The 72,089-nt window shown below is 29.9% G+C and overlaps 1 protein-coding gene across 1 annotated transcript; it reads right to left on the bottom strand.

Moving 5' to 3' along the window:
• Window positions 1-28,096: 28,096 nt before the first annotated feature.
• On the bottom strand, window positions 28,097-60,548 carry LOC129000031 (allatostatin-A receptor-like). Its single transcript, XM_054426878.1, has 4 exons — window positions 59,847-60,548; window positions 33,938-34,135; window positions 30,767-31,045; window positions 28,097-28,929 (listed from the first exon to the last, which is right to left on the bottom strand). The coding sequence occupies exons 1-3, from the start codon at window positions 60,531-60,533 to the stop codon at window positions 30,779-30,781; spliced, it is 1,152 nt and encodes a 383-aa protein (XP_054282853.1). The 5' UTR covers window positions 60,534-60,548; the 3' UTR covers window positions 28,097-28,929; window positions 30,767-30,778.
• Window positions 60,549-72,089: the final 11,541 nt, after the last annotated feature.

Below are 72,089 nucleotides of genomic sequence, written 5' to 3'. Positions count from 1 at the left end.
ATTTACGTTACTATTCTCTCGGAAAATACAATACATTCCGATTGATACTTCTGATTTTTACAGAAGTATAGCATGCAACCTACCCATCGCACAACTAGATATCTAGATAGATAGTATATTTCATGTTTTATCCAGTAAATTGTGTTCCACCTTTACACCCTAGGAAAATATGTTCTAGTCAGGAACCGTTTATACATTATTTAGGTCAGTCCTAGAGGGTCGCAGAATTATCACATTGATAAAGATTATGGTGATTGGTGAGATTTGAACCCGGGACCTCTGGCTAGAAATCCCCGAGCAGTTCAAGTATACCAGATCGTCCTGCAATAAATTATATTGTTATTATCTAATTTTTTTACCTCTCATCAACAATCTTTGTTTTTTAATTTCCTCACAAAAACCAAAGGAGTTGAAAAACAATAACGTATTGTTTAATGAATACCAAAACGAAAATTAACTTTCTTACGAAGGAAATCTATTATTACTGCATTTTGTAGAATATGTAATTCTACATATTTGATTGTAATTATATTTAATTATTGTTACATTTAAGACTTAAATAATATTGCTGCTATTAAATATTTTAACTATTTATTAAGTTATTATTTATTATTATTAATTTATTTTTAAATTGCCATATTGTTGAAACTATTCACACAAAGCTTATATCTAACACTACAGTTTACCATAGATCCAGTTTGAGGTCTTTATTAGTCTCCAGGACCAGTAATGATCTATCAAGCTCACGTGACTAATTGCAATCATTAATCTTTGTCGCTCAACTTCATCCATAAAAATCTCACTGCTAGTTTATGTTAATCATTTTAAGATTATGGTGAGCATGATATTGACAATCATTCCAAGTTAGTTTATCAAAACCTGTGGTTTTCTACTTATTTATTGTACTGTATTTACTTTATAATAAATCTATAGTTCATCATCACCCCAGTACTTGTTAGTCTCACGGTCCAGTAATGATCTATCAAGCTCATGTGACTAATTGCAATCATTAATCTTTGTCGCTCAACTTCATCTATAGAAATCTAACTAGTTTGGGTCAATCATTTTATAGATTATGGTGACCATGATATTGACAATCATTCCAGGTCAATTTATCAAAACCTGTGGTTTTCAACTTATATATTGCATAAACTTTATAATTAACTCTATAGTTTATCATCACCCCAGTACTTATTAGTCTCCCAGACCAGTAATGATCTATCAAGCTCACGTGACTAATTGCAATCATTAATCTTTGTCACTCAACTTCATCCATAGAAATCTCACAGCTAGTTTGTGTAAATCGTTTTAAAATTATGGCGAAAATGATATTGACAATCATTCCAAGTTAGTTTATCAAAACACTGTGGTTTTCTACTTATTTATTGCACTGAATTAACTTTATAATTAACAGTATAGTTCATCATCACCCCAGTACTTATTAGTCTCCCGGACCAGTAATGATCTATCAAGCTCATGGGACTAATTGCAATCATTAATCTTTGTCGCTCAAATTCATCCATAGAATCTCACCACTAGTTTGGGTCAATCATTTTACATTATGGTGAGCATGATATTGAGAATCATTCCAAGTTAGTTTATCAAAACCTGTGGTTTTCAACCTATATATTGTATAAACTTTATAATTAACTCTATAGTTTATCATCACCCCAGTACTTATTAGTCTCTCGGACCAGTAATGATCTATCAAGCTCATGTGACTAATTGCAATCATTAATCTTTGTCGCTCAACTTCATCCATAGAAATCTCACTAGTTTGGGTCAATCATTTTAAGATTATGGTGACCATGATATTGACAATCATTCCAGTTTAGTTTATCGAAACCTGTGGTTTTCCACTTATTTATTGTATATCCTCTTTTCAATTTGACTACATCTGTGTTATTTTTATTTAAGGTTACCACGTTTAAACCATTTAGATAGAGTCTATTAATACATAAAAAAGATTACATGTTTTGGAATATGTTTTAGTACTTTCCATGTTAAATTTATGACACAATGTATTGGTTTATAATTTTAATAGCAAAAAAACTAGGTTGTTCGATTGGAATCATTTTCCCTTTTATAATTAAACCGTTCAATTGTGTCTGTGGTGATAGTTTTAAAGCACCGTTTATAACAAATAAAAACTATTGTAATGTTTACTAGATAATGTATTTTACACAATACAATATATTTTAAATCGATCAGTTTCAATATCTACAAAGGTCTTTATTATAGTACAAATAAAAATAAAAATCACACATAATTTCATAATATTTGATTACTTTTGTCGACATTAAGACAAAATAACTCAATGTAAACGTATTTATTCATCAGCTGTTATTCTAATATCACTGTTTTGTTTACTTGGTCTGCGCCACAATACAATACACAATGTTCAAAAGTCCACGCAGTGTATTGTTTGGTATAATAACACGCTTTGTAAACAAAACGACACGTTCCATTCTGGAACAGCTGCGTTCTATACGTATTGCTAGGATGAAACAAGATATTACTTAATTTTAACAGTTGCATCTGTAGAAAACAAATGTTTAGTTTATAACGTCCGACGAAAAGGTATCCAAGCTAATTTTTATTGTACATATTAACTTAAACATTTAACAAGATGTTATAGTACAATGATCAATAACTAAAACAATGATAAAAACCTAAACACACGTATTTTATATAAAACTAAAAAAAATACCAAAACAGTCTTGGTCAACAATTTTATATAACTTTATATTATATTTCAATATTCTTTAATTTTAAAAATATACACTGATATTAAAGATTCTGTATTCTCAAACTAAATTGAGAAAACTCCCTGAACAATTAATGCATAGGTAACCAGTTTGTGACATTTAAAATTGTGAAATAAATACTTAGAAGAACTTTAATTATATAATTTATTCAAAATACGGATCATTCTATACCAACAGTTGCCATTGGCTGTAACTTCTCTGTTTATATATTGTTGACTGTTGTATATTGAAATCTGTTTTAAAATTAAAAACACCATACAATTAGAATTGAGTAAAAATTTATATATTTTTTCGAAAAGTTTTTACGAAATTTAGATTTTTTTATGAATTGCAAAAAGGAAAAACACATGTTTATCATTAGTAGGAAAAGTAAATCTAATTTAATTCATCTATAATAAATCTTATTTGAATTTATGTATTTTCATGTTATATTTTTTATTATAATAAACTAGATTTATAATATGAATACTCAGCAACCTATATAGTGAACCCTAAGGCATAACACAGATCATTGCATATGTAGCTAAACTGGTGCAATTAAACTTTGGAACTGTTCAGTGTTCAAACTAGTTAAACTTATATGAAGGGATATGTTCTGAATATTAATGCGTTATAATGCACTTACTAGTTTAATCGGTGTCATTTCAGTTTCAGGGTGTTATATTCAATTTGGGGAATTTAAATGTATTTCGTGATAATATTTTGAGATTGCAGTTTATTAAGTTTAGGTTTGGAAAATGTGTTTCTGCTTTTGCACAATAGTTTACTGCCTCGGCTGTAGTGGAGTCTCTGTTGTATTCATGGATGATTGAAATAAAATAGGTTTTACAAAATTTCCTAAAAGATGTATACAGTATGGACTAAGTTCAATGGTTCATTTACAGACAGCATTTGATTTTGTATACGAACAATCATATACTTATGAATCAAAATATAACCAACAATCAGAAAATAACTTGAACTAATAACTGTTTATTATTTCTGAGATATAATTAATGAAAATTGTGGTTATTCAATTTCAACTGGCTAATGAACCGAAATTCTTCCTTCTTCAACCTAATTTCCATTGAAAATTCGTATAAAAAAATATTCATTAAAAAGTATCATTTAATGAATACTTGTAACAACAAAAACGATAATATTAGTAATATTTAGGCATATTACATTACAATACGTTAAATAGAAACTAAAAAAAGTGTATTGCTTTAAATTTTGTAACGATATTTTAAGTCGCTGAACAAACTAGGAATGTGCACATTTTTTACAATCCCTCATACATTTCTTCCAGGTCGATTTAGATTAATTACCAGTTATTGTAACAACAATGATCATTAAAGGTGGCTTACCCTTCAACAATTACAAAACGGACATCAGTAGCAATTGTTAAAAATTGAAGTGGAGTTTTAAATTGGTTTAGTGACACTTAAGAAAGAAATATTATTACTTAATAGAAGTAATAATTGTCTACTAACATTAATACAAGTTTTACGAAATTGAATAAAGAAAACGTAATTTATTTAACTTAAATAAATATAGGGTTTGTAAGCTTCTGGCTATTTCCCACACAGCTTAAGTGTCTTATTGTATTTTCTTTTAGATACAATACAAATTCTAAAAGACAGTTTACTTCATTTAGTATTGGTTGCCTGTAAACTCAAATAAAAAAGCTCTTGTTATTCGAAAATCATTGTGAAAGTATACTTATGTACCATTTTATTTTTTGATTTAACGTGTCTTATTATAAAAAACAACTGAATAATACTTTTAATTGCTAACAATAAACAAAACGATGTTCATGAAATATAGCATAAAATAATTATAACCCAGGTTATAATTAGGTTAGGTCAAAATAAATCAAAATTGTTTAGTAAATATTTGTTTTATAATATTGCGATTCTTGATAAATTCGTTTATCTAATTTTTGAACCGTTTCTTACATAGTGTAAGGAGGTGCAAAATCATATAATCAAGGCTAAAATCAATTTAATTCATATGCTCAGTTTGTCCGACATAACAGTCTTATGTAAAAATCACAGATGTTCTACGTATGCACGTATGTTACCCACGTCGGGATGAGTCTTACATTACATATTAAATATGTTTAAAATATAAAAAAAATCTCACCTAATATTCTTACAGGTAAGCAATCGCAATAAATACGCTCAGGTGAATAATTAACAAATGAATTGAAAACCGTTTTTATTATTAAGTGATAGTCATTGGCTCTTATATTCGCTAAAATGTTAATTCCAAACAATATACACATTACATACCACACCATACGAATTGTGAGACTGTCACACAAGGTGTAATTTCCCCAAGGCTGACACAACCAAAGTGTCCGTAACTGGAGACTTAGCAAGAACCGTCAAGATCTTTACGTGTTGATCTTTCCTTGTTAAAACAATTTAAGTTCACACTCTGATTTACATTTTGTAGTGAAAATAGGTTATAAAGCTAAGATGGGAAAATCTTGTGATAACATTTAAATACAAACAGTACAAATACAAATTTAAGGACTAAAACATCTTTTTTGGATGTGCAGTATCTAGTTTTAATGTCGTTTCAAATTAGTACAATTTTTAAATTTTATTTCATTTATATTCGTTTCCAGCATTTATTCGTTTTTATTGTTTTGAACCTGTTAACATGTTTTTCAAAGCACGTAACATTTTCTACGGTACATTCAGCTGCATGGGGCAAAGTTGTATATATTAAAAAAAAAACGTTGATCATCACTACTTATTTACTATTCTTCAGGATCTATTTTAAATATCATCTATACGTTTTTTTCAGTATTTTTTCTTATTTTTCAAGCCATAAGGTAAATAAAAATTACCTGCCTATTAACAAAATTCAATAAATTTGTGACATAAAATTAACGTATTTATAGGCTTATTTACTTTTTACCTTCTAGTATGAACCCAGTAAGTGTATTATATTCCCAGCTTAACTCGACAAAGAATATATTGTAGCAAACACATTTTTGTCCATACAGTATATATCTTTTGTATATTTTATAAATTTATTAGTTTATTATAGATAACGAACTATTATGGTGTTAACGGAAATTCCCTGAATACCAAATAATAAAAGGTTAAATAATAATAAAGGTTGGTGTTGTTGGTATTGAAACCACCAATAATAAATAATAAAAACCAGTCAATAATAAGAAAGTCTTAGTTAGAGACGTTTAATAGCTTATCATGATACATTTTACTCCCATGAACTGTTAAAGTGTTCAGAACACTGTATAGACTAATTCAATACAATTACTATAAATAAAGGACGCCAGGATGGAGAAAGGTTATTTACAACAAGTGCTATTCAACTTATATTGCCTTTTAACTCAAAGCAAACAGAACTCCCCTTCCTCCCTAAAACATTTTGATTAAAATTTAATATTCTTTGTATTTAACAAGATTCAGACCTCGGTTTATTTATATTTACAAAGCGTGGGAGATCAGATTAAATATTAAAGGAGATTAAAGGGAAGTGGTTAGTTATTTATATATGACTAAGAATACAGATACCGGTAGTTATTTTATAAGCGATTATCACTAGAAAAATATTTTCAAAAAAAAATTTTTTTTTAATAAGATAAATTAAAATTTTTAAAAGGTTCACAAAGTTTACTATACAATACCAAGTAAGTTAGTACCTAAGTCAGTTTATTGACTTTCTAAGATTATACTTTATTTATTTTTTTGTGCTTCTCATGTGATTTAGGGCAAGAAAAATTTTAAAAATTTTTTCTATCAAGTAGATTATATGGTAATTGGAAAACAGTTGATTTATATGTATTAATTAATATGCATTTAGAAAGAGTATTTAAGAATAAAACGTAATATTACTTTATTTATTTACGTCAATATCGTGTATAACATTAAATCAATAAATAGTATCCAACTTATAAGTTACTTTATTCAGATGTGCTTTCGATTCTGAATTTACACTAGTATTTGGTCGGATATTATAATAAGTAAAAAAAACAAACCCACACAGTGGTTTAAAAAAATAATATTTTTTATAAGTAAAACATAATTTTGGTCAGTATTTAATAACTTTAGTAAACTTTCTTTTAAATGCTTACTTCAAATGCATTTAACATTTCCAGAGAAATTCGTGAAGTAGTTTAGGTAAAAAAAATTATCAATTTTCAAAGACTGGCCGAAAAGGTAAAATTTTACAGAGTCAATAAAATCTAGATGTAAAAGCTTGCCAACTATATACCATACAGGTAAGTATTTAATATCTAATCTAAATATGTACGACTTCTTTGGCCTAGGATCACTTTTTGAATATTAAAATGGTATAAAATTACCTGATTCCGTCTGTGAGCCTAAATCTTTTGTAGTCTCATTTGTAAATAAAGTAAAAAAAAAAAAAAAAAACTATGATCATAGACGGAATCATGTAGTTTTATACCATTTTAATAAATTCCTTGTACATGTAGTTGTTAAATTATTTTACTTTAGTTATTAAATCATATGTTAAATAACAAAATTTAAAAAAAGATAACAAAAAGGATAACAAATGTTATTTTAAAAGCTTAATTAATTATGCTTGAAGAGGGGATTCCTGGGTCTGTTTGTTTTCTAAATAGCCCTCCACTGCCTCAGGCAACTAATCCGCCTTCCAAAGTAAATGAGAGTGCTGTGGAATTTTTATTCTCACTCCTAATAAGTATCCTGAAGTTACTTCAACAAAACAAATTTGTTCGTAAATGTTTGTACATTGTAAATAATGATTTTTGTAGAGTGTCCAAAAGCTCTAATAAGGTACAATTAAAAAGAATTTTTAGGATTTTAAATACTATAAACAAAAGCAGGGTTTATATTTTATAATAAGAGTGTAAATTTACTAGTTTATAAATTAGTGTTGCTTGTTTTGGTACACTCTGCAATTATTTATGTACCATCAATAAAACTGATACGCTTGAATCAAAATATATTTTATACCACAGTGTCCAGGCTATATGTCTAAGAAATAAATATTCTTGTTATAGTTCAAGATTCAGGAGTACAAATTTCGTATTGAAATCCTCTTGCAATTTACACAAGAAGTTTCACTGGTGGCTGTGGGGAAGTGATAACAACTTAACCGTTCACTCTAACTGGGAACTCTAGTGATACGAAGATAAACTGAATAGTTAGGAAAAAAACAGTTAACCAACTTTTAAAATGTGCTACCATTCAGATAAAACTTAATGTATTTATTTGAAACTATCTGCATAGCTGTCTATGGTATAGTTTTGAATTTTCCCTCAGCTGTTTTAAAAATCTAAAATGTTACTGCTGTTTAATCTTTGTATAAGTTCTGTCATTTATAGGTTCTTCAATGGAGTTATATTTGAGTTATTCACTGCAATTACCTAGCAGTAATAACATAGGTTTGCGTGTTATTGCCTGTCCCTGAATACTATGAGTATTTTACTGTATCAGTTCACTCCAAGCCTATACTGGATACTTTCCATGCACTGGTAAATACAAGGTCCCAAGAGTCCAACCTCTCAAATGTCAAGCACTCTTTATGCAAATTTTAACCATCCATAACGTTTGAATATTTACATAACCTTCTCTAAATGAAATAACATTTATGCATCTACGGAACCATAGACTTACAAATTAGTTACTTAGTAATATTTTGGTGTAGATTAGTGTATTATCTTAACCAAAGCTAGACGCTTAATGTGAAAATCTCGTAGTATTTGTAGCATTCCTTATGACACGTGATACGTGGGACTTTCAAGTGAAGATTCTAACCATGATGTTATTTCCCAAAGGTATACACAAGAGGATCTGTAACTTGAGACCTAACAGGAACTGTCAACACCTTGTTTCTAAACTGTTCTAATATTTTTGGTGTTATTTTTGTCATTTAATTTGGTCTAAAAACCTATTTAATAAAAAAATGAAATTTTAAGTTTAGGAAGTTGACTGATTTAACTTCAGATAGTAATAGGCTCTCTAATAATTTAACCATACACACTTTCCCTCAGGGGTAATTAACTCAGTGCTTGCCCCCAGGACTATTCTCTAAGGATTTATACCACTATATTAAACTCTATGTCATATCTCTATGGATAGTCCGCCAAAAAGTTAAGATTACCTGATAAAATATTTTAGCTTATATTTCCCTTACTATTCATAGCCCTCTTAAGTTAATAAATCCTAAGAAATTAGTAAATTTACAGCTTATACGTGAATATGCTGAAGTCTCACACTAAAACGGCAAGGAAAATAGGAACCCAAATATTTCTAACATGGTATTTTTATTAGTAAAACTGCTAATTCAATAGTTATGATTAGATCAACTAATTATTTGTGTAAATAGTATTGGCCCATAATGTTAAAAACATTGCAAAGTAAACTCGTTAAATTGTAACTGGCTGAGTACTGTATCTCTCGTGTATATAACAGATGAAATCCTGAGAGTCTATCATAGATGATTACTTATATAAAAGATTTATTATATTGAACTTATTTTGCTAAAAAATATCTTACATTACTTAATATTCGAAAGTATTCGAGTTATGTGTGTATTTGTCTACAAGCCAAATAAAAGATAAAAAATACATAGGTACCTCAAAAACAGTATTAAATATTTTCTAATATATGTTTCACACCAATTTGCACATTAGAAATTTAAATACTTTTCTTCGTAATAAGTCGAAACATCGGTATTTATATTTGTCATTTTTAAATAGTCATATTCTCTAAAAGTAACTGAAAGGCAAACGAGGTAACTTATACTGTCGTTAAAAATAATGTATTATGCAATAACAAGTTAATAAAAAAAAAAGTTATAATTAAAGATTAGGTAAACCTTAAAAAGTGTTTCACAATCTGACCAATTCAGATAGTTTGAAGTCTAATGGGCAAAAAGCTTTAGTAGAGAGAAGATTCAATTAAGTACTTTTGCTACTTCATCCTTCATCTGATTGCTTCCATTACTTTTGGGCATACTACTTCTTTCTCTTTTTTTCCATGGGTATTTAATTTTTTCAGTGTAATTGATCATTTGTATACGTATTTTTCTCTAATAAATTAAATGGAGAGTTTAGGTATATTTAGAATAAAAAGTATTTTATGAAATCTTCATCAAGAACTGATAATATGTTTAATTTAAATTTGAATATATTATGTAATTAAGTATTAAGTTATACAGGGTGACAAAAAAGTCTGGAAACGACATACAATAGTTACTATAGTTGCAACTATTATGTCATAACGACAAACTTAAATTTAAAGAATATTTACAATTCGGAAGAATTTTATATCTTATACTAGCTGTACCCGCGGGCTTTGCCCCGTTTTACTTCATAAGTGAGGCCGTTCGCATGGCTCAATCACGTCCTGGTTGAAGTTCGTTCGCTACGCTCCCTCACCTTTAGGTTGGAACTCGTTCGCTGCGCTCACTTGACGTCAGGTTAGCTCGTTCGCTACGCCAACTCGCCTCCAGGTTGAAGTTCGTTCGCTACGCTCACTCACCTTTTGGTTGCAAATTAGCTGTTGTCATAAATGTAAAAAAAAATAATAGTGCTGCACCCTGTGTACGGTGCTGTAAAGGTAATCCTTGTAACTTTAATGCTATTGAACATCATAGAACAGAACAAACTTGTTTAATTCAAACAGCTGTTACGATTCATTAATTCCATTTAAATATGAGTACTCATCAGGTTAACATGGGAAACTCCAGACCCACTGGGGCGGAGCCCGAGAGTCCGATCAGAATAAAAACAGCAGCTGAGTTTTCCTATTTAATGCCTAAAGAATCAGTGTACCAAATTTCAGCCTCCTAGGTAAATGGGAAGTAAGAGAATTAGTGATGAGTGAGTGAGTGAGTCAGTCAGTCAGTGAGTCAGTGAGGGCTTTGCATTTTATATACAGACTGTCCCAAAAGTCCCGGACCGGTTTAATATTTTCTAAACGACAACAGATAAATCAATAAGATTTGGTACATCAACACCACACCTAAAAATTTACTTTTTTAAGGAAATATAAATTTTCTGTCACATCATGGGGACGTCCCGCAAGGAGTCAGAAGGAAATCTTAAATAGAAGCATAGGTTGGCATGTACATCAAATTAAAGGTCTTTACTAGCAGAATATAATGCCGCAAATGTGAACTCAAACGGACAACCGATTCAAGAATGACAGTGGTTCAAAGATTCATTTAATTCGCATTGCTATTATACGCTTACTCCTCGGGGGGCACAGCCCTAGGAATCGGAAGAAAATTGTTAACGTAAGCATAGGTCGATATGCACATCAAATTAAAGGTCTTCACTAGTAGATTACGATGCCGTAAATTCAAGCTCAAAAGAACGCCTGAGTAAAAAATGACAGTCGTTCAAAGATTCAAAATGGCAGATTCAAGAAATCTTTGAACGGCTGCCATTTTTAATTCAGTTATCTGTTTGAGTTCAAATTTGCGGCATTATATTCTGCTAGTAATGGTCTTTAATTTGATGTGCAAATCAACCTATGCTTCTTTTTAAGATTTCCTTCTGACTCCTTGCGGGACGTCCCCATGATATGACAGAAAATTGATAGTTCCTTAAAAAAGTAGATTTTTAGGTGTGGTGTTGATGTGCAAAATCTTATTGATTTATCTGTTGTCGTTTAGAAAATATTAAACCGGTCCGGGACTTTTGGGACAGTCTGTATATAGATTTATGGTATACAATATGACATAACCTTACATTTTTCTTTCATAAAGTAAAAGACTTACTTTATTTGTGTAGAAACATGCAAAATAAGAATATACGAAGAAAAGACAAAAGATTAAAAAAAAAAAAACTTAATTTACAACAGGCATTGCAATTGAACTCAAATGATACAATTAATTGTCTCTGCCCTCTAAAAAACCTTTTGTTCAAATTGAACATTCTTCTGTCAGTACTTTACAAGATATGCATTTGATTTACTTAAAGAATTGTATATTTAATAATTTATATAGTTTATTATTTTACCTAAATTGTAAGAGTACATTATCTAGGTTGTCGGAAAGTATCAGTACACTTTAATTATTGGAAATTTAATGTTTTCACTGACTCCTACTTAAACATACACTTTACAAGTATAGTGGAGTCCAATGGATAAGGTTAAGTCAGAATTACGTAAATGGGGGTACATTTTAAGAAAGGGATAAGCGAAGAAAAGAGGGTATAGTCCTTATTGGCTTTCTGGACCACCTGCAGATTTGATGGGGCAAATGGGCACTTTATAGGATACGAGTTGGAAATAATTTTTTTTTATATGGGCTGAATGTAGGTTTATAATATTGCCAAGAAATGAGCTAGCCTTTTAAATTTCTGCATTTATATCAAAAATAGAGAAAAAATTACAAACAGATCGGTCATTAATACAATCATTATTTGTTCTAAGTTCATCATTTGCCTGCAAATCTTTGTTTATAGCGATATATTTTTCAGTATCCACTTATGTATTTTGTAATCAACAATTTTATTTCAGTTAAATATAATTAGTAGCACCCAATTAACGAACAAATTGTTTAAAATTGTTAAAAGAATTTTATATAATATATGGTTTGATTTTTTTAAATAATTTCAAAATAAAAATTAAAAAGAAATCGGGATAAGCAAATTCTGAATAAAATATTCAATAGTATACCAACGAATCAGACTTTGAAAGGAAATTATTATTAGAGTCTAAACAACAACATTTTCCGCAATAAGCTGTCTGTGGAAATGATTTATATAAGCGTCACCATGGAACTCGGTTGTTTTCTTCTAAACGGAAAGGGTGAGCTATAGGGGTAGACGTAATCGTTTCCTTGGATTAAATGGGATACTTGTTGGATTGTGCTGTAAATTAACTACAAACCTTTGTTTTTTTTGTGTTTTGGACACTCGGAAAATCCTAACAGATTAATAATACATTATTCAATAATTTACTTTTTTCAACTATTGTTATTTTAAAGTAAATGTTTTAAATGGTCCCCATATTGGAACGAAACTAATCTAATGCAACTATAATGGAACGATGCAATTATAATGATACGGTCATTTAGAACCTGATATAAGTCTTGACAAAAAATTTTCACGGGAAGAAAATATAAAAACAGTCAAATTTCAGGTGCTTCTTAAGATCAAGATTTAATTAAGTTTCTAGCTTTGGACATTTTGTTTGATCCCTTAACAAATGATGACTGAACCTGCTTTTTGTTTCTCATTTCAATCAATATCTTCAGTTTTTGAAATAGGGTGGACCAATCCTAGTTCAATGAAAAGGACATGGTACAACCAAATACAAACAAAATTCAACACAGCCCTTGTGATAGTTAACTATTTGTTCAATCAATATTCACTAAGAAATTTTTTATAATGTTGATACAATTTTTAATATACGGAATAAACCAGTTATTGTGTGACAATAGTTAACTATTTTATTATGAGATGGATTGTTAACTTCTTATGGTGCACTCCCCTTGATTTTAAGAAGTTTTTTTGGGATGGATCTGAATTTTTAAAATATGACCTCAATTATCAAATAAGGCCGACAACTTTAATATTTCTTATAGGATTCCCTGAATTGTATAGTTGTTTAAACAAATAAAACGCAATTAAAAAATGTTTTCTGTCTTGAAATTATTTATCTAAAGCAACTAGCTTAGGAGTTAAAGCGTGTTGCACTTAAGAAATAAATCACTTGTGATGTACATTCTGCATCATGGTAGCCTAAACGAGTAAGTTTATGTAGAAACATCAAGGAATAAATAAGTCTTCAAATCGTATCTGCATTCTAAAAGATCATTAAATATATTAACAATATTGGTTCCGTTATTTGAAAAAATCCACTATTTTCCAAAATAGCAATAGACATTAAAATTAAACTGGGTATTAAATTAAATTAGGTAAATATCCGTGATAAATCAATAACAATTAAATTGATATTCATAAGTATGAAAATAATTTATCGGAACGCTTTATTAAAGAAGAACTGTCGATTAACTCTACTTCAATCCGAGGATATCAATCCTCTTTTAATTTCCTTCTCCAAAGGAAGCCCTACAAACTTTTATCTTTACTTGCTATTAACTTGATACTTCCCAATGAGTAAACACTTTTCTAAATCGTTACCAAAGCTAAATTAAATGTAGTAATGATGTTTGGAATTGACGATTCTGTTATTATGATTTAATTTAATATTTCCCAGCAACAATACTTTTCTCAAGGAGTTTCGATGGATTTTTATATTTAGTAATATAAACTTAAATCAAGTAAAAGGTAATTCATGAGTAAAATATATAAAAACATGTAAAGGGTGTTTTGTTAGTAAAGGAATTCATTTTAGTTTTCAGCTGAGTTACTGATGTGTAAAGGTTTGCTTAACAAAAGTGAATTATTAACAGAAACAAAGAAGTTGACAAATGTTCTTTTAAAAGCTAAATTAATTATCCTTGACGAGAAGATCCTGTGGTCTGTTTGTTTTATAAATAGCTCTTGACTGCCTCAGGCAAATAATCCTTTTCCTAAAGTTAATGAGTTTTGTGGAATTTTGTTTTATGTCAGTAAAGTAGTATTTTCACCGTCAGCATTGCAAAGAAACAAACAAGACCTTTAATTTGAAAAGTGTAATACGATTCAGAAAAGTAATCACGTTAATGAATAATTTTAAGTTAACATTTTAATAGTTAGTGTTAAGCATCTTGTAGCTATTTTTGTTGAAATACAAAAACACATTTTTAAATTAACATAAATATTTATTGAGAGGCTTAAAAAAATACGTACTCAAGGTGGGAATACGATAGTATTCTAATATCACAATTTTTAACAGTAAACTTGAAACATATTTGTCATCATGATAGAGTACAATTTACTTAAGGTAAAAAAGAATTTTTTTTCATAGAGAATATAGGTATAGCCAACAAACTTATATCCTTGTTATAATTTCTTTTTAAAATTTTAAAATTTCAATTATGCCAAATAGTATTTATACCCAAGAGTAAAGCTAAGAACATGAATGTACTATTTTAAGGTTGATATACAATTACACATGTGTATTTTCTTAAAATCACCAGTTTCCACACAAATTAATTCCAAATAACAATTTGTTCTTTGTCTCGAATCCTCCTTTACGTATTTTAGGTATTGATAAATTTATATTTACAAACACGATTATTGTTCTAACCCTGATAATCTGATATAATACCAGTACTACAAATCAAATTTACGTCATTGTAAAACTATTTAAAAATTTGTTTACACCAGTTATCTGTATCTAGAAAATTCAAAAATAATTGACAATAATGTTTGTTAAAAGTATACCATCCTTATTTGGGTTACCTAGATGTCAAATGTAATTTGGACTGGCTTAAAAAAAGTTACAGAAGATTGGATTGTACTTTCACTTCAAAAGGGTTTTGATAGCATTTTCATGTTTATAGGTGTGAACATATCCTTATCATCTCCCTGCACGCAACATTGCAATGTTAAATAAGGAAGTTGTTGGGCCAAATCTCACTATTGTTATTTATTTTACTATTCGAACCTAATAAAGAGAGATAAAAATATATATAATGGCCAATCACGTATGTTTGCCTAGCACTCTCAACTTATTTGTTTGTATAAAATATGTATTGGAATATCTATTTATAGAAATATGTGTAATTAGTATTCGTAGTTGAATGATTTATAGATCCCCATAATATTAACCATTGTTAGGGTGTCCGAAAAAGAATTCCCTAGTTTTTAAATACATTAATTTATTGTACAATATACAAATTACAATGACTGAAACACTAAACGAAAGGTAATGAAAGAAAAAGTTTTTTTTAACACTATTACACCTCGATATGCGAAGTATATGTGGCCCTGCAGATATCCAAGAGATTTTTACTAATTTTTATAATTAATTTTATTATTATTTATTACAAAAACTTCGCTCAAGGTGAAACAGGTGTACCAAACTTATTGCTAACGTACGAAATTAAAAATTACAAGTATACTCTACAGCATCAAACCTAACTTTGCCTGGTAAAATAAAGAATTTTCAATTTCATTTCATCAAAGGATTATTACTCATCTATTTAAACTAATACTATCGTGAGGTATTTTTAAAACTACGTAGTTCTTTTTCGGACACCTGGTATAAATAATGTATTCAATAATTTTATACTCACAACTCGTAAACAAAGAAAAACCATAATTACGATTTTGCATTTTCTATTTTAATGGTATTTCATACACATTTAACATTGGGTTCCAGACAGAAAAAGTAAATAATAGGTTAAGAGTCCCGCCAAAAAATAAATTCCCTATTGTGAAAGGCTGACCCAAGAGGCTGAAGGTTACAAGTTAAGCTTAGGAAGAAATAAAATCGTGCCAAATACTTTCGTAGCTATCTATTCCGTCCCTTAAGATATCTTGTGGGATATCTGTTGTTAAATACGTTTACTTATCACAATAAAATTAGTGTACGTACTAGATGGCACATTACATCAATAAATAAACTACCAACTTCATATTATACAATACATTTTTTCCAATTGACAATCAAACAAGACAAATCAAACTAATTAAACTAACGTTGCTATGTAATGTTATAGTTTTTTTTCCTTAACTCTTCCTAAAGAAAAGTTAAATAAATAACTTTACTAAAGAACAGTATGCAGTCATACAAATAAGACAGTAACTAAATACATAATTCGAACATATTTAGAGTATAGAATACAGGGTGTCCCGGAACTCTATTTTAGGGCATTGATCCTGGGTAAGAAACGTACCTAAATATCATATTTAAGGTGTCCGGAAGTCCTTAGTTACTTACACAGCCGCCATTTTGTTTTTTTCAGTAATAGTTTTTTTCTAAAGAATGGTCAAACATACGAAATGGAAACTTTGCACAAACATTTATGACAACTAGAAAAAGCTACCAAAAAATTATCAAGATTTTTTAAATTCATAAAACAAAATGTCGGCCATTTAACATTTTCTTTCTTAAATAACTCAAAACCGTTGATTTTACAAAAATTTTAAATGGCCGCCATTTTGTTTTATGAATTTGAAAAATCTTGATAATTTTTTGGTAGCTTTGTCTAATTGTCATAAATGTTTGTGCAAAGTTTTCATTTCGTATGTTTAACCATTCTTTAGAAAAAAATTAATAACTGAAAAAAACAAAATGGCAGCTGTGTGAGTAACTAAGGACTTCCGGACGGTTTAAATATAATACTTAGTTATGTTTCTTACCCAGGAGCAATGCCCTAAAATATTGGTAGAGAGTTCCGGGTCACCCTGTATATCACGAAGAATACATCTTTATTTTAACTGACAAAAAGTGTGTTTTAGAAAAAAAAACTTGGTTTACAAAACTATAAATAATATTATCAACAATGCAAGTTGTATTGTCCTGATTTTATTGTATCAGGTCGTGTTTTATTTGGACTTTGCAACGAGGTAAAAAGCCTTTTAAATACTCATTGGGAAAGTATCAGGTTAATAGTGAAGATAAATGTTCGTTATAGGACTTCCTTTTGAAAACGAAATTAAGTGAGGGTTGATATCCTGATATCGGGGAAAGTGATATGATCTTCTTTGGTACTAAACCTTAACGATAAAACCAACCTGCCTCTCCTTTTTAGTGCTTTGAAACTATTTTGTTTTTCTTAAATTGAACTCAAAATAAATGGTTTGTTCAATTTAATTTTTTACTTACTTTTACTAATTAAAAATTTGTTTTTTTTTAAGATTTGTTAAAAACTAGTTCTGTAGCTTATCAAAAGTAATATTTATTTATTTTGTAGTAATTTAGCAACTAGTAAATAAAAATATCAGACTTATCATAAAATTTTAATATCATTTTAAAACTACAATAAGATTAACTCTTAAGTAGACTATCATATACAACAAACTCATCAACAAACAGGCAACATGTGTTAACTGTAGGAACTCGATTTTGAGAAAACACTACAGGTTATCATATTTTACATTGAAGGTTTTTCGCGTTCTTGTGTGTTGTTATGTGTGTAAATTGCCTTATCATCCCATTGCAAGCAACATTGCAATGTATAATAGAACTATTTGCTTGACCCAATTTGCATCTGTTTGTTTGTTTGAATTACCAAACTGACGAAAAAAAACAAAGATGTCAGTTATATTGCAATTTAATATCGCCCTTTACTAGTTTAAGAGAAATACAAATATTACGTGCAATCATCTCGCGGGCCTTATCTACTTTTTATAACTATATTCAACATTTCATTTACTAAAAATAAGAATATCTGTTTAGTTTTAGTACTGTTGCAGCTGCTATACTTTGATACTTACTTACTCACTAACTTTGTCAAAGAAACCTAGATAATATATGCTTTTATTTCCAATACCTAGATGTACTAACCATGAAAAGAAACGTTACATATTTTTTTTATAATAAATATATTTTCAAATACGACCTTAATATTCTCAGTCACTTATTAGGTAAAATTTATACACGAATAAATGTATAACTTGCATGAAATGTTTTTAAAAGGAATCATTATATGTTTGATTGGTTAATTAATTATTAGTCTTCTTTAGCACTTTTAAAATCAAAGAAAAATTAATAAAAACTAAATTAAATGCAGTCTAAAGCTACTAACTAGATTTTATTGGTGAAAATGTGAAATTAATCAATTAGGTTTCCTGCCTTTGATGTTACATCATATGCTTGTTAAACACTAGCCTTTGATTACTAATAGGTAAATCTATATGCACTGCTAAACCAGGTAAACTTGCATTAAATTGCCTATGTGCTTTCGAATACATGAGATTTGAAATTGAATGCTTTATGGAAATTGCTTTTATTGTCTTTGAATGCATTGCTGCGATGCTTTCAAAGCGTTTTGTAATTTGTTAGCAATTAACTGTAGTACTTTAGTACCTTAGTACTGTAGTACTTTTGTAAAAATGGCTAAATTTTTCTGTTTTTTAGTAGTGATTTCTATATACTGTACCCCAATGCGATAAGTTTTCCTAAACATATGTACATATTGATTCCTCTTTAATTCTGTAACATTAAATTCTGCTGACATTTCTACATTTACCTTTTATAATCAATTTATTTTTATTTACCACTTCTTAGGGCTTAAATGGAAACAAAAACAATATAAATTTCACATTTTAACCTTTCGTATGATTTTAAACCATGGATTGGAACTGTGCCATACCAAGTCAATAAGAAGAAGTCATGGATACAATCCAAGTGATATGTCAAGCGAGGGACCACTGCCCAATTGGGGTGTAAAGGTTAAAGGTTTTCAAGCCTACTGTGACCTTGCACTAAGCAATAGATAAACAAGATGAAAATATACTAATCAACTGGCTAAACAAATATTTCAATTTTCTTTTAAGGGCTACGAACTCTAGTTGAGTAGAATAATAATCTATTTTTGCCTTTAATAAGTGTATTAGCAATGTAGCTAAAAATAAATATTACAGAAATATAAAAATATATAATTCATGTAAAGCTTTACACAAATTTACTATAGTATTAAAAACGGTGCCGTATTACATTTACATTATCTCCACACTTTTCATGATTTAAAATAACATGTTTAAGAATAATTAATGTATATAACTGTAACTGCAAGATTTATAAGATGGTAGAAGTAATTTCATATGCGTTTTACTCGATTGCACCACCACTATTGTCTGTATGTCCTTATCTAATATATGTTTTTATATTTTATAAGTATTTACAGTATGATGAAAATTTACACGATTTATTTCCGGCAAAGAAAATGAACAAAAACCGAGGTATAAAATGCAAAAAATTAAAACCATACTTAGAATTTTAAAATAGATCAATGTAAATAAACACGTTAATTTGTAATTTATGTAAAATTTTCAGTCGATATAACAGAAATTAACCATTATTTTTTTTTTTTTTAATAAAGAAAATATTTTTTATTTTGTATTTTGTTATGAACTTGATTTAAAGTAGTATTGTTTACGGTGTGTTTTACCTAAAGATTTTTTTCAACGAATAAGTAAAATGTTAATTTAAACGCGTAACTTATTATCTTTTAAGAGGATCTTCCTTGGTTTATTTGTTTTCTAAATACCCCTCGACTGCCTTGGGCACCTAGTCATTTTCAAACTATAAAATATAGTAAAGGAATTACGTACAAGAAATATAGATCTGACTTATTTGTTATAGTGCCTAAAACATATTGGTTTTATTAATAGTGATTTTGGTTGATTTAATCCAATCTATACCAAATCTACTTACCAACTAATCTATTTAATATTATCTTTACACACGTAATTTTTCTTTTTAATTAAGTGCAATTTTCAATACATACCACACATAAAACAGTATTAATAATCAAACATGATAATTATATTGATTCATGCACAATCAACGGTTACCGTTTTAAATAACCAATCCAGAACTAAAAACTAGTTCAACCCGGGACACATTGTTATGGTCACAATTATTATAACAATGGCATCATTAAAGTCTGTGTCCTAGATAGGTGACGACCTCATTTTCTGGTGTTATAAAATGACTGTTATTTTTGTAATTGCTTCCCACTGAGTACAATCCACTTACCTTTTATTTACGAATTCCTCATAGAGGGAATAAGCTATTACCGTATGTCTCATAGACCTGGACCCGGGACCAATTTACTTTTTGGTTTTGAGATCAACAGTGGCCTAAAACTCCATCCATTTAAATTCATATACATGTGTCCGTTAGCACGATAACTCTAACACAAATCATCAGATTTTGATGAAATGTTGTATAAACTGGTAAACCTACATTTTTTCGAACGAGTTCCTGAACCAGGATAATCAGACTATGGAAACGGGGATTTACGTGGAGTTTTATAGGGTAAAAATAATTTTCCAATTTGTTTCCACAAAACATACAATTTTGCTCCATCTTTCTCAGCCACTCAAACGAACAAATAATGCAGAATATTGAAATGCACTTAATGATTAAGGATAAAATAAAATACAACTGTAAATTCTCATTTTATTAAGATGACAAATTAAACTGTTGTAATATACTTATTTACAAACAAATGCTGATAAAATTTGGAAAATGTATTTATTTCTTACTCTACTACTAATATTTAACTATGAAACTACTTCATTACCTTCCCTGTAGCAGCAAACCTAAGTACTCGTTAAACTATAGGTATTTAAATAGGGAATAAATGTGACAATTTTTAGGAGATATTTTATCGAAAATCCAATCAGGCAAATGGAAGTTCACTCAGTCTGCAGGTTTGCTGTGGCGGGAGAATTATTAACTTAAGCCGATATGCTTGATTTATTAGCCTATGTTTCTACGTGATTGATGTTTTGTAACCTAAATAATAATGACAGAAGTCCCTACTGTCTAAGCGTTGGGGAAATGATGTTGGTAAAATAAACTACTATAATAATATAAGACTAAGAGATATATTTCGATTTTATTTATTTTTAGTTCTTCTGTTCAATAAAAGCTTTTGTTTATAAAGATAATTCGAGATATATATTTTTTAATTCAAGACTTTTGGAAAACTGTATCACAATTAACACAAAATCTTTACCCATCAAAATTTAACAAAGCCAGATTCTAAAAACAAATTAAGAACACACTTTCGATAAGAAAAAGAACTGTATACAAAATTATAAGGATCCTAGAAACAGAGTTTACATTTTATTTTACATCCCTGACGATAAGGAATGCTACTGAATTGTTCATCCCCTGTAGCGAGGCACGATATATATTTGGTCCATCAAAGACCAGTGGATCGTGTAACAGGCTTAGCATCACTTGACTCCATCACCCATATAGGTCCATATAGGTGAACATAGCAAAGTGTATTGTTGAATGAATATTTGTCGAATTTGAGGTATTTTATGGACAGATTTACTGCTGGCAAAGGTTGCTTTATACTTGTGAGCTTTGATTTTTATGTATTTGAGATCAAATAACTTACAATAGTAAGAAAGTTAAAATAACCTATATCATTGTAAGTATCTTACATGTACTTAGAAAATAACAAATGCCACACTACTCATACAGTATTCAACATAAACATTTTCATTAATGTATTTATAAAACATTGTTAAAAACTTACTTGATTATTTAAATTTATAACGTTGTTTAGTTACAAAACATGTAACAAAATTATCTAATGTGTAACATAGCGTATTATATTAAAATAAAATAAAATTATTATAGGTTAAATTAACTTTCCCGATTCTTAAGTGTTATGTCATTCCATCCTCTTGGCTTTCTAATATTGATACAAGAATACTAAAGAAACCAATTTTTGGATAAAAAACGAGATAATTTAAATATAACAATTTATATAGTGACGTGGTGGCTAAGTCGGTAGCACCAAGAATATTTCGTATTTTGGTAGCGACATCATGTCCATTTTTGATGTCGTGGGTTCGAATCCTACCACTACTTTTTTATCAGTACAAGTTTACCTTTCTACTGAACCGGCACACCCCTTGCCTTGCTGAATACTTTACACGCACTAGGTCTCTATAGAAGGGCAAATGGGATCCAAAAGAAGCCACCAACCTAATATATTTTAATCTTTTTGCTCTAGACTTATACAATCTATTGAATAAACATCTGAAAAAACACAATGTAAATCACATCAAAATCAATTTAGCCTGTTTCGTATGAATTTTTAGTAAGCAATACTATTATCTCGAGAATATTTCATAAAATGTACGTAATCTTCCTACATTTTTTAAAATAAGAAACCATTTCAGTTTTGGTGTTGGTTAAATTATCTCAATTACACAAACTAAATATGTAAGTATTTATTCACATGTTAATTATGTTGTTACATTCAATAGTCCAACGGGCACCTCACTCGTTTGTCTTTATTCCTATTTCAACTAATTTGGAAAACTATTTAAAATTATTAAAACAAAATAAATCTAACCACCACTAAGACACGTGACAGTGATTGTTAACCGTAATTTTTCTGTTTAGAGTTTGAAATCAGTCGAAATGTTAATTATATAGGGCAAATAAAGATAAAACCAATTTTTGTAGATATTATAAAGCTTTCCTTATGAGAAAAATTAATTAAGTATATAGCTTTGGCCGCTAAGTTTGGTCGCTCTAATTAATATTAAGACTAAACACCTAATTTCTTTCTCAACATGTGCACATTTTAATTATATGTTTATTTATTTCCTTTTAACTATTGATATATTTTTAAATATATTTTAACTATCCAGAATGATGCGAGAAGGTATAGTATTGTAAATTAAGTGTAATATTAGAGTCTCTTGATATTTTTATGTCTATGAATTTATAAAAAGTAATCAGAAAGGCAATGTTTTTTTTAAACAGTTCTAAAAAGTCCTTTAAAAAACAATAAATGGATAAATGAATTATACCGTTATTGAAGATGGTTTTACAAACCTTACCTTGCCTTGAGAGTATTTGATCCACATCTCTGTTAAATATCTACTTCTTTAAGGTATATACTTGGAAAAACATCGAAGAATAATAATAATAATTGTAGGGTAACTACTGCAAGACAAGTTTATCTTTTTATTATACTATATTTGCTTTTATTATATGTCAAAAATGTTCCCCCCTGAAACATTTAACAATAAATACGGTAACAACAGAAGATTGCTGTGCAAAAGCTAATTTACAAGCAGCATTCAACAAAGTGCTGCAATTTACCAGAAAGGAAACAATAAACTTCTCTTTTACCTAATTTACTTTTCGTTGTTTGGAATGTAAATTGCCTTATTTTATTACAAATAACAAATGTAAATGTATGACTTAAACAATAAATAATGTTCTAATATTTCTTAGTTTGTTACTATATTATTACTGATTAAATGGGTTGGGTGAGCTTGATAAGTAATTGACTCTATAATATTTTATCTTGGGAAGAATATACTTCATTTTCCATGTATTTTTTATACTCAATTAAATCCATATCTTGGCTACTTATGCAAATATTTTAGAATTACCACAAAGAATAAAACATAAAATGTAAAAGGTAATATAAAGAGTTAAATAATTTGTCACGTATTTAAAAATCTGTGATATGTCTAAGATATTCATCTTTCATGTATTCTAAAAGCAGACAAAACCTTAAATAGTTTTAATTTACATACACTGTTGCAATGGTGATATAATTAAGTAATTTCATCAAGTTAATTGAAGTATTTTATAGCACACTTTACAGTACACAAAGCTACAGTACACTTACAGTATCATATCAGTACACTTTACAAAATGTTAAATATTACTGTAAAACGTCTACTTGAATTTGAATGCATAACCAAAAGCAGTTACCGGTCATTTTGGTTTCTTTCTATGGATTTTACTTGCAAAATGTAAAATAAAGGGTATAATATCTAAAGCTGGTTATTGGATCATTAAGTACCTTAAACCTACCTGAAATACCTGAAATACGTACCTGAAATAAAACTTACAGTACACAATTTGGGATATATAATCTTGAATAGTTGCAAGGCAATTATATGAATGATGTACAACACTTAATACTCTGCTGCATTTGCACTTTATGTAAACAATCCTATCCTAACTAATGGCAACACTATTGGTCCAACTTCATTAAAGTCTGAGTTCAAAATACAGTTTGGTAACTGTTGTTCACGTATGTAAAAAAATTGTGTAATTAAAAGAGTCCTATTGCTTTCTTTGTTTAGCATAAATACTTTGTCAATATTTTGAGCCTAGTGAAACTAATATATAAACACGAAATATAAATAATCAGCCCTAATAAGGAAATATTTAACAGTCCTGAAATCACTTTTTTGACATGATAATCTTTACCTAATCGTAAACTATTGAACTGTTGGTATTTCAAAAATGCAATGTAGAATCTGAAGGATGCAAAGTATACAAACATGTTTAAAAATTAAAGTATTGCAAAAATTAAATTAATGTAATAATTTAAGTTAAGTAGTTACTTCCATCATTTGTGACGATGCTTGAAAGTTTTCGAAAATCTCATTGGGAGGTATTAAGTTAATAGCAAGATAAGATAAAAGTTTGTTAGTGCTTCCTTTCGAAAAGGAAATTAAGAGAGATTTGATATCCTAGGATCGAAAACAAAATGTTATGAGATTTTCTTTGTTTTTAAACCTTTGATATAGTTTCGTCTTTAAAAAGTTGTGTTTTAATGTATTTATTGTCACTTTCAATCAATGTTAGTCTGCCAAAATTATAAGGTATCTCAGAAATAAATAATTTCTTTATTTTCTTAAAATCTTTGAAATACTTGTGTACTTAAAAATGGTATTAAAAGGATTTTTTTGAATAAATAACAAACATGCTTACAAGCAACTAACAATAAATAACAAGCAACTTCATTTTGTTGCTGTCACAATATAATTACAATTCAAGTCAAGTTTCAATTCAAGTTTTGATTTTTCTTTACGTGCCATTATTGGATTAGTGAGCAAAAAGACTACTTAAAAAGCCTACGATCAGTCTTCGTGAGTTTACATAATACGGCATGTATTTTTTACAGTCAGAACTGAAACAGTAATATGCCTACTTCTAATTTTGAAGTTACTTGTTTGGGCTTTTGTTTTACCATTTATGTCCTCTCATGCCTGTTTATAAATTTCATCAGTTTGAACAGTTTTACCATAGTAATTGTAATACTTATTGGTAAAAAGTTAATCGGAACACGCATAGTTTGACCAAAATGGAATATATAAATCGGTACAAAATTAAGACTTATGTTAAAGGACCTGTGTAGATTGTGTGTTTTTTTATCGGGTTCAAAAAGTCTTTTCGAGGCACAACGTACAATACAATACCATTTCGCGTTTTAAAAATTACATTGGCTTAAAACATTTATAAGTCAAATACAATAACTAATCTGCAATTAGTTAAATTTGTTGATTAGATCTACACAATGAAAAGTATTTTACCTACCGCAAACAGGTTACAATTCAACTTTACTTTTAGACTCATTTGCATAAAATGTGTTTCCTTTTCTATTCTATCTTGGGTAAACATTCTAATGACAGCAGTTAAATTACAATTCAAATAAACTGTTAAAAATCCAGTAGGTTAGCAACACTGAGGGTATTTGCATTATTCGCTTTGCTTTGGAAACAATTAAGCCCTCTTAAAATGCTCAATTTACGCGTGAAAACTCTCGCATTTGTCTTGTTTGTTTACCGATCTGTATATTGCTTTTTTTGACTGCAAGTTTAAGATAATTGATTTGACAAAATATTTTGTAAAACTATTGAACCTGATATGCCATTAGACTCATTAAGTTTATTTAAAGACCTTTATACAATAAAATAATAGTGTCTATGCAGCCAAAATTATGTAAATGGTAAGACATTTTCGGATAAGGTAAAGGACGAGGTGACACAATTATTCCCTTGCACCACCTGCGAATTCGAGCGAATTGACTCCTTATAGAAAAAAATCTAAAATTTGTTCATTTTGAATTTTGCTACATTAGAATATAAGGGTTACTTATCAAATTATTTAAAAAAATTTCCTTTCATGTACACGTTTATCTACAGGTTTAAAACTAGAATTTTACAGTTTCGATGAATATATTATATTTAGAAATAATGTAGCAGAAAGTATTTTGAAAAAATTACATTTTTTATCAGATATTTTTGATACTGTATGATCAAAATGTTATATTACGTGAAAGGCAACATGCATATAACAGAACTCTTGAAAAGGGAAAGCTTAGACAAGCTTAACTTTGTGAAAAGTTATTTGTATGAAGAAAAGTTGATGAAAATTCTGAGAATCTGAGACGAAAGATGATATTTTATTAGTTAAACTCAAAGGATATATATTGGCTGTAAACAGATGAGAAAAATCAATCTTGTTAACTTGAAATTAGCTTAACAGACTTGTCGGTGGTAATACTTTTCAAAAAAATCCTAACTTGAAGCAATAATTGTAACTTATTTTCTTAAAAGATAATTATGTCAAAATATGTTTAAATGATCACATTTTAAGCCTATCATATGTCAGCATTGAGTTAAAACTACGTACAACTTTTTTAAAATTAAATTCAAACACATTAAAAAAATTGTATCGGAAAATCTTTGAATATGTATTGCAATATTTGTCTTATAAATTTGATACTGTTAGAAGTCAATCGTGTTCTCTTCCTTTTAAGTAAAATGATACGCTTGTTGAACATCCATCTTTGATCATTTAGAACCTACACAAATCAATACTCCAATATATTCAGCCTCAGTAAACATGTATCAAATTGCATTATTAAAGTAATATGTACAGCAAACGAACGTTGTTTAAATGGCATGATAAAAAATTTTATGTTCTAATGGAAGAATAAAACATCTGTAATAAATGTTAATGCCATGGGTAGAACTCATAGTCAGGTTAAAAGCTTTCTTGCTATTTTTTTAAATTTCTTTGACATAATACAAATTTAAGTTCTGAAGTAAAATGAAATAATATACTTTATTAGACTGGGCGTAGTAGGTATTATAGTAGTTAATAAAATACTATGTTTTAGAGTTGATAGGCCAATATATTATACAAATGACAAATGTATCCTTAAACACCTGAGATAACTCCACGGAGATGAAACCAGCTGCAACATAAAACAACGAATTGGTACGTATTATCATTGACTTTATATCTACACAGTGTAGATATAAAGTCAATGGTATTAGGCCTATACAGTAATATGGAGGCTAACATACATCACCACTCATTAATATTGCTACTGGTATACAGGGTTGCTGAAAAGTAACTTGCGCCCCTCCTTAATTGTTAAACCATTTGAGATATTTGAAATCGGTTTGTGGAAACCTTCTTGGAAAATGAGGTGCTACAATAATTATATTTGATTTTGAAAATTTTTCCATTGAATGGGTAGGGAGTAGCTCAAAGTTTTCAAATAGGCTAGCAAGTATAGTCGAGTTTTGTATCATTTTACGGGTCTTAACAAAACCAAACAATAAACAAAAAGAAAATAGAAATCAAACAACTAATAACAAAATAACAGCTAAAATTTATTAAGACAATGGTTAGTAAAAGCATGTTTAACACCCCCGCTACCCCTAAGGGCGAAATTTTCAAAATGAATCACAATTATTGTTGCCCCTCATTTCTAAAGAAGGTAGCCTTAAACCGATTTTAAATATCTCAAAAGGTTTAAAATTTAATGAGGGGGGCAAGTTACTTTTCAGCCAACCTCTATAATCGATATAAATCTGTGTTAAGATGTTTAGTGAATTTGTCTTCTACAAATAAACAAAATGCTTCCAAATGTTAGAAAACCACCTGCACTATAAATTATTTACATAATAAAAGAGAGAGGGGATGAAGAAAATGTTAAAATAAATGTACATGTTTATTTTATTTTCTCTAGTACAAAGAGACTGATGTATACAAGAGTATCTCATGGCGTCGCACTCCCGGAAACTGGGGCTCAGACCGGAAACGGGAGGGCGAGAACATGATGACGTCATTGAGCAATGTTGCCAACCCCGCAACACTGGGAACCAGTGCAGCCACCTTGTCGACACTAAATATACAAGTCACGAAGATACGTATACAAGTGAAACGAAAAAGGTTTAGAGAAACAAAGCAAAATGGATTTTAAATACAAAATAAGTCTATGGTGTAAAGGCATTTTATAAAAATAACTTATCTTTGGATAGGTTTAAGCGTTTTACGATACTCGTTTATTTAAAATAGATCCTATTTTCATATTATACCTAGTCTTAATATTACAGTTGATACGTTTTGCCAACTTAACACAATTGCTAAAGTTGTAATTATAATACCTATAACAAAACAATAGTATTAAACGAAATTTATCGTTTTTATAAAATTTATTTCATCAATTAGATTTACATTAGAATATTTTTGTTTATTCGAAAACAACTAACAAATAGGAAATTACAGCCTATACATTGGATAACAATAACAACATAACACTTAACATTTAGGTTAACACAAAGAGGTGTTTGCCCAAAAACACTGAACAATCATGAGCATATTGACACCGGTATAGCAAAAGATCAAATTTGTTAAAACATACCCAATATCGCATGGATAGGTACAACTATGATGATGTAAGTAAAGTTAATAAAACTACAGAGGAGTTAAAATACAAAATTAGCAAGTCTTATATACAAGGGAGTGAATACGGCGATGTTTTCATAGACCTGCAACAAAAACAAGTTATAAACATTAATAGTTGGTAGAGTCAAGATTGTTTTGTCTGTACAACACTTAGTGCTTTCAGTTTTAAACAAGTGTAAAATCAGTAGTGTAAGTAAATTTCGAGGGTTAACATATATAAAAAAAATATTTGACAAAACTAACAGATTTGAAGCAACTTATGAAATCATTGTTGCGCATTTGCTATAAAATCTTAGTTCGTACAGCGTCTCATTAATAATATTTTAATTCTTTCTTATAATTTAAGACACGATTAAAGAAGTTGTTTTGGGAAAATTTCTTAGATGAAAGAGAATTTACTGCAAAAAACTTCCAGTCAGGCATAATGAAAACCCAACCCATGAATTCAAACGTTGCGTTGAATCTGCAAGAGTAGTGTATATGTTACAGGCAAAGTATATAATCAGGCATTCTATAGAATGACTAAGCATTCTATAAAATACCTAAAATGAAGCAGGCAAAGTATGAAATTGAGCAAATTATATACTTCGTCATTCTATAGAATGCCTATTGGCACTGTAGGGCAATGTATAAAATACGCTGTTCTTGGAATTTTGTAGACTTTTCTACCCTTGTTTGTAATAATTACTCGTATATCTAATCTAAAATAAACTGACCTAATTTAATCATACACACAATATTTAGATATTCTACACTATATTTTGTATACATTTATATACAGGATTTCTCATACATGTATATAAATGTATATCATTAGATTTGTAAATGATGGTCTACAGTATTTATTTCAAAGTAATTTTTATAATAAACCAAAAATTAATACTGTAAACCACAAAAGTAAACTCTACATTTACCTATTCTTTTGTGTATACAAGTCTGTAGATAATTAATTATTGTTTTTAGCAGAAAGCAAAGAAAACCAATATTGTAGCTAAGTTACCGGTAAACAAAATAACCAAAATATGTATGCGATCCGATTATTAATTACAGAGAAAATAGAAAGTTGGTAATTATCAACAGTTTGAACCTTGGCCAACTTAACATGGTTCGAGGGGGATTTTTGGGGACTTATGTAAAAATGTTTCTCTAGTTTTTATATATCAATAGGGTAAAATTCAGCTTGACTCCAATTTTTTTCCCATTTTAAACCTTTATTGACAGGGCTACGATGCCTAGTCAAAATGAATAACATCCTATCGTTATTATTCATTTCGTACTTTGTCTAATAACTTCAGACATTGTATAGGATGTCTGCATTATATACTTTGCCTGTAACGTAACATCCATAATCTAGAATAGTTGTTGTCGCAGTGTTTTTTTTATATTTTTTTTATTAAAGTACACATCTCTTCTACCCCCCCCCTCCCCACGTCTAGCCTAGCACGCCAGTCAGTGACAGCAGCGCTTTTAGTGGCCTGGTACAGACTATCGATGTATACTGTATAGTTAGACTATACACATCGATGGTGCGTACAATAGTAGATTTAAATGTAACGTTTTCATCGGCTCCAGGAGAGTTCTGAGTTCCAATCACGCTATCTTCATAGAGCTTATTTATTTCACCCATTTAAACTTCCTTGTAATCTTAATTCTGTTTATTAGGATCAAGATACAAGAACGAATTGTTTAAAATTTTAGAAATATCGTTTGTAGGTCTAGTTAAGAGACAAGTGCATCTGAATAACAGGGTCCACTATTTCTTAAAAGAATATTTTGGACCTTGACTGCCGTTGTGCCTGGCCACAGCATTTTTATTTTTATCTGCTTCTTACAATAATGTTACACCACCATTTCAATACAGAGTAAACGCATTCTGTGCATAATGCCGATTAATTTGGAGACTTCTCATGAGCTACTCACCGATCCAGCGGTTCATAATATATCGTTGGATCTAGTAGTCTTGGTCAAAGCCGACTTCTCCTGGTCGGGTCGGCCATTGATGTGGCCGGGAAGGTGGGAGCGGTCTGGGCCACAGTATATAACCTTGCGGAACGCCTTCCGGAAGTTTTCCGAAAGAAAAGCATACAAGATGGGGTTGACGCATGAGTTCATGTAGGCCAGAACGTGACTGACGATCTGAATCATCACCGAGGTGTTCGTTATCTCGTACCTGTCTACGCTTTTCAACACCAGAATCACCTGAGAACAGATCAAATAAACTTTTAACTGTATGAGTATGAGACAATACTGTTGATTTATATCATATTTACATCATATTAAATATAGGCCGATAGCAGTGCTGCAGTTAGCATAATTTCTGGCGTCCACCGCTGGGAGTGCCGTGTAGTTACGTAGCACGTGCGCATTAACTATAGCCTACGGTAGTCCCAGCGGTGGACGCCAGAACTGATGCTAACAGCAGCACTGCTGTTAGTCTACATTTAATTCTATTTGTCTATGATATTATTTTTCTATGATGTAATTGCTAATGCAAACCAGAATATCTTGAGTCAAGTACTCACTTGAAAAAATATTGATGTTTAGGATGGTATCTGTTTGAACTTTTTGTAAGATTTTTCAGAGGAACACTTTTTGACATCCGATGAATACAAACATTACATTTGGAAGGAATTGAGTGGTCTGAATAATTCAGACAAATGACATTATGCCTTGATGATATGCGACTTGATCAAGACACAAATGTATTAGTTTGAAATTTATATGGTTGCTGATAGAACAGTTAAATGGTCATTCACCTAAGATAAGCTATTTATACTAAGATTTCCGTGTCAAACTATCAAAAAATTATCAAAATATTGAAGCCAAGCAAATGAATAAAAGCATTTTTTATGTTTATTGTTTGTATTTTACAAACAAAAATTTGATAGCTTTGCTCCAAATTTCTCATTCCTAGGTTACCTTTATACGAACACTATGTACTAATGTAATACACTATGTAATATTCATAATAAAGTAATTTCAATGAAACCATTCATTTGGATTCATATTGGAAAATATAAATGCATATAAATACATTAACTTAACAGGTGTTTAATGAGTTAGAAAGCTATTAAACCTACTTTTTCAGTATGAACATGAAGACAATAATCTAATAAAATGTTAACCACAAAGATACGGTTTGTTAAAACCGTATATATTAACCATTTAATAAACTTATAATACTGTAATCAACCCATATTCAATATTTACTTTTGAACCCTTTTAAAGTCTAATCTAATATTTTCTGGGTAGGATATCTGAAGACATATTTCAGTAATATTGTTGTACTGTATATTGACAGTGCCTTGTGTGTTTGTCTTTCTTACGGAAGTGAATCTGCAAATAACACATTCATTTTTAAATGTAATATTTTTTACAAAGGTAACTAAAGGAAGAGGGTTTGTTCAAAGGATCCAAAACTTCACAATAAATTAAAACCTTCACAAAATAAAGGGACCGTGAAATGCGGGTCCTATATTAAAGTTGGGATGAATATCGCACTGCTTCCTGCCTTTGACATAAGCAACTGTAGGGGAAGTTATTCATCATACGTGAGTTTCTTTATGTATTTGTTATTAATTTACAAGCTCAGTTATTAAGGAACCAAATCTATTGTATGATCTGTGCCTAAGAATATTTATAAAAATATGCAACATTTAAATAGAAATAATTAATTATTATTTATGAGCTAATAAAAAAAAGATATTTGGTATCTACATAATCCGAAATATACTAAACAAATAAATACAACACGTAAATGTAAGTACTTGTGGAGAACGAGCTACTAATGTTGTTTGAGCTATTCTTAAAACATCATTCCTATCCATAAACCCCAAACAAACTATTTGCAAAAAGTAAAAAAATACATACCATCAATAAAAAATATGTCACTAAAAATAGTTTGTAACATAAAAATTATGTCAATTTACCATGTTTTTAATCAAGGTAAAATAAATGTATTGATCACAATACTATCTTATTTCATGTCGAACCCTTAAGTCACCGGAACACAAATCTATAGTCCACACATGTTATGTTGAGTTTCATCTTAGGCATTAGTCTAAATAATTGTTTGAATTTCAAATATTTCATGTCGTGATGTTGAATGAATGAAAAATGTGGGTAAAATGTTATATTAATATGTAGGTGAGTCGAGAGAATTTTGGGCCTGGAACTTAGTAATATTGAAAACAAAAAGTTATATTTAGGAAGAAATACCCAATAGGTAGAATACGAAATTTAAATTCATTGTTAAGCCCCTGAGCTGTTGATATTATTGTAAGAATGAATTACTAATGTCAAATAGCTCACTACTGGATGGTGAGTTTCATTCAGAACATGATTTGACACAGTGTGTTATCATCAGCTGTTATCATGGTCTGAATGAAACTCACCATCCAGTATTGAGCTATTTGACGTAAGTAATTTATTCTTACGAGAATAAGTCAATCAAACAGCAAGTAATTTGACACCTCAAGTATATTACACCTCAGTTTCTTCATCTACAATCAAACCACAATTTTGTACCTGCAAAATTGTTCCACTGATTATTGAATGACATTTAATTCTATTACCATAATCATTGTGCCTCATTCAAAAGCTTTGACACAACAATTTTTTTTTTTTTTTTTTCAAATCAAATCAATTTTATTTCCACAATATATAAAAAATTTACAATTTTTCAAAAAAATTAAATACAAATATATATAGTCTTGAAGCATTATAGAGTAAATTGATTACGTAAATTAATTCTAGTAAAATTAAATTTATAAAGTTATAATAGTAAAAACTTAAATACTAGTTGAATGTTTGCTCCGGCTTGAATAATAACTAATGTAATAGATAAGGAAATGAGTCTACATGGACCTCAGTGGTCTGTGCGTAGACTCGAGTTGTTAAAAATTATATATATTTTTGAGCTAATTTGAAATAGAATAAAAAGTTTAAGATTAAATAAAAATTTACTATGTGCTATGGGAACGTGTAAAGATAAAGATAAGTTTAAAGATTATATAAAAAATTGGAGTTCTTCTCTAACTTCAATAAAAACTCAATTCTTCCTAACTTCATTATTTCACTTCGATTTCTTACTTGTATTGGGCACCAGCAGATAGCAAAGATGGCGACCACCACCACGACCATTCTCGTCACCCTCTTCTTGCCTCTGCGACTCTCTGCTGAACAATGGCCTCCGGGGGCTACGCCCCTCCAGAGACGCATCAGCATGCAGAGGTAAAGGCCGCAGATCAGGGCCAGCGGGATGACGTACGAGGTGGCGAAGAAGGTGACCTGTCAAAGAGAGTCAGGATTAGAGAAGAAAACGTACTCTAAAATAGGGAAAATTGTTCATCGACATGATAATAAATAGCATATAAGAGTCGTGGGAATATTAAAGTAAAACTTGCAATTATTTCGCTGCTAGAAAACTACTTGATCAATGATTCTAATCAATTAGGTCATTAGTTTGACCAAATACTCAGGTATGGTTTGGTTTGCGGTAGAGTGCAACTCTTAAGTTTTATGGGTCTTCGTAAAATGCTATGCCTTCAAAATTAATTTGTTTTGAAAATAATATAAGATTTTAAAATAGTCAGTCCAGAAGATAATATTTTAACGTAAAAATAAAACACGCTAAAAGTTGTAAAAAAAAACTTAAGAAATACTCTTGGTTAATCTCCTTTAAGCAAAGTTATCAATGTGAGTATTAATAAAACATGTGACACATTTCATATTAATACAAATATGTAGACTGCATTCTAAGATAGGATAAGGAATTGTTATTTGTGCAACTAGTGAGAAAAGAGAGCAATTGCCTCACTCGAGAGAAATCCTTACTCACGAGCCGTAGGCAGGTGAGGAATGGTTTCTCGAGTGAGGCAATTGTACTTTGAACTCGAGTTGCACATTATACTTTTCCTACAGTTACCATAAAACAAATAAATTGGTCTTATGTTTGTTCAAACATAACCTATTTTTACACAGAAGTGAACTTTTAATATAACATTTAATGTGAAGTGACAAATACAACAGTACAACAGCTGACCAGCTGATTTACAGCCAGTGCTGCCAACGTACTTCGCGCGCATACGACGTTGCCTGCAGGTTACGCGCTCACTATTTCTTGCCTTCACGTTGCAAATCTGGAGTGAGACAAAGCAATTAGAGTGAGACAATGTTAACATTGTCTCACCGATGAGCGAATTGACCACTTTGCTTTCTCAAATCAGTGAGAGAACATGTACATTGTCAGGTAATTGTAGGAAAAACAATTTGATGTCACAACATGTTGCATTTTTGACAGAGAAGTTTAATAGACTTATTATACCTTTTAGGTTAAAAAGTTGTTTCAATGAGTTTTTACCCACATTTCTTCAACAAATAATCATCACAAAAGTTCAAAAATAGTTAAATTATTTTTATATCGCACGATATAACTTGGTCACTAAATAAGTTTAAATGTTTTATCATCGCTGTTCATCTTTTGATAATGTAAATAAACATACCGAATGGAAACTATTTATAACGTTCAAGTTTTCTGTTAGTAAAATAATATACAATAGGCCTAAGTTTCTATTCTTATTTACGTCTCAAAAACGTGTTTTCGGATCACGTAGCCGCAGGCAACGTTATAAAAGAAAATGGACAAGGGAAATGGGGAATTGGGCCATGTTTCTTCTATACTACTTGATGAAACGTACGTTTTGACGATGATAAAATAAGGTTTTGTGAATTTCACAAAGTATAGCAGAAATAATATGTTCCGACCTAAATGGAGATATGTAATAAAGAGTTGATTGAATTTCTTACGGTAATGAATTATGTGTGACAATTACGAACAGATTCCAAAAATATAGCTTAAATGGAACTTTATTACTCAATTAACAGATACTTTCAAGATATTTTGCAAAAGAAACTATAACTAAAGAGATTTATGAAATTTCAAAGTGAGCGGAACAGCGCAAAGGAACGGAATTAGCTATTAATCGCCTTTATTAAGGGAATAAAGCAGAAACCCAGGTTCAACTAATTAGATTTTCTTCTTTGACTTTATATTTTCAGGACTTATTGAATTAAAAGGGATTGATAAAAAAGGTTGAAAGTTATTTAAACGAAAAGTTTCTTGTACAAAGAATTTGTGAACAGTTAATTGATTATTGATTGCTTAAGAAACTAAAATATTAGGTTACTTTTTTTTATTAATACTCAAAATTTGAAAAAAAAATATGTTAATCAAATTATCGTTGCTCAGAAAGTTATAAAGAAATCAATAGGTGATCATATAATCATATCTTAAAGTTGATATTTTGAAAGAGTTTAAATATTTTGAACACTGATAAGAAGACCAACTGATCTATTTCCTTACCTCTTGCAATAGCAATATATTTTTGTAATATTATTTCTTGCATAAAAAGCATGATGTTTAATATAAGTTATAACTTAGTAGTATTAATCCCACCTGTGTGACCACAATATTCAGTAATTATACGAAAAATATACGAGAACCGACCGTGCAATTTAGACGACTAATATTAAACGACACGTGAACATAATTGTGAGAAAATTTTTTTCGTTATATTGAAAAGAAACAAAAAAAAAGATATTGAGTGGAATAAAAGTCATACCGTTATGGTATCATTCTGTTCTATTCCAATGGTACCATTCTGTCTAGCAAGGTTTATTTCATATTGCCCCATTCTCTGTGAATTCATAACAGTATAAACTTTACAGACGGCCCAAGAACATTGTAAACTTGATAAGACCCCAGTGTTTATGTGTTTTCTTCTAGAAAATACTTTCTCAGTTATAAACTTGTTTCATTTTCTTTATTTTTGTTTTAAAACTAGTTGTCATAGATAGTTTTATGAGAAGATATAGTAGTGTTTGAGATAGGCCTATTAAAGAATTGGTTTTGTCTCAAATCTTGCACGAAGTTTTTTTACGTGTGTGTTATATTATATCACAATAATCTCGTCATTTGAGATTTACTATTAAATTACACAAAGGTTATGTCCAATATTTTCCCAACAAAGTATATGTTACTTTACAATCCTTTTACGATATTAGGAAATTTTTATAAGTACTTTAGTAGCACGGATGGTTGTATTTATTTAAATTAAAATAAAATAAACACTTTCCAAAGGCTGTTGAAATAAGTTTAACTGTACATAATAAACAATTTTACTCAAAATAACCGTCATAACTTGTCATATTTTCACATTTAAGGGGGTTCGCTTACGTTTTATGTTTATAGGTGTGACAATCCCTTATCATTCCCCTGCACACAATATTCCAATACAAAACAAGCTAGTGGTAGAATCAAATGATGAAATCCGTTTGATTTCCTTTGCTAAAAACTAAAAAAAAAAACTCTAGTTTTAAGTTAGATAGTGTGTTAAGCTAGTTTGTTAGTAACTTACAATTCCATTTTCTAACCTAGACTATGTAGTAAATACATTATTTATCAATATTCTAGTTACTATTGTGTAAAAAAATATAAATATATACAGGTCAGACAAAAAACTTTAAAAAGGCTATATGTAAATTAAAACCACATTAAATATCGCCTGTATAGTACATAGAAAGACGCGATTAAAAGTAATGAGTTAGATGATATGTGTAATTCTGTAATTTACATGGACTTTTTAATAAACTATAGCTCTTGTAAAGCTGAAGCTACATTCATAACTAACGACAATTGTACGCATTATAAACATTCAACGGCGGTTTAATACAGAACTAGAGTCATGAACTTATTTATAAGCCCGTTTAGCCTATCTCACATCATTAGTGTTTACTCGTTTGTGTTTTTGGCTTAACCACTTACGGAAAAGTAAAATAACTTATTAATAAGGGTACGTGTTACATTTTGGGCGAGGTTTATACTAGAAAATCAAGTCTTAAGATCAGCTTTTTATAAACGAATTTCTTTTTACTGGCATTGATAAAGCCAAGTATATTGAACCTCACAATATTCAAGTTACTTTCAGTAAGGAGAGTTTTATTTGTGGGATTAAACATATGGCTGAAAATGTTTCAAGAAATTTTTCGTGTGGCAATTTTTAATCACCTCTATAACAGAGTACTGAGCAGCTCGTCAAGCACGGGCAATTGAATTACCTCCCTTGACATAGCTAATGTGAGGGCTGCAAGTATTATTTAATTTTGAAGTTGCGAAACATTATTTGTATTATTTATTACGTGAGAACTTTATAGTTGAAGAACTGTAAGTTAAAACCAGCTTTTGGTTGTATTTACCTCATAACTATAGACTATTTTTAGATTAAAACAAAACATAATTTATCATAAAAAACATTATTTTACCACAAATAGTAAGAATATAGTTTTATAAAAAGTTTTTTCTTGATACTTTACGTTTACTATTTTGATAAAACTTTTTCAAACATACGTCATGAAAAGACATATTAATTCATGTTAAATTTCAATTTATAAAAAGTGAATTCCAAACAGTTGTTTTCAACGAAATCCATAACCATATAAAACTTTGCAGTCAGCCCGAAACGCTGTAAACTAGATAAGACCTTGAATGTTTATGTGTTTTTCTTTTGCTGAATAAACTTTCAGCCATTCGAAGTTGCGTGGAAAATAAAGTTAGATTACTTGTACGTTAAAACTGAAATGTTATGCAACAAAGCAAAATTATTAGTAAGAAAAATCGGATTATTTACTTACTTTATCCTTAAATCTTATTTTTAATTTTTTTTTTGAGACTCAAAACAATCTAGACATTGAATGAAGATCACGTTAATCAAAGTTAAATTAAAATAATATTAATTTACTAAAATTAAATTTTAAATAATGGTCAAATATTTTTTTCATACCAGTTTTTGCTTTAAAATATACAATGATTATAGCGTATTTCTTCAAAAGATTGTAACTTAATTACTTATATGTTTTCATTTCAATTGATTATCATTATTATTTCCAAGCTGTTTGGTAATTTTCTTCACAGGCTTTGGAGGATTTGATGGGTAATAAATAAATAAATAAATTGAGCAGTGTGAAGAATTTTATAGTAACAAATTAATGTAATTATTATTTATAAAAAAAATTTACATAAGTTAGTTTTTATAGTATATTATGCACATATATTTTTATAACGAATATCATGTATGACTACTAAATATAATATGACTCATTAAAGCTAGTCATATAGATTAAGCTTTACTTGGATATATTTTTCTAATATTAATATTGTGAATGTTATGATTTCAGGGGAAAGATTTTGTATAAAGGCTGACGATTTTTAACCTTTGAAGATAACGTTAACTAACAAAGGGAGGGGTTGTATCTTTAAAAGCCTTCCATTCAATGTAACTTATTGCTATATTGATTGAAGGTTTTAGTGATGGGTATAAAAATACTTTGAGAAAAAAAAAACTATATATACAATAAGGTTACATTTCTCGGCAAACATAATCCTGGTTACAATTATCTTGCTCATCAATTTGCCAAATATGGTAAATATTAACTGACGTTATTGGTGTATATGAAAGTTGTTCAAAACTCACAATACTAATCTTTACCTCCAAAAAGAAAAAAAATCGAATAGTTACTCTATACTTTTTTATATTCAAATGCACATCTTCATTGCCCAAGCCAATGTTCTTGCCATAGCTCTTGTTGTTCTATTTATAGCGTTTCTCAAGAGCATATTAGAGACTAGATATGCAATAGGGATCCTATCAAATGTTTTAGGTATTGTACGATTTATGCAAGTTGCGTACATTATTCACTAACAATTACTGTTAACAAACAACAACAGTGTTTTAATTTCTATAATCGCTACTCGTATTTTCTAAGAGAGGTTATATTTTCATTTATAACCTATCATTGCCACTGACAGTGATGCAACGAAACATTGTATGAAACACTAATTGCACCACTCAACATTTTAATTGGTCTGAACAGCTGATTAGTTGAAGTTCGAATCATTACTGTTTTACTTCTTCTCTCTCAATCCTTAAAACTCATTGGTCCGTTACCCGTGTTGTTATGAGTAAAACTGTGCTTTTATAAAAATAAAGAATGCTGTTATGTGAAACCTTTTTGGCAATAACATCACAAATAAACAATTAAATGTGTCTGTCTCTGCTATTTTTGCCCATCTTCTGACAAAAATTGCATGTGTTTGGTTTGAAGAGATAGAGTGCTATTTTTGGCAATACAAAATATCCATGTTAAGAAATATTCATCCATGTTTGTGAGGATTCGTATAATCATATTAACGCTTAAATACATTTTGAAGTTTTTTGAACTATGTAATTCGCTGCCTTTAAAGATAAATTAGTATTTCACTATTCTTTTGCTACAACCAAATATAATTTTTTCAATATCTAATAAAAATGTGTGTTTGAAACTATATAAATAGTTTTCTAACGCATCCTATAGCTTATTTTCTTTTGTTGTGTATTTTGTGGGTGTGGGGTTTTTACTAAGCAACTTATACGTTAACAATTGTTATTTAAATGTTGATTATTTTCTAATATACTAAGTAAAATTGAGAATGCTGAATGTATAAGGTGTCCTTAGATAAAAACGTTTCAAAACTTTGTTTTATGAATCCTCATGCTAAAAGAAACGAAAAATGTTAGGCTATGTGAAGGTACGTCCGAAAATGCATATTTATCCAGATATCCCCTATTTTGTTTTATTATTTTAATATATTTGACGTTTTTTCCAACCAAAGATTATGAAACCTAGTATGCATTTTATAAGAGACCTATTAGATAAAACATAAAGTTGGTCCGATTAGAAATCTCAAAATGGCGGCCGTTTTATAACTTAACCAACTCGAAAAAGGCTAATTCTATGAAAAGATGTCAAGAACACTTTTATTTACGATTTCGCTATCAAACAACACCAAGATCAAAAAGATTGGATGACAAAGAACTGCAATAAAACGTTTTTTAGTTGTAAGACAAGGCGAAATAACGTGCGTCCTGTCAAACTCTGCCTTATTTTACACCCAAAACTGTATTTCAGTTATTTGTCATCCGATATTTTTTTTCTTGGGTTCGTTTTCTAAAATACTTAATTTTTAACTGATAATTAGTATTTGAATAATCATATAAGCATAGTGTTGTAAACTGAATCTTGTTTTTGTTGTGTTGAAGGGAAGAAAAAATTTCAAGTCTGCATTTTCAATATTTTCACTAAACGAAACTTCTTTTTGGGTGGAAAATGTTTTCCAGTTATCTATCTGACACAAGGTTCTTTAATGGATGATTTCGATCCTTTTCTGATTTCTTCTTTGTGAAATCTGTTTCTGGTACTTCGGGTTTGATGTGTTTCCTTAACACATAACAATACACACACCACACATAGGGGATTTTAAATGTTAAATAAAACTATACTTGACATGTTTCCTTGAATTAGCCGTTTGTGAGTTATACAAATTTAAAAGGCCACAATTCTGAAATTTCTAATCAGACCAACTTTTTATTTTTATTCCTAAAATAGCTCTCTTGTACCATGCATACCAAGTTTCATAGTATTTGGTTGAATAACGCCAAAGATAAAAATATCTATGTATAAAAACAAAATGGCGGATATCTTGGTAAATATGCATTTTCGGATATACATAAACTTTTTTCTTTCGTATGAGAATTCATATCCCGAAGTCCTGAACCGTTTTTTTTTTATGGAAAACCTGTATAGATATTGTCATTTGTCAACACACATCAAGACACATACTTCACTCATGAATGCTACGTTTGGCCAACCTACCAAAAATAAAGTTCTTAGACGCTTCAAAGTGTGGTAAACATGATAACAGAGGAGTTAACAACAAACAGCTGGCGTTTGTAAACAAGCGGTACCAGCTGACTACTTTAGGGCTCTGAGTAAGACTGAAATCTGTGCCTTGACGTTTTCCACCCACAAATTGGTAAACCAATTCTGTTAATTTGTTATATAACATAGTTTATTAGTAATGCAACAATACTTTTAGCAACCGGCTAAAGCATTTTTATTATGTAATGTCTTAATCTAAAAATCTAATTTTAGTAAAATCTGATTTCAGTTTACCACTTAACTTCGACCAGTCACTGATAATGTAACATTAGTAAACACAATCACAGCAATGGTGTTTATAATTGTATCACCGCATTGTAAATAACATAACAAATTAATAAAGTGTGGAAAAACATTCTATTTGTACAGTCTAAAAGGTCGTATATCAGTAGTTTGTAGAAAAAGGACAAAAACATAACAAAAAGAAAGTGCTTCGGCAAAATCTTAATCTCAAGGGCACATGGTGTAAAAGTAATCTCAATTTTTACTGTATTCCCTCTGAAATAAAAGTTTCAATATGTAAGACATACATATGTATGAAGCCCGAAAGCAAACGTGAGTTACAATATTCTTCTGGCCTCAGGGGCATTTTGGGTTCAACAGATTTTCTTCTCTTTAAACCCTTCGCTGTTCTTTTTTATGAAATTTTCGTTATTTTCGTTATAGACCCTGCATTGTGACATATTTTGGAGTGCAAATATTTGCTTTATATCGCATAAAATAATTTCAACAAATTTCAAAGTAAAATTACCTTAAAATTACAACAGTTTAAAGCAGGAATATTATATTATTACCAACACAGACACACTAAATGTGTAATACAATAAATGTTTGTATGTTTTTTATGTTATTTGTTTTATGTAGCCTAACCCAAAATGTAGATTCATTTTTCTACTGAATTCCAATTTGTAATTTTTTTTATTTAAACATTAGATTCAGTGTGGCATCTCCTAACAATATAATGCAATTCAAAATATTCATGGATGAGTGGTCCATGGATATAATGAATAAAACGATCTAAGAGACATTTAACCTTATTTTACCCCTAGTACAAGTTATAGACGCTTTATTAATTTACTTTTATTATTCTACTCGTTCACTATACAAATTTTGAATCGAAAGTAGGCTATAATAATCTTTATTGAATCCGGTCCGGATTTCTACTTAAGCTAACAGTTACTTTCATATACTTTCAAACAGCATTTTGGTTATAGTTATAATACTATAATTTGGACGGTTCCCTTAGAAACATTAAAATTTTAAAACACAGAATACACAAAGGTTGAAATAATAATTAGATAAACAAGAGTATTGTGTAAAATATATTATTTGTGTGAATATATGTCACTACTTAAATATCTGCAGTATACAATATTACTATTGAACTAAATGAAATATTAGGTCACCATACTCTTTTCTTAAGAGTTCTCAGTTAAAACCGTTACTAAACTGTTACAATGTAACGGTTTCCAATATGTTTTCAAGAGGTTTTCATGTGTGAAAGGAATTAACACCTGCAGGCAGGATAGGAAACATTAACCAAGACGGGCCTAGTTTATGTGCTCGTAACTCCCGTAACTAACAGAACTGTTTGTCGAAGAGCTCGGGAAGCTTGTAAACAAACACTATCAGCGCTTGCGATGTCTCGTCGTATCAAATTGGGGTAGGCGCATTTCAAATATGTCATGCAGCTTAACTTTAATATGAAAATTATTCGAATATTTCATTATTATGATGTTTGTAAATTATGCAATTTAATTTAACTATAAAACTCGTAAATTTCTAGTGTAAGTAGTTTGAACCGTCACGTTGGGTTGGTAACTTAACCAGCTGTAGTTATTGTTATTTTTGAGTTACAATATAACACTAGTAGCTATACCAGTACTTCGCAATACAACAACCAGTCGCCTTAATACTTTAATACTTAATACTTTTAATACTTTTCAAAATGTAATAACATATCTTGATGGTTAAAACTAACTCATAAATGTTTACATTAAATTAAATCTTAAATTATATAACCATGCAAAGCCAGGGTTGATGCAGAATTGGTTATAAAATATTTTTTTGTTTTTTTTTCCATATTCAATTGCATAGTTTTAGAAATAAAAATCCATGACACCGTCTTAGATTAAACCTATCACATATTTTTGTAAAATATAATATTTAATTTGCTCGTATCAGCTGTCTGAAATTGTGATATAAGCATTTGGCAGTTCTCCTTGTTACAAATGTTAACCAGGCATAATATTGAAGCCAGAAGAGGAAAAATACATATTTCTATCCAGTAATCGCTTAAATGAATTTATTTATTTATTTATGAAATATTTATTTAATTTCTAATTACCTTTAACACCATAGCTATATTATTCTGTTTAGAGATAAACTAAACTGTAAAATGTGCCATAAGAGTAAATTTAACCATCTAAACCGGCTATAATAAGAACAATTAGTTATGGGTAGTCTTATTTTAGCATCAAGGTCTTAAAGCTTATATGTCATGGTATGTACAGTTAAAAATTAAATTATTTATACAAATATATTACCACAACTAAAAATCAACTACGAATACGCGTATAAAATTGACTTTTTATGTATTAAATGTAGCGAATGAATGCTCTGTATTAGCTTATATACGAAGGAACTTAGTTTATACATTTTTAACACACCTTGATAAAACGTTGTAGACGACACAACATAAAATATAAAAGTATAAATAGAAGTTCCATGCAGGAAGCAATACATTCCACAAAGTGCAATGGGTTGTATCGCCTGCAATTGCATTTCAGATCCGGAACATGGCCACAAATCAGCTTGTGCTCCGTTTGTGATTTATTGTTAGTGTGTGTTGATCGTTTCGGCGTCTATATCATGGAAGTGGTTTTATAGCTCTCGATAAAAGTTAGAAGTGGAACAAAATAAATTTTGAAACCTGGAGTGCTTCAGGTAAAGTATATTACTAACTATTTATTAATTAAAATAAAACAGTAAAGCTGATTTATACCTGCCAATTGATATGTTCTACTACTGTAGCTTTCTTCTATAATTTATATAATTATTGGTTAATCTAGTAGGAGTATTAAGAACTTTCATCCCGGACAGAGTAAAATAAAATGCTAAAGCTGAATAAATTATGACTTTCCTTGCCAAATATTGAATTTGTAAATCCACCAATTGATACGCTCTACTACTGTAGCTTTCTCCTATAATCTATATAATTATTGGTTAATCTAGTGGGAGTTGTTCATAATTCCACTTCGGACTGAGAGGTCAATGATAAACCATTTACCAATGTATCCTAGCTTTTTAGTTTTGCCATACCTTTTTTCTCACTAAAGGTTTACCTTAGAAAACAAGAAATGAGGTGTATTAAGTAAGGAAACCTCTGTCTTTTTTCTTACTCACCTACTCACTCCATATAGGCCAAATAGGAAACACAATTTTCTTTAAACTTCCATGCCCTCTTAACAAAATTTTATATTTTTTTATGTTCCATACTATATTTTAAATCGTAAACATCCTTTCATATTATGTATGCTTATTTCTCTTTTATCCCTTGCTAATTTGAATAACTAAAAATATCTGGATTACAAACAACACAGATTTTACGGAATTGTTATATTACACAAATTTTATTTTAAACTAATATACTCCACTGGTAATTAATTATACTGAAAACATCAAGATCATTATTTGTAATAAAAGAATACCTCATTAACCCAACTATTTATGGACCGTGTTTGTAGAATTCAAAGCAAATTCTATACGGTTTTGTCGCAGAGGAAGACCTGCTCTTAAGATATGAATACATTTCCTTTGCTACATAAGTTCTCAAGAAGACACTATTAACTTTTAAAGCTGAAATCACAACCGTAATGTCATCGTTCTACTTAAGATAGTGTATTTTTACTATTATACTTTAGATTTTGATTAGTAATAATAAGTTTTAGATAGGTAAATCATATCGATTGAAAAGTTAATAGCTTTTTGATTGCTTTGAATAATTTTAAAAAGCATGTTCTTCTTTAACTTGAATTATAAAATGTCTAACAACAACAAAATAATCATCGGCTAGCGCTATTTATTTATATGGTAAGTGGTAACGAGCAAACTGAGTAATAAAAATTGCTAATATACAGTATATTACGATTTATATAAACTCCTACAAGTAAACAATTTAATATAATTTATCCGAAAGTGTGAATATAATCTTTATCTCTCAATATCTCTTAATAAAAGCACACCGAATCAACTTATTACTGAATTTCATTAAATTTTTATATAAAATAAAAAGTATAAAAAGAGAAGGAGATTACTTAAACTTTCCTTCAGGAAAGTAAAAAAGAAACAAACAATGTGTTGATGTGTGCAATATCATCACATACGGCAACATTATATTGATTTTGATAGTTTATATATTATTTAATATGTGACTTATATAGTTATGTAAGATTGTCCATAATCTATCATATCTAAGGAGCAGCCCCAGTATCCAAGTGAAATGGGAAGTTAACTGGTCTAGTTCCATTGTTCAGAGCTTTGGTTCTCGAGGTCTCGGGTGCGAATCTCTCCAATCATCAATTACTTTCATACATTAGAGCTTTCAAGTCTTGAGACACAGCCTGAAATAAGTGCAAAACTATTTTGGAACAGAGCCTCTAGTCATAAAATGCGTTGGTATGACTTAACATGTACCGTGTTAGAAAATGCTGGACGAAAATGTTTTCCCAAAAAAGCGTCATGTCACCTAATTAGCTAATTTCCTTAAATAAAATGTTAAGACCATAGAATCATCACTTATTTCGTTTTAAAGACAATTTTTTCACTGAACTTGGTCTAGTCATGCCTTAAAAACAATTAGCAATGGATAAACTGGAAAAAAAAATATTGCCTCTATCAAATCGTAATCCGTTCCATTTTCCGAAAAAAAGTTGAAAACGCTATGAACTTCGTTCTGTTTAATTTGTTTGTTTTTCTTGTTCTGAACCTGTGTTTTATAACCCTTAATCATTTGATTAATCGTCTGTACGAAAAAAACATTCTAAACACGATATACCAGAGACATACGGCAGTTACGTTTAATTTCACGTATGATTTGGTAACAGCTTCCTCTAATAGTAGTTTTATTTTTTAAGTTATAAAGTTGAATGTTGATCATAGTGATTTTTGTGTAACCCCAAACTACGTCGGTCTCCTCTGTAGGTAATCCATTTTTGAATTTTTAATCCTCAAACATTAAAAAAGGTTTGAGTCTTAAGAACACACTTTATTTGTTTTATGTAAAATACAATTTTTACTTTAAATATTAAGATCCTAGTTCATCAAAACGTTATTACGATTAACAAATAAAAACATAAAAAGTAGAACATCACAATTACTTAGTAAAATCTAATGTAAAATAGAATACCCTGTGATATTGTCTAGCAATCTTGTTGTAGCAAACACATTAATTAGTGTCCCCTTACTCTATTTGGTATGCCGAAGTATCAAAGCTTTAGGCAATAAGATAAATCAAACACAAGTTAGGAACAGACATATATAGGTCGACCCTCGCAAACAGTCAAGTAAACACGTCTGATAGGGCTGTTTATCTTATCAGAGGTCGTCCGAAAACAAGCCTACAGCATATATCCTCCTAATTGAATTTGATTGATTTCGGGGTTAAACTTATAATATTTTGAGTGTTTTTAGTTATTATTCTGTAAAGTCTAAAAGTACATCAAAACTTTCTGTTTGTACTCATGATATTTAAAATTGCTAAAAATGTATTTATTGCACACCATACTAACCAACCATTAAATTATTTTTCTTATTATTAAGAGATGAAACTAAATTCCAACTCACTGAAAAAAATTTAAAAAAACTCCCTTTTTAACCCTATAAAATTTTTTTTTATTGCGACCTTCAGGCTGGTAAACATATTGTTACTTTTACATTGACTAAAAAACCAGTTGCAGCAAACCTTAGTCAATGCTTTAAACTAGGAATATACTATTCCATACTACTAAAATGTTCAAAATTAAATTAAATGTTTATTGCATTTACCCTGAAAACAAGTGAAATTTCTTTATCAGTTATACTGCAAGAAAACGTGAAAATTTTTTATTACATTTATAAATAAAGAAGACATTATCAAAATCAAATATTGAGTACATAAGCTGTATTTACATAAGCTTTAAATAAATTTAATACGGTAAATCATTTTGGTGTAATATCAAGCTATGCGTCATTTATTTCGAATCATTTATTTTTAGCATCACGATGCAAAAAAAATAATCCTAGTATTTCATGTCAACCAAATTAAACTTTATGACATTTTAACGTCATATACGTTATACAAATCAGTTTGGAAGTATGTTTTTATAAGTCAACAAAAAATATTAAACATCTAATTTGTACGATTTACGCCCCCATACAGACTGTCGTAGACTAGGTGTTGCAGCTTGGGGTACTTGTGGTAAGAAGGAGGTGATTGAGACAAGTGGGTTCTTGAATTTTTAGGTCGTCGTCCACTGTCGGTGCATTGTAACACTTTCTTCTTGGTGACTTTGACCTGTTATTTAAGATCGAGTTATACACATTAAAGATTTGACAGTGTTTATTTAATCTTAACACATCCAAATTGTTACTTAAATAAGTGAGAATTATATTGTCTTGGCATTTTATTTAAGGAAATTAGCCAATTTGGTGACATCAAGCTAATTTTTGGAACACATTTTTGTCCAGCATTTTCTAACACGGTTCATTTTATGTAATACCAACGTATTTTATGACGATAGGCTCTATTCTAAAACAGTTTTGCACTTATTTCAGGCTGGGTCTCAAAACTTGCGCGCTAATATATAAAAAAGTATTTGCTGATTGGCGAGATATTTCATATATGTCATCTAAATATCTACCAAAATACGGTACTACAAAATATTGAAACGAAACTGTTTTAAACTAACCTAACATAACTAACCAAACTTGTTGTAAGTTACCATTTTAAAATTCCGTTTGATATTCCTCACATACCTTTTCTGTTGTCAAATGGAATTTTAAAATGGTACATCAAATATAGTTAGTTATGTTAGGCTAGTTTAGAGCTATTTTATTTCTACATATTTATTATTTTTGCCTAAACAAGATCAGTTGTCAAATTGTAATTTAAATACGTTTGAAAACATTAAAACAAAAGAAAAATAGCTCGTAAAGGAGAAGAAAAATATCGATATATCGAAAAATCTTCGATAATAATGAATGTTATCGATAAGTACCGTATAAAGCTTATGTCAAAACACTCATGTTATATGCTTGACAAAGAGGCAGTAGGAAGTTCTCTCTCGAATACACGTTTCAATATGTAAAACAATACATAATGTATAAAAGTGGATGAGGGTTCACATTACAGCGTTTCACTTCTTCCGGGCTTTTAGTGAGATTTAAATTTGCATAATACCTTTTGGAGAAAGTGATTATACTTTGAGTAACATTTTCTTTTTGGTCGAATATGTTTTGAATAATTGCTAACAAAACGTTTCAATTACAAGCTTGATTAAAATACTTACTGGTATTTACGTGTTTATAGGTGAGTTTAATTAATTAAAACTTATGAAATCTGTATGTTTAAGTTGTAGTAAAACATAAATACGCAATTTAAAATTGTTATGATTTTGTAAGTGAACTGGGTGGACTTCTCCTCTCAATCTTAAGTTGATTTTTTTACATAATCAGTTTTACCACCTGATTGGTGATGGATTACATCCTGGACTGAATTTTAAGGTCAGAAACAAAATCACTTGGTTACTTAAATAATTACAGTTGTTTTAACTGAATTTAAAATTTTGTACTTAAAGGACGTAATTCAACAAGTCAACGCGTTTTTCTGTTTTACTATTTTTATTAATTTACACTTAGAAGAGTTTTTAATATATGGTATTTTTGTGTTTCATGTACATACAACATACGGCTAGCTCCGATTCCAAGGATTTTGGAAATATAGGTTAAGATATATTTACAAAATCCTTCCACAAAATTAAGATTTTGTATCAGATTTGTAGTACTGAGCTGAAGTTGTTAATACTTCTTTTGGCCATTAGTTGGTTTAAATATAACAACAAATCAATTTGAAATTATTATAAACGAATAAAAATATTACATGCTGAAAATATAGACTGCAAAAAAAAAAAAACAAATGAATTGTTAAAATGAAATATGTGTAAAGGGTATTTTCATATGATTAAGGGGGGTCACGGATCTACGGATGTATTTAAAATCTCCAATTTAGTAATTAATATTAAGCAAATTTACAATTTCACATTTAATATAGGTTGAGCGAAGCTAACTTGAATCCGAGGTTTTCTTCAGCTATCCTTAAACCAACAAGAATAAGCCTATAGTCGGCTTGTAAACAATACTTTAGCTAGTCTGGACTAAGACTTATTAAGGCCAAACTGTTTTGTGACTACAATTAAAACAACTAGACTCTAGCGAATATGCACCATTAAAAAGGCTGTTCTCAATTTAAATAGTTGTTTTAACTCCCGCATGTGACTTGTTTATGAGGTCAATTCTACAGATTAACGCAAATTGTTGCTGCCACGGTTGTGAGTTCTCTGATTATAATGTGACATCATCGAATAATTTGTGTAGGCAGCTTGTTTAACTTGCTTATCTTAAATTTTATATCTAGGTATTATATTTATAGATTTATGTTTTCTTTTGTCTTCGGGTTAGTTTTCTAAGATATGTACACAAGATTAGTGTTTCAGTTTTGGTCTGGTTAAAAAGTGGTTAAGGTAAACAAACTTGTTAATGGAAATGGTCAATAGTTACGTAAAGAAATTGAATAATTAAATGTTAAAGGAAATTAAAATGCTATCCATTAATATTGTTTCCTTCAGGTTTTATATTTTCTTAATTTATAATGCAAGTATAGTTTTTTTTTTATTTTGATTATGCGGACTAATATTTTTTTCCTAAGATGCTAGACACGAGCCTGGGATTTTTTTCACATTACTTCAGGCTAGACCTAGGGGTTGCGTCATTATCACTTAGATAACATCCATTGGTGATTTGGTGGGATTTGGACCCGGGACATCGGGAACCGAAGTCCCCCGCTCTAATCACTACACCAGCTTGTTCCCCCAAGTGACTATTTAGTTATTAGGACTATTTAATAGTTCACATTTGAAAAGTTCGAAAAACTTCCCTTAAAAATGTCACTGTTCAATTTTAGGGGTGTAAGAATACTTTTGGCACGATCGTTTAAATGATTGGTTGTAGATGTAGATATTATAAATGTTTCACACAATAGTTTGGTACAACCAAATGTTTGGCTCTGTGACCAGGGTTAGGATTCACCAAGCAAAGATTAAGTTGATTGTTATTTCTGAAATAGGTGATACTTCTGGCAGTCAACCTGTTTTTCACAGCAAAAATTCAGGCTCCAGGATAACGTTATCATTATTTAAATACCTCTTCCTCCCAATCAACTTTATAAATTTTTTTTATAGATTTAATTTTATAGGCCTAGACAAATTAAAACTATTGTTATGGTTGAATTAAATTACTTTTTTCATGGTTAAACAAGTAGAACGTTTGATAACAAGACTCTTGTGGGACTGTAAAATATGACTTTTTAAGGTTGACTTCTTATCGAGGTTTGTAACACCATGAGATTAGGGGTCAAATAAATCTAAGGGGTTTTGAAAATGACACTTGTTATCAAGAAAGCTACCGAGGATCTTCTCATTAAGGTTCCACTGTAAAATCATCTAAACTAATTAACCAATTTAATTAACTAGATTTTGAATAAAGCTAAGGTTAAAAATAAATGTAGGTATATTTTAAAAATAAAAGTGTATAAGGTAAAAAACCAATAAATGATACTGTTTCCTTTAATTATTAATGAATAAAATTAAAACAAAACCATAAACAGTTGAAATAATTAACTCTGATAAACAATTTCATACAGTAATATTGTATTCAGCTATTGGATAATATGGTAATGCCCCAAATATATTACAGTATAATACTAGAAAGAGCAATGCAGCATGCATTGGCGGTAAATAACACAAGGTTAAATATTAATAGGAATTACTCCACTTATTGAACATACCAGAATGATTCGAAGTGAGATTGTCTGGTTTTTAAGTAGCTGTGTACTTAATTATTGTGTTTCCATTTATGTGTGGATATTAAATAGTTTTAACCCTATTTGAGTATGAAATTCAATATTAAATATATTTAATATAGAACAAAATATTTTTACTAAATTTGAAAATATATACAAAAGTGTACCCCAAAATAAATCCAATAAGGTTTGGATAAGGCTTGACCTTGGGTTGGACACTTCTCTTTTATAGATGTGGAAATAAAACCCAGTAAATTACAGTTGTAACAGTAAACAAGGTTGTAACAGTGAAAACCTCGTTAGCCTCTTATAGGCTTTTGTTACAGACTTCTCTCTTAATTTGAGTGTGCAATTCGTCAAAGCCTGTTAAATAACCATTAGTGTGTTAAAACATTTCTGGAACGGTTTATTTTTTTTTATCAACATAGAAAAAAACAACTGTAGTGTACTGTGTCTGTGTGTGTACTGTAGTGGTGGTACAGTTTTGTTTCTAGATATTTATATCATAAAATCCTAATTTCTAAAGCAACTATTAATTTTCCTCTCCTCCATGTTAATGACCAACAAAAAGAAAGTAGAGGATCTTTAATAAAAGCATAGTACACCAAGTTAAAGGTATTTACTAGTAAAATACAATTCAGCAAATTTGTACTTAAACGGACAACCGAGTCAAAAATGACAGCTATTCAAAGATGGATTGAATTTGCATTGCTTTTATATGCTTCCTCCTCTGGGAGGCGCCCCGGAAGAAGTTGGAAGAAAATCGTAAACGTATGTATAAGTCGAGATGCAAATCAAATTAAATGCCTTAGTAGAATACAATGGCAAAAACCTGAGCTCAAAATAACAACTATAACAACTAAGTAAAAAGTAGCAGCCGTTCAAAGATTGAAAATGACAGATTCAAGATTATCTTTGAATGGCTGCCATTTTTGACTCGGTTGCCCGTTTGGGTTTGAATTCGCGGTGTCGTATTTTACTAGTAAAGACCTTTAATTTTATGTGCATACCATTCTATGCTTACATTAAAGATTTTCTTCTTACTCCTTGTGTACCGTCCCCCTGGAGGAGAGGAAAATGTATAATTGCCTTAAAAGGTAGGGTATAATAGATATCTAGATACAAAACTGAATGTTGGTGAAAAAATACTAAGCCATTCCGGAACTTTTTTTAACACACTGAATTATATGTATATATTAATTATATACATAGTATTTTTATTTTCGTTGAGTTTTATTGTACATATTTAGATCATATACATTGATTGATTATTGAAAATTTTAAGATATAATTTCTTTTTTTAATTTCTCATAACCTTTACTCGTATTTTTAACGTATTAGGTATTTGTCAGCAAATTCGTATCTACACTTTTATTTCGAAGGGTAGTTAAATAAAAGTGCTCTGATCTATTCATCGTATCATCAATTGACTCCATCCGACAATACGCAAGTGACTAATTTTTCTAAGACAAACCTTAACAACAAAACAACAATAACAAGGTGATAGAGTAAAATGGTGAATCTTATCTTTGTCAAAATACTCGTGAATAAGTTATGATAATTACTTTAAAGTATTCGTTGTAATGAATAAATTGTAAAGAAATAATCTAAGGCTATATATAAGCACCTAAATTTTAAAACAAGTTAAGATGAACAAAAGATCCCATCCTAATTTACGGCAACGAGTGGAGCGGTTGTAATTAATCGGCAAAATTCGATAATAGACGTAACAAAACGGGATTTATGCCTTCAAATGAAAGAAAATAAAATTTTATTTTCAACTATTTTACCAAATAAAAAAGTTTATCCAACAAGTAAAAGGTCATTTTAAAGTTACACTGTTCATAAATTTGAATGTGGGTTAGTTTAATAATGTTATTTCTTTTATAGCATCAATTGAGCCATTAATTATTGATACTTATTGATAAAATAAAATTTTACAAACTTAAGATAAAAACTATCAACCTGGTCATTGTTATTCACTCTAAATGGTAAAACCTTCTTCAGCTAAATTGGAAAAATATTAAATAATTAGTATTAGATGATTTTTAAAGAATAATTTATTTTTACACATGTCATTATACAATGTTAGGGGTCTTTATAATAGAACTGTTTTAATAAAGTGATAAAATCTACTTTGGATTTGCAAATAAGCAATAGTTTTCTACAAGCAACACATTCAATAATCATATGTTTCCATAAGTAAATTAATTTATTAATTACAATTAAATTTTTTGTTCTTCAATGCTGTTTGGACAATAACATAACATAAAATAATTATAATACTTGATTTAAGTAGCAATGTAATATGAAATATTCAAAATATGGGTTGACTCAAGAGTGCTTAAACATTATTGTGCCCATTAACAGTTTATATTGGGGGTTTTATTAATGATCCTTCTTATGAAATCAGCTGTTCTTGGTCAGTAACAAAGACAAATTGTTACACCCAAACCACAATCATCTATTACCCATTGGCTGGAAACTTTACAAAGTTTACTTTTCTTTTTGAAATAAAATGTAATAAAAAGTACAGGGTGATTCTAAAAGAAGTGTGTGTATACCATAAATATGAACTGAGAGTTGTATTACTCGTAATGACACAGTTTTTATTTTTTTTTTTGTCCTAGGGCGCTAGGCACGAGCCTGGGATTGCTTTTCACATTACTTCAAGACCTAGGGTCTAGCTGTTGCGCATTATCACTTAGATAAAATCCATACTAACACACAGTAGCACAGTTGGTATTAAAGATTAGTGATACATCAACCTTAGAAAATAACGTAAGTTTCAATTGAAATAGCTAATTGCCTTTACAAATTCTAACCCTGCATTAAAAAGGCAACGTCTTTTATATATATAATTTTTTAAATAAATCACTTTGTGTTCTTGAGTTTGAAAATAGGTGTACTGTACTTGATCAGTTACTTTTGTCAAATGTCAATGTATGACATGTTACGTCAATATGTTTGACTATAAAACCTTTCTGATAGCATGTCTATCTACGATTGGATGAGTAAATCATGCACCACAGGCTATGCGGAAAGGGACAGAAAGGGATTTCTGTGGGAAAAAAATCAGTATTTAGCTTTAAAAAACTTTCTGGTACGCACTTTCTGAAGATGTATGTTTTATTATCATAGTAAACAAAAAACATAGTTTTATATAACCAACAGAGTTGTTAATATCTTTTAGAATGTCCCAGTATTTTAATAGGGGTTTTCTTTTATGAAAAATTAAACACAAATCGACTTAAACTATTAAGAAAATTACGCGTTTTCAGGTTATCCAAAATGGCCGAGAAAATTTGCAATACTTTATGTTCAGAGAGTCAAAATGGGAAAACTGAATTTTACCCCATAAAGCTAAATAGGCCCCTACTACATCGTATGGTCATCGTAGTAAGCGAACTTGTTTGAGTAAACAAATAGCTTTGTACCAAATTGCATATAAACTAGCTACTTTTAAATCAAGTATACACAATGACACGCACTCACCCATATAATATACATATATACAGCGTGCGGCAAAAAAACCGATCTATTTTCTGCAGCGCACTGAAGCGACAGGTCGTCTGAGAGAGGTGGGGTGTGTCTCATTAGAAAACCTCCACACTGCCATAACCTTTAGTCATACAAAAGTGGTTGCTTGAGCTACGCGCGTCTGTTAAGTCGTATTAAAAAAAAGTTACGATTCAGTCATGCAGCTCAGTAGCAGTTCCGTGCAATCTTTTAATTAGGGCGACATGTATTCCGTCAAGTAGCATAATCATGCGATGGGTTACTAACTTTAGAACAACGGCTTCTGCGTTCAAAAAGAAGCTGACAAAGTCAGATCGAACGCCAGACGACTTACATTCGATAGAGTTCATGCTGCTGTGGAAAACAGTTCTCGTAGGCCCACCCGAAAACAAGCGTCTTCTTTTAAACATGTCCGACCACTAGGTTACACTTTTTGAGATTCGATCTTATCTATTGAAGATCACAGTTCCTTTATTATCAGTATATATTTCTAATTTTTAAATTTAAACATGGTGTTAATTAACTGAGTATGTACAATGTACTACTCTGTTTATAAATAGAAGTAACACACCAAGACAAGGAAACTAGTCAATTAATACATATTAAAGAAGAATGGTGTGATGATTTATATAAATAACATTAAAAAAGGTAAATAATAGAAAACTATACTATCATGGATTGTGAAATAATTCTGAATACCGATTAATTAAGTGTGGTTGAGGCACTACTTGCAATAATCCAGTAATCTTGGTATAAATCCACAATGTAAAATATATTTTCGTTGGGTCAAAATTTTAATTTTTTTTATATACAACTTATTGAAATAAACGGTTGTTTTCAACGCCGTGTCATATTTAAATGTGTTGTTATTTAATAATTTAGACTGTATATAGTTATTTCATATTTATAAAAACCTAAGGAAAATTTCTGTATTGGAAGTTGAATATGAAAAACATTCTGAAACTATTTTAGGTAAATAAATAAACCAGAACGAAAAGCATATCAAAAATATTACTAGCTTTTTCCACGGGCAAAAGTTAATTCTTGAACATTATCACTAAGATATTCTGCATTATTTTCTTCTTATGCATTCACCATTGCGTGTCCGTATCCAAATTAAGTATAAGCGACAGTCTAATAAGTATAACATGTCAAACAATCAATAGCTAATTTAAACATACACAAAACTACATACGTTGAAAAATAAGCTATGGAAAACAAGTTGTGAAAAACACATTTGACGAAAAGTCAATAACCCTGACTGAAGATAACAAAAGAACTTTGAAGAATGGTAACAATTAACAAGGGGCTCGAGAAAGAGCAAACTTTCTACATTTTCAAGTTGAAACTTTAGAAAGGAAGGGGCCGTTTAGTCTGAGACGGAAGCCTGTGCATTTTGTCTTAGGGTGTAAATTACTGTAGTGGAAGGGGAGGGTAAAGGGGATGAGGAAAGGAGAATCCTGCTTTCCAACTTAGCTTGGATACTTGTTGAGTTCCCCACTTGGAATGCATTCATCATCTGTTTATCTACCTGATTTTGATTATCATGAATGAAAGTTACAAATTTAACTTTGAGCAAACTATTTGATCTTTTTTAGGAAGCTTTAATTGATTTCTCGTTCAGATTAGTACTTTCAGTGATCATTTTGAGGAAATTACAGATAAAAATAAGGGGCTGCTAAACGATGTGAACAAATAACGATGTAACAAAGGTATCACGTAGTTCATGTAAATAAAAAATCTTAAATATAATTGTCGCTATATTTAACATAGACGAAGGTTAAGTTTTTGAGCATTGCTAATATACATATTATTTCACAAAACCTTTTTTTTTACTGTTAATACTCTGTGTGTTATTTTGTTATTCCTCTGGTAAGGATTAAAATATTAATTTCCATTGGTGCAGTCGTAGGTTTTGTGAAATCATACGTAGATATCATATTGTCTGTTCAGTAAACTTTAACTATTCATATAATTTAACACTCTATATTTTATATTTGACTATCAATCCAATAGTCAATGATTTTATTTAATGTACATATCTTTTTACTTGCAACATGTGTTCTTGTTCAAATTAAATTATTCTCTATTGTTAACACATGTTGTGTATCAAAAAGGAAATAAATAGTGTCTTGTTCTCTTGTAATCTTAAAAGGTCTGTTCATTTTTCTCTCTCTCATATTATTTAATCTTATTATATCCATCTCTCTATATACTACCCCTCTGGTCCTTCGAACTATTTACCATTAATCTTTCTCATTTTAATTTCTCTATCTCAACCATTATCTCTATTTTCTTCAATAAAATTTTACTCTCTTCTCTACAATCATCCATTGGTACTTGTATCCTTCTACGCTGAAATCGTTCATTGTCAGTTATTCTTTTGCATAAATATTTCACCTAATGAAACATTTACAAAAACCAAGTTTTGTATAGTTTAAGGTTCGTTATATATGCATTAATAATAGAAACAGTGATATTCTCTTATACATCCAGGCACAGTTTTGTTAAATTACTATTCGATTGGAGAAATAATACAAAATTGAACTGGTATAATAAAGTGACTAAGAAAATATCGATTAAAATAAAAGAATAGGTTTTTTTGTGGCATATTATTTTATTCACATGTTTCATTTTTACTAAGATGTATAAAGAAAATAAACTTAAAAGTATTTCAGTATTATAAGTAAAACTGTTATGCAATTTTTTGTCACAGTAAAAAGTTATTTTAGTAAAACGAATACGTAAAAAATATTCGTCTACTGTTTACATCCAATTGTAAAAAAAGTGATACAATCTTTGATTGGATGTTGATCACTCAAAAAATGTAGGCCTATCGATTCTTACTAAGATTACAACTTATTAAGATTAAATCAAATGAAAAAAGTTCTTATTTGAATGAGTATTGTATGTAATATTTATGTATAAGGTTAATATTGGTATATAGAATATACTTTACTGAAACAAATAATTGGATAAAATTTATTCCATAATATCAAAATGTTTGGATCCTATATGTGAGGTAATTCGAGCAGAAATGCTTGACATGATGAATTTATAACCATGCGAAAATTTGATTAGGGATGAAAGTTTGAATTAAAACCGTCAGCGTGATTTACGGCGGGTATTGTACGCCCCACTGTGCTGAAAAACCGCGGGAAAATTGCGATCACACTGCTGCACCTTTTCGCCTTACGCTGGGCATTTCAAGTATAAAAATATATACTTTTAATATATATATATATTCATCGTTTCAATCTTTTTATAATTAGTCACGCTAAAATCTAATTTTTCATAGAAAAATTTTATCCCTCATTATATGTACTATTTTTTTCAAATTTATCACCCGAATACTTTTCAATAGTTACTAAATCAACTGCTTTAGACTATGCAGTACATAAAACACATAGTAGTAACGCGTTTTTAGCATGCTATTTTTTCATTTGCTCAACTGTAGTTTTGGCATTTTTTGTCAAAACCTTTGTCTCCGTTCTGTAAATTAACTCCTTACTAACATATATCTTTTTTATTTTTTTCCTGTTTAAAAAAGTATACATCTGTCAAGAGTTTCTGATATGAGTAGTATTTTTAAAATATTACATTTTTATTACACTTTTTAATCAGTATTCAGATTTTGTAAACGATTTTGTGTATTGTATCTTTGATTACAAGTAATTATAATTATTATTTTCCACTAGCTAGTAACTAAATACTTACAAACTAGTGAATAATGATATCCATTTATTGGTAGATAAAATGTTATAATGGTTTTATACAGTTTTTTATAATATCAACTGTATGAAAATATAACAATTATACGAGGAATTAGACGGGTCATACATTTAAGCAATTTAAGAGTTGCGATATATTTAATGAATTTCTGATATAAATATTAGAAAAAACAATTTTAAAATTGTGTCAAGGTAGGAATTTTAAGTTTCCAAATCTAGCTACAAATAAAATATAGCCAAATTTATTTTGCAAACATGTTATAATAGTTAAACATTAGTTCAAAATAACACTAGTTTATTAAAACGTAATTACAGTTTCCTTGATTGTTAAACGTAGCTACTGAACTAGATTTAATTGATCAGAAGATATTTAACACCATAGGTATTCAGTTTTTTTACCTTTTTATATCGACGGAATGACCAAACTGTGTATATTTAGCTTTAAAGGAAGAGCTTATTAGGTTTTAAATTTTTAGATTACTGTTATTACTATTTTGAAATTGCAAAAACTTACAATCAAAACATTTAATGTTTCTGTGCAAGTCTGTGATTTCACATTCAGAGATGAATCGGATGATATCAACAGGTGTACGTTCATGTCATCGATCATGACTAGCGATAACATAGATGAGATCTTCGGTAATACAACTAATAAAGATAAGATATAAAATTAAATAAGCCATCGTTTACTGGCTAAACGAATAGTAAGAAAAATGTAACATCTGGTACAGGCCACACCCACCGCAATACGCACTTTTCTTAAAGTAGCCAATATGTAACTGTTGCTATATTCTTGAATATTCAATGAGGTACTGTAATTTACCTGAAAAGCAGGTTTGTTGTATCCATCTGGTCTGTTGACAGGGTCCCTCTCGAGAAAGACACAAGCAGTATGTTCCGTGGAAGAATAGTAATATTTGACTTCCCCGTGGGAAAGGAACACGGGAATTGACGTCACCAAAATAACAATCCATGTAACACCGATGGCTAAAATAGCGTTATGTTCAGTCCTAACAGACATGGAAGCGATGGGGTGCACGACAGCTAGGAAACGGTCCAAACTCATCAACACCAAGGTGTAAACACTCGCGTAGGCCGTCACCACGATCAAATACTGGACCATCTTGCACCAGGTGTCTCCGAACGGCCAGAAGGGAAGGATGTAGTCCGTAGCGGTGAAGGGAACACAGAAAACAATAAAACATAGATCGGCCACGGCGAGGTTTATAATCAACAAATTCGTGGTGCTTCGCATCTGTTGGTTGAACGCCACAACGATGACGACCAACGCGTTCCCGAATAGCCCGAGGATGATGATGATGCCGAACAAAATCGGCACCACGATGCTGACGATTTGTTCCATAACTCGAAGCTCTGGTTCCATGTCATCTGGAATGAGTCCGGAGGAATTACGCTGACAGAACGACGCGAATATATCGCTGAAGTTACCGGACTGGTTGACACACTGGGTGTACCCGACCGCCTCGCCTACCCCCGGCGAGTCGTCCATGTGGCTATGAGGAGATTCTCATACCGACTGACGAGCGGGAGCGACAGAGGAGAACGACGGTGGCGCTCGGAGATCAGGGGAACCACCATCGATCGCTCCCACACGCCACGGGAACGTGCGATTCAATAGGAATGAGTAGGGAGATGTCATTTCAGCTTATTAAACTGTAATTAATGTTGTAATATAGTGTGTATTATAGACGGCTTATTATGCTATAAAATATGAAAATTTGTTTAAACATTTTGAGATTTAACAGAAATATTTTTTTATGAATATTAATAACGTGATAATGTTATTACTTGTTAAATCTGAATATTTTAAAATAAAATGACTGATAGGGTACTTTTTTCTATCAAATGTCAAACTAATGTACCAAATAGAACTAATGTATCAAACTAATGTATCAAATTAATGTAAACATTTTCATTATTTTTAGGTAAAATATGATTCCTACACATTTTATATCTTTAACATTTTTAATTTTAAATATTTAATTGAATCCTTGCAAAGAATCACTATTGACATGGAATAAAGTAGATCTTCTAATATCTTGTATGGTATATTTGGTGCATTTATGAGAACCAGCCGTATCCAGCGTCTTGCTCTAGAATGATATCGCAAAGTGAATTTTTTTTAAATAACTATTTTAATAATAATAACTTACCTTTCTATTGTACATTTGTACATTTCTTTGTTGGAAATATGACGTATATTTGTCTTAAAACAATACATACATAATTTAGTGAATAAGGAATACCGCAATTTATTAGTAGCCCTCTGTTGGAGGTGTTAACAGTGTTAACACCTTAACAAGTAATACGTTTTATCAATAAAAATGTATTTCAAGTCAAGACATGTATTTAACCTTTGTATATTAGTTATTGAGTATTAATTTTATATTTTCTTGTATTTAGATAGTTATCAAGTGTAACAATTATCTTGATACCTACAATTAATATAACATGCCGTTACTGAAACATTTACCTAGTATAGGGATGTGCGCTTCCTATTCGTCATTCGAAAAGGATTTTCCTGTTTTTTTTTCAGACAGTTTAAGCAAATAGACTTATAGTTAATTACTGGTTTCTATGAAAGTATTTAAATTAATGATTTTATTAATTTCATAATTTTTTTAAATTAAAAATATTTGAGAATCCAGTTACACTGAATCAATTTCATGTCTAACAAGTCATTGATTTTTTAAACTAATTGAATGTATTTCCACATGTGTAAATGTCTATTTGAATTAAGGACAATGTATTTTTCATAACAATTTTCCTCTAGTTTTTCTCCAACAATGATTAACGACACCTGTAGAATATTCATCCAGAAACTTAAACTTTCAATTCCGTCATAAAATAAATTACTTTTTCAAACACGAGTTGTTAACGTAAGTGCAACAGTTTCGGTAAATAAGTTATCTAAGGTCCCCGAAAAGTACATTTTCAGAATAATAATGTATAATCAAAAAATAATTCATTAAAATTACTGAAAGAGACACAAAAGTCTCATTTCTGAAATATTCTAAAATCAAATATATAAAGAAATAAACAAAATCAATGCCACTTGACTTTGACAAGGTTGATTGATCAAAGGACATTCGATGATATCTACGAGCAATTGGTTTTCACGCAAGGATGACCCCTTTATGTGTTGCGTCCATTGTATGAGTTATGACTTAATAGGCTGTCATTTGAATAATCAATTATTGATTTACAGCCTTGAACTGTATGTGTCTTAATCAGTTTATGTCTTCCAAACTAATGATTATGAAAAGTAATTAGTTAATTGATGATTAATACAAAAAATTGCCCGTCTATAGAGATATGTTTTAAAACTATATATTGCTAAAAGTAGTTTAACAGTTGGCATAGTGACTTTTACAGTTACCAAATCCATTTACAAAATTGTCATAATACAAGTTATTTGTTTGGGGGTTTATAAAAACTGATGAAATATTTGTATGTTATATTTTCTATGTTTTAAACAATTTCATGCTAATTAGAGCAGAAAGTCATATTAGAGAAACCAGCTTTTATTCCATAAAATCCTATTCTCATAGTCGGATAATGCTGGTTCACAAATTTGTCCATACATACGTAGATTTACACGTGTGTACAAAATTTCATAAAAATCTTATATTTTTCGTGCTGTTGGACAAGTATAGATAACTGCTTGATCAGTGGTGTCCGTGTTATTAAATTTACGGAAAGTAAATAAAAGAAACGTCTTATAACACTTAAAACATATGTTACTGCTTATACTGTTACACACAATAAGGTAAACATACATAAAAGGTGGTAAGTAGTCTTGTGAGTAACAGTATAAGCGTAAATATATGTTTTAAGTGTTATAAGACGTTTATTTATTTACTTTCGGTAAGTAAGTATATACGGTCATTTAAAGACATTGTGCTTTAACCTCTTGCAGCCTCAAAGTGAAAAGTAAATTTGTCCTAGGTCTAGGTTTTACCATGAGACTTATTGTAATAGATTAATCACTAACAGCCAAAGAAAAAGACAATCTGAAAGGTTAAACTGAACATGAAAGCCGTTTTTCATTACTATAAGCTAATAGAAAATACACCTCCCATAAAACCACCACTATAAATATGAAACACTAACTGCAAAGTATAAATTAATAAGATTTCCTTCTCTAGTATCACTCTTTAAAAAGTATGTCAATTTCTTAAATTTCCTTTCGATGCTATCACCGACAAGTAGATCATGGATTATATAATTCTAGGTTTTTTTATATTCCAGTATTTATATATGCACAAGTTGATGTTGTTTTATATATTTAATTGAATTCCCTACCTATGATGTTTAGAGATATGTTTTCTATGTTTTCTATGTATTTTTTTAATTTTTTTATTCTGTTCAGTTGCATCACAGATGAGTCAAAGTTTTAATTGATGAACATAAGAAAGGCCATGTTAACCATCATCCTTTCAACACTAGTTAATATTTGATGTGGAATGACATGAATATGTTAAATAAGCGACAAGTACCAGGGGACCGAGCTTTCTCGAGGCGTTTGAATCCTTCAAGAGGTAAAAAGTTGAACCTATAAGCCTACAAGTATTTTCAGTTTTGCTACAATTAATTAAGTTGTAAAGTCAATTCCTATTCGGTAGACATCCACTCATTCTTATATCTAGAATAAACTTCAATATAAAAACTCATAATACATAACATCTGTTAACCAATTAGCTACTGTACTGTAGATGATTTGTTACAACTATATGTTACAATCCATTTGTTGTAAAACTGGCATAGATACTTAACAGTCCATTACACCAACGTAAAAAATATTAAAATTTTATTAAAACAACAATGAGAAATTTAAATTTTGCTATTGTGTTTATTCAATTATTGCATCGTAATTTGATGGGATTGTTTGAAATACAACGGTGTAATAACAAATAAGGTAGATTGGATGATATAAAATTAAATTTCTAATACAAATTTAAAATTATAAAAACATTTAGTTACACTATTCTTTAAACAAGCAGGTTTTACCAACTTGAATTGTAAAAAAGTTTTAAAACCTGGGATGTATAAAGTTGAAGTATTTCCCTCCGGTACTTCAGATCGTCATTACCACTTTTCAATGAACCGGATCCGATAGTGATTGGCACTTACCTTCTAGAATTGCATTATTCTCTCACTTCAAAACTTTCTCTTTACAAAAATATCTACCAAAACATTAAATATTGTTATTTAAGATAGCACATAAAAATTTAATAAATAATACACAATAAGATACCATAAAGCTCACAAAATTTACCAAATTTACATTAATTACCAAGCGACTGAGCTAAGTGGTCTAATGGACTGAGGTGCCAGTCGTTGCTGGTTCGAACCAAAAAGAACAGAATAAATATTAATTTATTTATTAATGCATTTATTTATTTATTTATTAATGTATTTATTTATTTATTTAGTTGATTAGTTAGTTATTAATTTATTTATTTATGTATTTATGTATGTATTTATTTATTTAGTTAGTTATTTAGTTATTTATGTATTTATTTAGGTATTTATTTATTTATTTATTTATTTATTTATTTATTTATTTATTTATTTATTTATTTATTTATTTACTTACTTATTTATTTATTTATTTATCTATTTATGTATTTATTTATTTATTTATTTATTACACACGATCACCATATTATATTCTGACGAAACAAAGACAGTAAACCTGTTTAAAATTAGTTTGTGTAATATTTTTGTTTACCGGTACAATAATGTATTATTGTGTTTAATCGTGCAGCTGCTAGATGATGCTTCTGGTTGACATTAGAAATACGCCAGTTGAATATTTCTGTTCGTTATTATTGGTTGTGTAAAAACATCCTGTTTACTTTTACTCCTACGAGTTTTTCTAACTTCTTAAAATAAAAATAAATAAATAAAATATAAGCATAAAAAGTATTTAATAGCTACCACAGAAAAGTATCGTAGTATTTTTTCTTATATCGGTGCAAATTAATAACATATGTTTAATTTAGTTGCAGCTTCAATATCATCTTAGATGTTAAAAAAAATACATGTATGACTATAGGATAAGTTCTTCAACCTACTTGTGAGACATATAATATATTTTTGGAAAGCAGTTGAAGTAGCATATTAGGGTAGATTTTGAACAACTAAGTAAGATGCAGTATAAAATCTAATGGGAGTTGGTGGAAATCCCGTGACCAACCGATTGACTCAGCACCATAAAAAACCAGTTGAGGTGTGTTGTATACGTACATGTATATTTTGACATAAGAAGATAATCAAGGCATGTACAGTTTTATGGAAATAATCTATCTTTTATTATTTGTTATATTACTTTTTATAAAACCAACCCATAAAAAAAAAATAAACTTAAGACTTAATCGATGCATTTTTTTATGATATATGAAATCCGTTTTGAATTTTCAAACAAATCTTTGCACATTGACGCCAGCTAGTAACAAAAACTATAATCCTAAACCGCACCGGGTTTACCAAAAACCCACACAAACCAAACATCCCACAAAGATTTCCTTTTGTTGGCATTTTGTTTGAGCGGATACACCACATGTTCAGTGGTGTGTAAGTAACACGATTTCTGTTTGATCAATGTTATATGTGTATTTATTATTTTGGAATCCTTTGCGATATGCACACTACTTTTGTGGAAAAGCCTTAAACTTAAAATAGTTAATGAATCCAAAATGAAAGCCTTTATAAAATGTTCATGTTATTTAAAGATTTTCCATCTAATCATTAGTATTCTCAATAATAGAAAATTACTATCTGGTAAGGGTTATAACAAGGTCAATATTTTTGAAAAAGTCGAATATAGCCATTTGATTTTTAAATTTTCAGATATCACACAAGTTTGTAGGGTCTACAAATAAAAACAATATTGTTTTCTTCTGACATATATTTTATATTATAATAATTTTTTACTCAGCTGAAGTACATGCTCGAACTAATGATCCGTTTTATGCTCAGATGTAAAATACCAATAATGATGTAAATATAAATAACAAACAGTAAATAAAATAAATATAAATAATAGACAAATAATTATATTTATGAATGATATGATATAAAATAGCATTATAATATAAATATAAATTTCTTCGGTGTTTGGAAACTAGGAGTACTAATAACCTAAGTGCACGCCTTTATCTTCTTTTACATGGACATCTGTTTAAATTTGTTTTCAATTCCTAAAATTAAATATTTTACAAATATTACACATAAAAACTGTATTAAATTCCATTTTGTAGCCCCTGAACTGCGTAGTATAGACTAAACTTTACGTACCTCGTCTTGCAGTTCAAAAATAGTGTATGAGGTCCACTACATATGTTTCGCCATATCAGCCTAAAGAACTCCTATGAATTCATAGACAAAACAAAAAATATGAATATACAAATGCATCACACTCTTGCCTCCTTTGACGTAGTTAATCTATATACAAATGTGCCTATAAATGATGTACTGGAAATAATAAAAACCCATTTGTATAATAACCCGGCCCTATTGAACGAATCTGCTAACGAAATACTAAGTCTACTCAAGGAAGTCTTAAAACAAAATTATTTTACCTTCGATGGCAACTTTTACAGCCAACCAGATGGTCTTGCTATGGGCTCTCCATTATCTGGGATTCTGTCTGATATCTACCTAAATTATATTGAAAATAAATTCATATTCTCTGATACAAATAAATTTAAAGACAAGATCATACTTTATAACCGTTACGTTGATGATACAATAATGTTATTCAACGGCAGTACCAGACAGTTAAATCTACTTCTAAATTATTTAAATAGCATTGCTCCCAAACTTAAGTTCACAATAGAGACAGAAATTACCAACAAAATAAACTTCTTGGATATTACAATTGAGAAAAAGGACAACAGGTTATGCTACAGTGTATACAGGAAGCCAACTACCTCGAACCAAACCATTCATGCAACGTCTTATCACCCTATCTCCCACAAACTTGCTGCATACAATAGCCTAGTAAACAGAATGCTTAATTTTCCTCTTTCAACTACAGATTACAATAGAGAATTAAATATCATCAAACAGATCGCTGTCTCCAATGGTTATAAACACAGTATGATTGACAAAATTGTCTCAAAATTCAGAAATAACATACAAAATAAAAACATAAACATGAACGTAACTGAAAAACCTGAGAAGAAGAAATTTGTTTGTATTGAATACAGTCACACAGCCCAGAACGGTCTCAACAGAATTATGAAAAAACACGGACTCCATCTGACTTTCAGGACCACAAATAAAACCAAGAAGGCACTATCCCGGAACACAAGAGATAATAATAAATTGGAAAAATCTGGAGTGTACAAAATAAATTGTTTGGACTGCCCTAACTTCTATATAGGACAGACAGGCAGAACTTTTACCCAGCGTTTCAAGGAACATCACCCCGACCCTAAAACAAATAAACAAAAATCAAAGTTTGCCCAACACCTAATAGATACAAATCACTCTGTTGATAAAGTAGAAAATAGCTTGCAAATCCTACACATTAGCAACAAAGGAAACAAACTAGATTCTTTAGAACAGTTCGAAATATACAATAGCTACAATGATGAAGAAACCAAACAACATATCTTAAATGAAAAATTAAATTTCAGTTCCCATGCAATATTCAATACAATAATCTCACATAGCTCTGGACATAAACAAGTCAACCTTTGTACCCCTGATAACAAAGGAGCTGGGACTTCATAGTTTTCCTGCCAGTCTGTCTCAGTCAGTGCAGTTGGTCGGGTTATGTATTGTAGGCCTACATGTTTAAATGTTTTATTCGTTTATTTATTTTGTTGTTATAATGTGACTATTTTCGTATTTGAATTAACATGTTGACGAGTCCAAATTGGATAAAAGGTTTCTTTTGAACCACTTGAGAATGCCATATATGGCGAAACATATGTAGTGGACCTCATACACTATTTTTGAACTGCAAGACGAGGTACGTAAAGTTTAGTCTAAAAACTGTAATTTATAGGATAAAGTAGTTTCCTATGGATGACATTCCATACTAAAAGAATGCATTAGCAATAATATATTTAATGGGATGACAACTAAAAGAATTATTTAAAGTCACTGAGTAAATGTGTTTCATAAATAACAGCATGGGAGCAAAGTAAAAAGGGAGTGCAAATAATGTGCTGCCTTTCAATTTGTAAATAAGAGACTTGTTTGAATGACCCTAAAGCTCAGTAAAAGATACCGATCTTTTCTGAAAGCAGAACATATTTGTATACCTTTTAAATAAACTTCTCTTTGAAAACATATATTTATGTCCCTGGTTAAGATGTTCAATTAGTAAATTAGGTTTTCTTTGCCAACCTTCAAAAAATTCAAAAGGTTTCGCATACAATTAGTTGAAGTGAAATTATTTATAAATCTACAAAACCCGAAAAAAATCTAAACAATTCAGATTGTTACATAATTGTTATTATAAATGCACGATTGATGAAATGTAAATGTAAAATGTATTTTTTTACAAAATAATACTGCAAATTCCAACTACTGCTGAGTACGTGATCTTGAGGCAAACTCTCATCCCCTAAAATAGCCATGTTTGTTTATTTACAAGTTGACCAGAAACAGTAAGCACAGTGATAATTCCAGTTTATAATCGACTCAGTTGGTCAGACTGTGTTGTATTTCTCACAGTTGGTATCACTTGAATGTTTGCACGCTGGCAACACTGTTTACTACAGTTGTAAACCACTCGTGCATTTGCTGGTCAACGTTTACAATCGGAGTTTATTTAACTTTGAGGATTTCTCCTAATATAAGTGCATAATTTATGGTTGCAAGTAGGGTAACTGGATAGTTAAATCACTAAATATGACTTTAGGATTTTTATTTTGAAGTTTACACCTTCCAGATGTGTAAATGGTTAAATAGTTGACTATTTCAACCTCTGTGACCTTTTTCAATTAATTTTAGCTTTGTCCCACAGAAACATGAAAAAAATATGTTTCATCACTCCGTACCGAAAGTAGCTATTTTCGATAACAGGTGATATAAAAGAAGGTAGTTGTTTTCCAAGCTCTAATTTAGAGCGAGGTAAAATGATCAGCTCATTTTTCTTCGCTCTTGATTTTCCTCGCTCTCGATTATTTCTCCAAAACCCACTTACCACACGAGTATTTTGTTAGGTTTATTTTAATGATTTTACCTACGACTGTTTTTAAAGTTACCGTTTCAGGACAGTTCTTAGAATTGAAGAGTTTCTCATAACAGCATTGTTTGCTTTCATAACATCACAGTATTACTTAAAACAACACGGGTAACGGACCAATGAGGTTCAAGGATTAAAGGAGAAGAAGAACAATTTTAATTGTTCGAACTTCAACTAATCAGCTGTTCAGGCCAATTTAATGGTGAGTGATGCAATTAGTGTTTGGTTCAATGTTTCATTGCATCACTTTCAGTGGCAATGAGAGGTTATAAACGAAAACATAACCTCTGATGTAGGTTATGAGTAGTGATTTTTAGTAATTAAAACACTGTCATAGATAAAGTAGTGTACGCAACTCGCGTAAATAGTGTTAAAGACACTCGCAGAAGTTTTTAAGGCACTCGCCAGGGTTCGTACCTTTTTCTACACGTGTCGTTACACTAACTTTCCGCAATCGTTGCGTAAACTAATAGAAACCAACAGTTTTCGTTATTGCACAACCGACATTTATACGGGAACAGACTTGTTTTGTTTTGTTTTCGTTGACACTTGAGTGTTTGAAATTGCTTAAAGTATGTCTAACATTCCCGATGATTTGAAGAAATAACTAAAAAACCTTTAACCAAAAAAATCATGGGAAATGTGTGAAGATGAATTCAGAAAGTGTACGGATACAAAGTATGAAATGTTGAACCAAATAAAGTAAGTGACAAAGTAATTATTAATATATTTAACTGATAAATCTATAACCATGAAACCATCTACATTTTGAGATATATATTCAATGATAAAGTGTGCTCTACAACTGAAAGTAGACTTGAATGTTTTAAAATACCACAAAGCTTGAACTTAACAGGTTAAGTCCCAGCCAGCACACACCTCCGTATGTAAGGTCTCACATCACACGGGAGTAAGTCTGTTAAAGAACGTAAACATCGTAAACAATGAATACTCAACAATAAACATAACCTTGAACATCTAATGCTTATGTCATTTAGGTGTGCTAAATTAATTGAACAATATATTAATTAATATCACTGAGGTATGTTTTTCTGTTTGTATGTATTTTGCGTCGTGCAAAAATGTTCGTTCATAAAATCGTACCGAAAATAATTTTCAGATGCTCCATTATTTGCGTCATGTGAAAATTTAGTGAACGCAGGAAAATGGCACTTACAGTACTAGTAATGCAATATATAATGAGGGGAGCGAGCTGGCGTAGTGGTTAGAGCGCGGGATTTCAGTCCCTGAGGTCCCGGGTTCGATCCCCGCCAAGTCACCAATGGATTTTATCTAAGTGATAATGCCGCAACCCCTAGGTCTAGCCTGAAGTAATGTGAAAAACAATCCCAGGCTCGTGCCTAGCGTCCTTAGGACAAAAAAAAGAGAATGCAATATATACTATTATTGCAGCATATTAAATTGCAAACATAATACTAACAATTATATTTAAAATTGAATTTTTTAAGGATAAAACAATATAATACTTGACTAAATATTTTTTTCTGAAATGACGAGAATACGAAGGTAGGTATTTTAATCCAAGTATTGAGATGAGTGTAGGATGAGTGGCACGATCTTGTAGTCTTGATACTCACTAAGACTACTAAGGCCACCAATATATTCCTTAGACAGGGTTTTCAATTAATAGACAGCCAATGACAACTAAGGGACCTAGAGCTTATAGTGGAATCCGAAACACATTTAGTAGTTTAATAATCATAATGTTTGATTTTTAGTGATCTGAAACAGTTAAGCAATTAATTTGTTAACTAAAATGATTTCAGTAATTTAATAGTTGGGTAATAAACTTGAATAACAATATATGTGGAAGTCACGACCAATATTATATCTGTTTCGCATTTGTTTATTACAGATTTTTGTAAATATTCCATTGTTTCTCATTTAACTTTCTTCCTCTAAAATAAATTAGAGTCTAGAACAAATCTGTTCAAGTTAGAACTAGAAATGTTCGGATTCCGAGGCGGCAAACGGTAAATAAAAAAATACATATGGAATCTATTGATTTGCAACTCTGTACCCTTTCAACATTTTTTTCTGTAAAATTCTTGTTATAACATTTTTATTATTTATATATGTAATTAAGAAATTTAGTCACTCTCGTTTGTAAAATAATAAAATTGTTATCCATAAAATTCGTTCGTCAATAAGCACAAAAACTGATTGGTTTGTTGTTTCTGGGCATGAAATATTTTGAGAAACACATAAAAACGACCCAGCAACACTAAACCTAGCGCCGTCTTTTATGCAAATGTCAGCAAACATTTTTACTCAATGTGTTTTCTTGAAACTTCTACAGTTATATAAAACTGATTTGATTGGACTTATTTAATATGCCATGGATGTTTTATCAAAAGCACACTATTTATTTAAAACGAATCTAATTGGAGAATGAAGTATTTCCAGATGTCATTTTTATAGGTTGGTTCTCCAATAAGAGCTTCTTAGGAACTTATTGCTGGAATTTTCTTTTCAATGTATAATTTTATTTTTTTTTATCAACACTCCACTTCTATAAAACATCCCTACAGTAAAATATATATATTTTATTGTAAAAAGGGGAAATGTTTGGAACAAATTATTGATTTTGTGACTTTGGACTAATTAGGAGAAGATATCGAAAGTGGCCTTTGAACATAGGGGAAGGTGGGCTTGAAGGTAATATTTTTTAACTTTTCACCATAATCTAAAAAATTATGTCTCCTAGCGAAATAAACATGCCAAAAAGTTAAGTCTTCATTCATTTACACAGTTATAATCAATATTGTTTTATCTTGTATAGTTTTCACGTTATCTGCTATTAAAAGTGTGTAA

The sequence above is a fragment of the Macrosteles quadrilineatus genome, unplaced genomic scaffold (genome assembly GCF_028750875.1).
Source record: "Macrosteles quadrilineatus isolate MER2022 unplaced genomic scaffold, UCM_ALF_1.0 Scaffold_8__2_contigs__length_117827958, whole genome shotgun sequence".
Classification (NCBI taxonomy): Eukaryota; Metazoa; Arthropoda; class Insecta; order Hemiptera; family Cicadellidae; genus Macrosteles; species Macrosteles quadrilineatus.
This window is presented reverse-complemented; position numbering and strand designations above follow the sequence as displayed.

Excerpts from the sequence above, each read along its gene's own strand:
- LOC129000031 (XM_054426878.1), bottom strand. The coding sequence starts at position 60,533 with ATGGACGACTCGCCGGGGGTAGGCGAGGCGGTCGGGTACACCCAGTGT. Across the intron at positions 34,136-59,846 it reads ACAACAAACCTGCTTTTCAG|GTCACCTTCTTCGCCACCTC; the intron begins GTAAATTACAGT and ends TCTCTTTGACAG. Across the intron at positions 31,046-33,937 it reads TCTGCTGGTGCCCAATACAA|GTGATTCTGGTGTTGAAAAG; the intron begins GTAAGAAATCGA and ends ATCTGTTCTCAG.